General features: G+C 39.9%; 7 protein-coding genes and 2 pseudogenes across 9 annotated transcripts in view; 3 read left to right on the forward strand and 6 right to left on the reverse strand.

The window, feature by feature from the left end:
• The first annotated feature begins 12,833 nt into the window (after window positions 1-12,833).
• Window positions 12,834-13,129, forward strand: LOC132843411 (histone H2A-like; annotated as a pseudogene).
• Window positions 13,130-13,630: 501 nt separating this feature from the next.
• LOC132843410 (histone H3-like) lies at window positions 13,631-14,026 on the forward strand (annotated as a pseudogene).
• Window positions 14,027-15,719: 1,693 nt separating this feature from the next.
• On the reverse strand, window positions 15,720-16,094 carry LOC132843409 (histone H2B-like). The gene has a single exon (XM_060866705.1). It carries the CDS (start codon window positions 16,092-16,094, stop codon window positions 15,720-15,722), a length of 375 nt encoding a protein of 124 aa, XP_060722688.1.
• Window positions 16,095-43,526: 27,432 nt separating this feature from the next.
• On the reverse strand, window positions 43,527-44,073 carry LOC132843407 (histone H2B-like). The gene has a single exon (XM_060866703.1). The coding sequence runs from the start codon at window positions 43,997-43,999 to the stop codon at window positions 43,625-43,627; it is 375 nt and encodes a 124-aa protein (XP_060722686.1). The 5' UTR covers window positions 44,000-44,073; the 3' UTR covers window positions 43,527-43,624.
• A 621-nt stretch (window positions 44,074-44,694) lies between these two features.
• Window positions 44,695-45,189, reverse strand: LOC132843400 (histone H3). The gene has a single exon (XM_060866696.1). It carries the CDS (start codon window positions 45,134-45,136, stop codon window positions 44,726-44,728), a length of 411 nt encoding a protein of 136 aa, XP_060722679.1. The 5' UTR covers window positions 45,137-45,189; the 3' UTR covers window positions 44,695-44,725.
• A 448-nt stretch (window positions 45,190-45,637) lies between these two features.
• LOC132843413 (histone H2A) lies at window positions 45,638-46,068 on the reverse strand. Its single transcript, XM_060866706.1, has one exon. It carries the CDS (start codon window positions 46,051-46,053, stop codon window positions 45,667-45,669), a length of 387 nt encoding a protein of 128 aa, XP_060722689.1. The 5' UTR covers window positions 46,054-46,068; the 3' UTR covers window positions 45,638-45,666.
• A 626-nt stretch (window positions 46,069-46,694) lies between these two features.
• On the reverse strand, window positions 46,695-47,315 carry LOC132843399 (histone H1-like). The gene has a single exon (XM_060866695.1). The coding sequence runs from the start codon at window positions 47,313-47,315 to the stop codon at window positions 46,695-46,697; it is 621 nt and encodes a 206-aa protein (XP_060722678.1).
• Window positions 47,316-53,530: 6,215 nt separating this feature from the next.
• pigc (phosphatidylinositol glycan anchor biosynthesis, class C) lies at window positions 53,531-55,167 on the forward strand. The gene is made up of 2 exons (XM_060865046.1): window positions 53,531-53,785; window positions 54,008-55,167. The coding sequence occupies exon 2, from the start codon at window positions 54,011-54,013 to the stop codon at window positions 54,890-54,892; it is 882 nt and encodes a 293-aa protein (XP_060721029.1). The 5' UTR covers window positions 53,531-53,785; window positions 54,008-54,010; the 3' UTR covers window positions 54,893-55,167.
• Window positions 55,168-57,943: 2,776 nt separating this feature from the next.
• The window catches only part of dnm3a (dynamin 3a), a 32,224-nt gene continuing 18,078 nt past the window's right edge, over window positions 57,944-72,089 (reverse strand). For 2 of the 3 annotated variants that reach the window (XM_060866707.1, XM_060866708.1), the window contains 5 exons: window positions 68,341-68,452; window positions 66,629-66,793; window positions 64,372-64,607; window positions 63,693-63,896; window positions 57,945-58,594 (listed from right to left, as the gene is read on the reverse strand). In XM_060866707.1, coding sequence (XP_060722690.1) covers window positions 58,513-58,594; window positions 63,693-63,896; window positions 64,372-64,607; window positions 66,629-66,793; window positions 68,341-68,452 — 799 coding nt within the window. In that variant the 3' untranslated portion in view covers window positions 57,945-58,512. Of the gene's footprint in view, window positions 58,595-63,692; window positions 63,897-64,371; window positions 64,608-66,628; window positions 66,794-68,340; window positions 68,453-72,089 lie in introns of all 3 variants that reach the window. The other variant, XM_060866709.1, reaches the window with a different exon arrangement.

A 72,089-nucleotide genomic window follows, 5' to 3' on the forward strand; every position in this document is an offset into this window, starting at 1 on the left:
GTGTGTAGAGGTGTGTTGAGAATAACCAACAGCCATTCACATTTTCTGCTATCTCAATGCTGCCCTATTAATCTGATGGGCAGGGTTTTGATTTGCAAATTGGGAATAGACCTAATTAGCACCCCAAATGGATTGAAAGTGTGTACAAGTCAAACAGGTGAATTTCAGGGCGTTAAGTGGGACCCCAGTCCTCTGTTGTATGTGTATGAGTGGGAACTCAGCACCTCTGCAGTGAATTCAGTGAATCAAGCACTCACAGATAAGGCCCGTGATATTACTAACCCTACTCGCACACAATACATGGACACACATGATCTGCACTGCACAGCACACACACACATAGGGCCAGATGTAGTTTATGAACAAGAGTGGTTTGAAAAACAAAAAGAAGCTGAGGAGTTGTTGTTGAAGAATTTGTATTGGGACAATCACAGATGTACTGCAGAAGTGAGTCTGTCTAAAATACATGTAAACCCGGGGAAGGCCCATCCGTTCACTATAGAGAATTCCCACCCACATGTGTCTCTAGCTAAAGGTGAAACAGAGAAGTGGGAAGATTTAGGAAAATGGACATTAAAGTGTGTTGAAGCTGGTGATTGGAAGCCCAGTTCAGATCCCACAGTGTTGTACAGTGAGAAAACTAAAGCCTATTGCATGTCCTTGAATTGGGTAGCTTTTGTTGACAGAACAGTTGAGATAATGCCACAGGCAGACACAGATGTACTGAAAACAATGTGGCGGATGACACACATTTCTGGGGAAGACCCCCGATTACAAGCAGTTCCCAGAGAACTTTGGGCAACAGGGAAATATGATGTAGTTCTAATCAAAAATTGTGCTCCGGTGCAGATAACACCTAAATCAGATTACAGACCTTGCAAAACACAGTACCCCTTAAAGCCAGAGGCCATTAAGGGTATCACACCGGTATTTAATTCACTGCGTAAGGCTGGTGTGATTCTGCCATGTGAAACCTCTCCAGTAAGAACACCCATCTTGCCTGTGAAAAAAAATTAGGCCTCTGGGAGAACCAGAGGAGTGGCGCTTTTGTCCAAGATTTGCAAGTAGTGAATGATACAGTAATTTCAAGAGCTCCAAATGTGCCAAACCCTTACACAATCTTGTCTCAGATTTCACCAGACAGCAAGTGGTTTTCTGTAGTAGACATAGCTAATGCTTTTTTCAGTGTACCAGTTCATCCAGACAGCCAGTTTTGGTTTGCATTTTCCTTCAATGGAAAACCGTACACTTTTACCAGATTGTGTCAGGGGTATTGTGAATCTCCTACTATCTACAACGAAGCCCTTAAGAACAGTCTAGAATCTCTGACTCTGACCCCAGGGTCAGCAATTCTTCAATATATGGATGACTGCATGATTGCAGCGCCATCCACAGACCGATGTGAAAAAGATACTATTGCGTTGCTTTGTCATCTAGCAAAGGAAGGTCACAAGGCGAGCTTATCAAAGCTGCAGTTTGTACAACAACAAGTGAAATTCTTGGGACATCTGATATTAGAACAAGGCAAAACTATTGAGCAGAACAGAGTTGCAGCAATCCAAAACATCCCAAAGCCTAACACAAAGAAACAATTGATGTCATTTTTAGGCATGTGTTCTTACTGCAGGACCTTCATACCCAACTATGCAGTCCTCGAGGCGCCCTTGAGTGCAATCGTTCATGGGAAAGGCATACAGGCCCACACTGCACTGATTTGGACACCAGAGGCAGAAAAAGCCTTTGTAGATTTAAAAATGGCTCTACAAACCACCCCAACATTAGGGATTCCAGACCCAGATAAGCCATTTGTGCAAACAGTGAATGAGAAAAATGGATGTATGACATCAGTGCTACTACAAAATCATGGGGGGAAATTAAGACCAGTAGCCTATTTCTCACCTAAATTGTATCCAGTAGCAGCAGGCCTGCCAATATGTTTAAGAGCAATAGCAGCAGCTGAAAAAGCAGTCAATGCTTCTAGGGATATTGTGGGGTACAGTGATCTAACTCTTTTAGTACCACATGCAGTGTCACTTCTTCTCCTGGAACAGAAAACAGCACATATGTCTGCAGCACGATGGCTGAGATATCACACTATTTTGCTTGACATGCCAAATGTGAAAGTAAAACGCTGTACTGTATTAAACCCTGCGACTCTTCTCCCCTCAGAAGCAGATGGAGAACCACACAATTGTGTTGCAGTTGTACAGTAAATGACATTTGCAGTCCTAGGTCTGATTTGCAGGAGACATTGTTGCAGAATCCAGATCTTGAGCTTTTTGTGGATGGATCAGCCTTCAGAGATCAGAAAACAGGCCGCGACTGCGTGGGGTATGCAGTAGTTACAAAACACGAAACAACTAAAGCAGAATCATTACCAGAGCATCTCTCTGCACAGGCAGCCGAGTTGGTTGCTTTAACAGCAGCTTGCAAGTTGGCAAAAGACAAGACTGTCATTATTTATACTGACAGTAGGTATGCATTTGGAGTAGTTCATTTTGGTACTTTGTGATTTCATCAGGTAAAGCGATCACGCACAATGGCCTGATTTCTGAGCTCCTGGATGCAATCCTACTTCCAAAATCCATTGTTGTATGTAAGTGTGAAGCACACACTGGGAGAACTAATCCTATTTCACAGGGTAATGCCCAGGCGGATGCAGCAGCAAAATCAGCTGCACAGAAAATTTCTGTGAATGCCGAAACTTTGTGTATGTTAAAAATATGTACTCCCACAGCTGATCTCGAAGATCTTCAGTCACAATCTACAGTACAGCAGAAGAGAGAGCCACTTGGAACAAAACAGGAGGTGTGGTAAGAGATGGGGTTTGGTACGGCCCAGATGACAAACCATTCCTGCCAAAGAAACTGTTTCCATTCTATGCTAAATTGGTGCATGGCCAAGACCATGTGTCAAAAGGGGGGATGTATAACAGTGTCTCTAGATACTTGCGCACTAAGGGCTTTGCTAACTATTCCCAGAAATTTTGTGGAAAATGTATAGTGTGTGCAACAAACAATACTGGCCGAGGTGTTAAAGTCTCCCAAAGCGCCCATCCTCCGCCACAGCGACCATTTGAACACCTACAGATGGATTTCATTGAACTGACACCCAGCAAAGGGAAAAAATACTGTCTGGTGATAGTGGATATGTTCTCTAAGTGGGTGGAAGATTTCCCCACTTCCAAACAGGATGCAAGTGCGGTAGCTAAAGCACTCCTGTCTGAAATTATCCCTCGTTGGGGAATCCCTGACAAAATCAGTAGTGACTATGGAACTCCCTTTGTAAACCAAGCACTTCGACGGGTGGGGGAGTACTTGGGTATAGACAACACTGTGCATACCACCCTGCCAGCAGAGGGGCAGTAGAGCGAGAAAATGGAACACTGAAAAACAAATTGGCCAAATGCTGTGATGAAACACGCCTATCATGGGTAAAGGCCCTCCCAATCGTGTTATTATACATGAGAACAAGAACCACGGGGAGAGTGAATTTAAGCCCGTTTGAGATACTGATTGGCAGACCCCCAAATACAGGAATTGAGCCTAGACACACACCCAGGTTAACCACGAGCCAGTGTGAAGATGAAATGCTGTGTTATTGTGCAAACTTGTCCTCTATTTTGTCTCAAATCCATAAGCAGGTGAAGGAAGCACTGCCCAAGGTGACGCAAACAGATCTACACAATCTCAAACCAGGTGACTGGGTGGTGGTGAAGGATTTCAGGAGGAAAAGCTGGAGAGCCAGGCGGTGGCTGGGACCATTTCAGGTACTTCTGACCACGCAGACTGCGGTGAAGGTTGCAGAGAGAGCAACGTGGGTTCACGTTAGCCACTGTAAGCGGGTCCCTGAGCCAGAGGAGAAACCAGCATCCGACAACTGTTAAGAAGAACTAAAGGGAGCATCAGGGCACACGGTGACGTGCTAGTAACCTCTCCCGTGAGCTCCAACTGACTCTCTACGACGCGTAAAGTGTCTGAGTCAGAAGAAAACAGAAGAAACACCGGTATAACACCTACTCTCCAACACTGAGAAGAAGCAGCGTCATCTGAAAAGAGTAACATCGACACACACACAAATGTGAACAAAAAGGTTAATGAAATTAATAAACTAAGTGAGAGCGGTAAACGTGACACTTTCGATAGTAGACAATAGTAGATGATAGTAGACGGCTATACAGTATTACATACACACTACGGCCCCAGACTGACATACACACACACACACACACACACAAAGGTCTGACTTCAAAGGACGATTCAAATAGGCAAGGTGGAAGCTCCTGTGAAGATGAGGAGCCTTGTTAACTATCACCCTAGAATCCTAGGGACCATTATCATCTTCATGATCTGCCTGTTAATAAAAGAGAATTCAGAAAAAACTGCAGAAAATCCCACTTCTATTAGAATCCGCAGAGATGTGTATGAAAACACTTACTGGCAACTCGCCAACTACACTGCCAAAATGATCACAAATGAGTCCTGTTGTGTGCATGATGGTCCCATCTGCAAGCAAACACACAATTATTCCCATGAAAAGTAATAGTAGTGAACTGAAGGCCATAGCCCAATACTGTAAAAGTTCTTACTGCATGTTTAAGCAAGATGCGTATAGAGTGCCGAATGGTACCCATTTAAGTCTGGTGATAAATTCACCAGCCTCCCTATGGTGTGAAGATGGAGGACCTGGGAGGACTGGTTTAAATAATGCCACTATATGTCTATGGACTCTAATGAGTGTGTTGAAACGAACACCCAAGGTGAATCAAACGAGAATTAACACATTCAATGCACAGCCTCCTCCTAAATTAAACTACACACACTGTTTTGTAGGAACAGGAAACATACCATTACTGTAGGTACTATCGCCAGAGATGCACTCACTTATATTACCCATATTCGGATGATGGGACCTGCTCACAGGCAAAGTGTTCCCTTATTCATCCATCTGACACCGGAACACTACTCAGGGCTGACGATTGGTATTGGGTCTGTGGTAAAAATGTGTATTTGGCCTTACCCCATAACTGGGGGGAGTATGTACTTTAGCAAGGTTTAAGTACCCTGGTGTGGTCATACTTCACTCACACTCACCCAGAAAAACGGGCCAAAAGAGACGTTTCCGATGATGATTTTCCCCCGCCAGAACATAGACTAAAAAGTAAACTAAGTAAATTCTTTGATTCCATCTTACCACAATATGGGATGACTCGGGTATGGAATCAACTAGAAGTCACACATTATCGGCTTGCCACTTATATTAACTCCACTAATCGAGCAGCAGAGGGTATCAAACAAGAACTCGCCGCCCTTAGATTTACTACAACACAAAATAGAATAGCCTTAGATGTTTTATTAGCTAAAGAGGGAGGTGTATGTGCCATGATAGGAGATCAATGTTGCACCTTCATTCCCTCTAATGATGACGATCATGGGTCTATCTCCGATGCACTGCATGATATGCATAAAGTAGCAAACCAAATGAAACGAGATGAACACGGAGATAATAGTTGGGGACTTTGGTATACACTGTTTGGACAGTGGACTCCCTATCTATCAATGATAATCCCAGTGAGTGTGGTAGTGATCTTATTATGTTTGTTTGGCCCTTGCGCATATAAATGCGTCCATCACATCATAATGTCCAACCTAACAACCAAACAACTTGTGAAACTAGACGATGTTGACAATAATACAGAATGGATTCCTCCATTCGATGATGAATATTTCACTGAATTTGACCAGACTGATCCAGAAAACAGACAAAGATGAATACGGACAGTAGAGACTTTTGACTTGTAGAAACGTTACAATGAGATTGATGTTTAATGCTTTGCCTTTAACTGCATTTCTGTTTGGGTTCTGTCCCCACAAAAACAGCGCATTGTCCACTGAAGTTCATGTATTTTATGACGCGTTCATGAAAACCTTACAAGGGAAATGATATGTTGATGTGAGATTATACATGATTAAACTTAGCCTAAGCCATATGAGAATATATACTTAAATATATACCTTAAGTATATATATAAGTATACTTTAAGTATAGAATATACTTAATATACTTTATACTTTATAAGTATACTTTAAGTATAGAATATATACTTAAGCAAATGATTAATAATACTGTGGATCAAGTAGTTGATTATTAGTAATAGCATATATTATTTAGAGTCTAGATTTGGTTACAGATTAATGATTGTTGAAATTTTGTGTATTGTCCCAGGGACAAAAGTGGGGAATTGTGGTGGAAATTTCTAATCTTAAAATGTTCATAAGGCTTTGTCCTTCTATGCTTGTACCCTGTGTGTGTCATGACCAGAGACTGACATTGTCATCAGTAGGTTTTGTTAAGATTATAACAAGGGCAGTAGGGACTGGGGATTAGCTTGGTCAGGAGATGTATGAGGTGATTTTGAGCCAATGATTGATGATGTTTTGCTTTTACATATCTTCGGTTTTCTTGAGTTCTGTCTATAAAACCTTGATGTAATCAATGATCTTGGCCCTTCATCCCTCATGCTACATGTGGAGTGTTGGGTCCTGCTGCTCAGCTGAGCACAATAAATTGTGTAACCTTTTTACTCTTGCTCGTGTCTACCAGTGTTATACTTTATTATTTAAATCTCTCTAACCTCGGAACTTCCACAACAGTTGCATAAAAGAACTAATGAAGGAATAACCTACACCTGTCCATGAAACAGCTTTTGCTTCAATTGTCGAATTTCTTTTGGTCCCTTGAAAAAGGGGGGGTGGCTACTCTCAAGAGCTGTAATTCCTAAACCCTTACTCCAATTTGGATTTAAATACCCTCAAATTAAAGCTGAGAGACTTTCAGCCCACTATACCTATACAACTATAACGTAAATATTTTTATATTATTATAATTATAATAAATAATATAATAAATATTATTATAAGTACCTAAAAAAAATTAAAAAAATGTACCTGTGTCCAAATATATATGGACCTAACTGTGTATGAAAATTGTAATCTAGTTTGAAAGATTATCAGTCAAGAACTAAATGTATTATTGCAATTTTGAAATTTGGCCAACATATAAGATCAAATAGTATTCATAACAGTATTTTTCAGTCATTTATTGCTTTTATATTAGATTTCGTGTTGTTGTTGTTGTTGATGTTGATAGTAGTAATAGAAGCAATATCCTAAAATGTGCAAAAGTTGCACAGGGTAAAAAAAAAACAACAAAACAAAAACTAATACTAATAATAGTAACCTTCAACTATTTGTAACTATTGTGTTTTTTTATCACGTTTCTGGAGAAGCACAATGTCTACATGGTTCGACATGCGCTCTATCACTATTCTAAAGATGTTTCATTTTAACTTGATTAAACCTGATCAATCTTTAAACTTGATGAAAAGGAACACTCAGTTCCTTTTCACTCGGTTTCTTAACACTGTATCACTAAAACTCTGAGTCCACCAAAAAGTTCTTGGTCTTGTCATATCTTGGGTTTGACTGATATTTGAAAATATCCTAAAATGATTTTTACATACTGTGTATGCATTTTACACTATGTATTTTGCTTTCTTTATTTGGCCACATCATTATCACAATTTTATACAGACATCCATTAAATCCAGCTCAGTTTGAGCTTGGATAGTATAGCAAAGACAATCACTCTGGACCCCTCACATCTAGCACACTCCCTCTTTGAACTGTTGCCATCTGGTCAACGTTACAGAGCCCTGAGCACCAGAACGACCAGACATAGGAACAGTTTCTTCCCTCAGGCAATCCATCTGATGAACACTTGACATACACAGAACACACAACTGTTCTTACATTATTTACTTAAAACACATACTTATTTATATTTCAATTTGCACATTTATATTTAAATATGCACAATTATATTTCAATTTGCACATTTATATTTCAATTTGCACATTTTCCCACTGTACATACAACTGTCTATATTATATATATATAAATGTTTGTCTTGTCAATGCCATTCTGTTTACACTGTGGAGCATCTGTACTAGAACAAATTCCTCGTATGTGAAAACAAACTTGACAATAAAGATCTTTCTGATTCTGATTCTGATTCTGATGTTACCCTAGGTACAATAGATTATCTGTATAGTTGCACAAAATTATAGCAATAATGTCTTTTTTTGACTAATGTGATGAATTGTGTTTTATTTTATTTATTATTCCATATCTTCTGATGCTATACACGTGAACTGCACATTATTATTCATTGTTAATTTTACATTCTTGCATTGCTGATGTCTAGCCAGCATTTAAGCCATAAATGTGTATCCATAAAAAAGCTATTTGCTTGTATACTACTACAGATAATGATAAATAGACATATACAAATTTAAATGTGAAAGGTGCAAGTTTTAGAAGGTGAACTAGAAGATAAACCAAATATTACCAAACAAACCAAACATTATTTCGATTTGCACATTTATCCACTGTACATACAACTGCCTTTATTATCCACTCTACATACAACTGCATTTATTAGGGGTCAAGCCCCGAAGGGGCGTAGACACCTATTGTTATCGTTAGTTTTCTTATTATTAGGGGTCAAGCCCTGAAGTTCGAAAAAATTTTACGGAAAATTCAAAATGGTGGAAAGATATTCATGACAGAAATGATGTATGGTGCATTCGAATCGGCATGAGCAAAGGATCCAAAATATGCAAGAATTTTGTCTCTAGGCCTTACGAGTCAGCAGTTATGAACATGAACATAATTGGATGTTTGGACTGTTGGTGGCGCTAGAGGGTTTGAGCTAGACACACCAAAGTTGCTATAGTAACTTCTAAGACTGGCCTCTACATGTGTGCCAAATTACATAACTTTTCTACGTACGGTTCTATAGGCTGCCATTGACTTCAATGGCAGAAGAGGAAGAATAATAAGAAGAAAACCGACAATAAAAATAGGTGTCTACACCCCTTCGGGGCTTGACCCCTAATAATAATAATAAGAAGAAGAAAACCGACAATAACAATAGGTGTCCTTTGGTATGTAGCATCTAGAGACACCCGAGACAAAAAGTTATCAAAAGCTTTTTGATAGACCAATGCATTCTCATATACCGTGGCAACATACACGGTGGCGAGCACGCCAAAACAGACGTGAGGCTGGATCTTCGCAAAACTTATGCATGTCGACACGAAACTTGGTAGATGTCATTATAGTCATGACCTGAGGGTCATGACTATAACGCTTATACTGTATATATATATACTGTCATATATATACTGTCATGACTTTTCGCTTATACTGTAACTACTGCAAACTTGAGTCTAAAATCATGAAGGAGGTGTTGTTTCTTCTTATCATGGTCCCTTTAACCTTTCCTTATATACCATTTACAAATTACAACCGTCTTCTCTTTGATGATGTCTTTGGGTTACAATGTCTGTCACTCTCTTTGGCTAACCATTTTCCAGGAATCTCTCTCTCCCTCTCCATTTATGGTATGTGAGTTTATTTAGCCACTATTTAGCCACACAATTATGTCCTTTTAAATTAGATAGGTCATTTAGTTTGGTTCAATACCTTGTTGTCCTGCATTCTCTGTGTAGTGGACACCAGGATATATCTCTCTCTGAGAGAGAGAGAGAGATATCCTGGTGTCCACTACACAGAGAATTTTCTGAGAATACTGATCTCCTATCCCCCTGTGACTTTACAGAGGATAAGACATTTTGGAAAATTGATGGATGATGAATGGATGGACTGAAATTATTTAATAAAAATGTTGCAGTTCTCTGATTACTATGGTGTGTAACTTTAATACTGTAGACATTTTACATCCGTTTGATGACAAATAAAACATTAAAGTATAACAAAAGATGCTGCATTAATTTTTAACATTGTTTACTAAGTATTAGAATGGTTGTATACTATTGGGGCAGTTTAGAGATCCAACTGTGTTAGATACTGTAAACATTCTGTGAAGATCTCACAGATTTCACAGCTTTACTGATGCTGGTTACGTGCTGGTTACATCACATGGATGTAGTCAGATTTACTTTTAAAGTATTAAATATTGTACAGTAATATCATACCTTGTTGACGTGAAATGTTCTGCACACTAATGTTGAGGATGAAAGTTTACTGAAAGAGAGCAGTCAGCAGTCTTACTGCGGTCAGATGTCGCCATCTAGTGGATGTGTGTCGCAAGGAAAACGTCAGCGTTCTGAGATATAAAGTCTAAGATATAAGTCTTAAGGTATAGATATAAGTCTTAAGATATAAGAACTTCATACCAGATGACTGTGGAGGAGCAGAGCAAACATGGGGATGTTAGGATAAGAATAAGGACAGAATAAGACTTTTATGACTAAATCATGTATTTTAAATTTTTATGAAAATGTTTTAGACAGGGGGGGCAGGGTGGCTTAGTGGTTAGCACATTTGCCTCACACCTCCAGGGTTGGGGGTTCGATTCCCGCCTCCGCCTTGTGTGTGTGGAGTTTGCATGTTCTCCCCGTGCCTCAGGGGTTTCCTCCGGGTACTCCGGTTTCCTCCCCCGGTCCAAAGACATGCATGGTAGGTTGATTGGCATCTCTGGAAAATTGTCCGTAGTGTGTGATTGCGTGAGTGAATGAGAGTGTGTGTGCCCTGCGATGGGTTGGCACTCCGTCCAGGGTGTATCCTGCCTTGATGCCCGATGACGCCTGAGATAGGCACAGGCTCCCCGTGACCCGAGGTAGTTCGGACAAGCGGTAGAAAATGAATGAATGAATGTTTTAGACAGAACATTTAGGAGGGGGGGAAAGCAGCTATGGACAGATTATTGCTTTGATGATCCAAATGACAAGAAATAACAGACAGAACATGAGGACTCAGGACACAAAAGGGACAGGGGAGCTAGACTCACAAAGGTAGGAGAACATGGACAGTGTAAAGAAATGAACAGAATTAAATACTGAGGCTCGTGTAGTCTGTTTTTTTATTTTTTTTTATTTTTGAGCTGAACAAATTGACAGCAAAGAAAATCTAGCTGCATACTTTAATCTAAACTACCCAAAAGTACAGTGGGTGGCACCAGGCCTCTTAGCTCTCAGGGTCATCTCTCTGCCCACTGGTGGTTTTCTCTCTTTTTTCCATTTTTTCTATGACTGAAATGATAAGCAGTGAACTTTGTCTGTTCAGATGTATTTCAGACTTTAACATGAACTGTGAGTAAACATTTGAAATGTCGTTTCATATAAGAGCTCGTTCTGAACTGAGATACGTGATTTTTTAATTTGAATATTCGAAAGTGAAAATTTGAAATGGTGAGAATTTCAGTAAATTTTGAAGACTCAATTAATTTGTCATACTGCAAGTGAAAAGTTTATTCTTTTTTCTTTACTGTTGCAAATTATTTTTTAACTACCTTCATGTAATTAGTTACTCAAACAGAGGTACAGTAATAATGAATTTCATTCATTTCTTTATCACTACCTGCAGATTATCTAGCAGAGACAGTCAAGTATTCACACACACACACACGCACACACAGAGGGCATCATGCTTCAAAAATAAATCAGATATTAGTCAATTATAGTAAATTACTTAATCACAAAAGAGAGACTAATAATTCAGCATGTAGCTTGAAGATGACATGTTCATATAAAAATAATTCATTTATACTTTGTAATAAAGATCTAGTAATTCAGATATTTATATGTCCACCTATAACCCAAACAAAATAAAACATTTGTAGAAAAAACATGGATATTAAAAAGTGCTTGGGGAATATTATTATAAATTAAAAAGGTAAGAGAAATAATGCCAAATATCAGGGCTGAAAGTGAAACAGAAATTTCATTATTTGTGTGATAAACAACAAATTTATTGGCACAATTAAAACTACAGATTAATGTTAATGGCTGTCTAACAGAACTATTTCTGTTAAGCGCTGCACTCTAAATCAATCAACACAGAAGCACACACACACACAGGAAATAATAATAATAATAATAATAATAATAATAATAATAATAATAACAATAATAATAATAATAATAATAATAATAACAGAGAGTACAAGGATTCAGAACAATGACAGGAAAAAATATATAATAATAATTATATATATATAATTACATATACATATATATATATATATATATATATATATATATATATATATATATATATATATATATATATATATATATATATATATATATATAAAAGGCCAAAAAGGCTCTTAGGTTTTTTACTCCTCAAACGGCTCTTTTAAGAGCCACCCATATTTTCCCTTAAAGACCTGTTTCCTATTCTGATAGGCATGATAAACAAAATGATGACTTTACTGGATTCTGTACCGAGTGTTTAGGCAGCTACAGAGTTGTACATTCACGTTCACATAAACGTGTGAACAACTAGGGAGAATTGGACAGTTTACAGTTTAAATCCATGTGCATTTATCTTTATTCTATACTAATATATGCTTTTATAGATATTAAATCAGTGAATAATACTGAATAATTAAATACTGATTATAAATCAGTTGACAAAATATTTTCTCTCTACCAGGATATACATTTAGTCTTTTTTTTAGTTTATTCATTCTCTCTCTCTCTCTCTCTCTCTCTCTCTCTCTCTCTCTCTCTCTCTCTCTTTCACACACACACACACACGCACACACATAGGGAGTGGGTGGGGTGTGTGGCGTAGAATACAATGATGGACTGACGCTGGAATTCTACGGCGTGTTTCGGATTGGTTCTTCCGTCACAAGGATCTTAGCCAATAAGAGAGTTGATGTGTTGGTTATATAACAGAGTGCTAGAAGAACAGCGCTGTTATTTCGGCGTTATTCTTAGAACCTATCTGAGCTACAAGATGAGCGGAAGAGGCAAAACCGGCAGTAAAACGAGGGCTAAGGCCAAGACTCGTTCATCCAGGGCCGGACTGCAGTTCCCCGTGGGACCGCTGAGATCCTCGAGTTGGCCGGCAACGCCGCCCGTGACAACAAGAAGACCCGTACCATTCCCCGCCACCTGCAACTCGCTGTGCGTAACGACGAGGAGCTGAACAAACTGCTCGGAGGAGTGACCATTGCTCAGGGAGGTGTACTGCCCAACATTCAGGCCATGCTGCTGCCCAAGAAGACTGAGAAGGCCGTCAAGACCAAGTAAACTTGTTCACCGCTGCGTTTCTCTCCCCCCCAAAAAGGCTCTTTTAAGAGCCACCCACTTTTACTGAAAAAGTGCAATTTCATCCTAGATTTTATTAATACTGTGAATGAACTTATAAAGACAATTCCCCAAATAAGCATTAAAATATTCTGTTAATAATATCTGGTCTTGTTTAAAGACTGATGTTGTTGTTGTTGTTGTTGTTGTCAATAATGAAGCCTGCTCTCTAAATGACAGAAAGAGACAGTACTGTAGGTTGCTGACAAGGAACAAAAGCGCTGTGTTAATGAGACCGCCAATAGAATAGGTTCGGGCACTTTGGGTTTTGAACTGTGTCCGTGACAGAGAACGGTCCAATAGTCATCAGGTGACGTAACGCGTTCTATCCAACGGCAGATGTGTGCTTTCAATACGCCCAATGAGAACAGGGTGGCTTAAAACACAGCTTTCGCCAGCAACGTTTATTGTGTTTTTCTTCCGTGAAGTTCACAGCTCGACGCTATGGCAAGAACCAAGCAGACCGCCCGTAAGTCCACTGGTGGCAAAGCGCCCAGGAAGCAGCTCGCCACTAAGGCTGCTCGCAAGAGCACCCCGGCTACCGGCGGCGTGAAGAAACCTCACCGTTACAGGCCCGGCACCGTGGCTCTGAGGGAGCCATTATCAGAAGTCTACTGAGCTGCTTATCCGCAAGCTGCCCTTCCAGCGCCTGGTGAGAGAAATCGCTCAGGATTTCAAGACCGACTTGCGTTTCCAGAGCTCGGCCGTCAGGAGGCTAGCGAGGCATACCTGGTCGGGCTGTTCGAGGACACCAACCTGTGCGCCATTCACGCCAAGAGAGTGACCATCATGCCTAAGGACATTCAGCTGGCCCGCTGTATTCGCGGAGAGCGCGCTTAAATCTCAATTCTGGCTAATGTACACAAAGGCTCTTTTAAGAGCCACCACATTCTCTCTGAAAAATTAGCAGTTCTTCAAATCTTTCTGTGAGATTATCCTGTAAATATCACTTTAAATTTTACATATAAATATAATCATGCCTCTAAAGATATGAGGTGTTATATAATGTTTGTGTGATTAACACACATGTAAATGTGAATCTTCTTTACAGAAATGATTTACAGAGACTACAGAGTGTTTGTGTTAGGAATATTGTGTTCAGGGATAAGAAGAGCAATTGAATAACTCAAATTTAAATGTATTTGGTTTTTTTTTAGCAATGGACAGTGTCAAAACAGCTTTACAGAACATTTTACATAAAACAAAAAAGGTATATAAAAATTAATATAATACAAAAACTCAAGTTTAATATTAGTCATATACTTAAATGTGTTTGTATTTATTCCTAATGAGCAAGCCTGAGGTGACTGTGGTGAGGAAAAACACCTTTAGAAAGAAACCTTGAGAGGAACCGGACTTAAGGGGGAACCTCATCCTCATGTGGGTGACACTGGACAGTGTGATTATAAATATACATTCTGATAATGTTGTATTGATGATGAAGTTGTTGTCCTCAAAGATCACGTGTAGTCGTCATCTCTTAGTATAACTGAATATTTAATGAAGCAGAGTCCAACTGGAGCTGGAGCTGAGTAAAGAAGCAATAGGCTGAATTATTGTTATTATTATTGTAATTACAAATTAAAATATAGTAGCATGGACAAAATGAGTTAAAGAAAAAAGTGTTTATTCTTTGTTTTGTGTTTGTGTTTAAACAGAAAGAGAACAAAAATCACAGGTGTTGATTATTATGAGCTAATTATGACCTCAGGTACAGAGCTCTAGATGAATGTTTGATTGACATTTTTGCTTCTATTTGCTCCTTTAAGTAGTAGTAGTACTGTTGCTGCTGCTTTTATTATTATTAGTAGTAGAAGTAGTAGTTGTAGTGGTGGTAATAGTAGTTGTAGATCACAGATATTAAATCATTAATATGCTAAAAAATAAACAAATAAATGTATAAACAAATATATAATAGTGTTGTGGATGGATAATGACCGCCATTGTGTGGCCATGTCAAGGAAATGAAACCTTAGAAATCTAATTTGTAGCAAATATTATTATTAGTTGTAGTAGTTTTTGTAGTGGTGGTAATCGTAGTAAATTGCAATAAAAAATAAACTCACAATGGTTAGAAATAGTTGCAGGTTACTATTATTATTAGTGGTATTTTTATTTTTGTTTATTTATTATTTAAAAAAAAAAACTCTCAAGAGCTGTAATTCCTATACCCTTCCTCCAATTTGGATTTAAATACCCTCAAATTAAAGCTGAGAGCCTGAAATTGATACTGTCCATTGCTAAAAGTGCTATACAAATAAATGTGAATACATTTTCAATTACTCTTCCTAACCCTCAACACAATATTCCTAACACAAACACTCTGTACTCTAAAGCAGATTCACACAGATTTATATATATATATATATATATATATATATATATATATATATATATATATATATACATATATATAAAAGTGATGTTTATTCGATAATCTCACACACAAAAACGAAAAACTGCTCATTTTTCAGAGAGAATGTGGTGGATCTTAAAAGAGCCTTTGTGTAGATAAAGACAGCGGTAACGCACTTTACTTGGAGCTGGTGTACTTGGTGACGGCCTTTGTGCCCTCAGACACGGCGTGCTTGGCCAACTCTCTGGGAAGCAACAGACGCACGCCAGTCTGGATCTCCCTAGAGCTGATGGTGGAGCGCTTGTTGTAGTGAGCCAGACGAGAAGACTCACCGGCGATGCGCTCAAAAATGTCGTTGACGAACGAGTTCATGATGCCCATGGCCTTAGAGGAGATACCGGTATCAGGGTGCACCTGCTTCAGGACTTTGTACACGTAGATGGCGTAACTCTCTTTCCTGGTCTTTCTGCGCTTCTTGCCGCCTTTACCCGCCGTCTTGGTCACGGCTTTCCTGGATCCCTTCTTGGGCGCGTTCTTAGCTGGTTCAGGCATGGTATTGCTGTTCGAGTGAACTGCGAGAGAATGAGTATGTCACAACCGGTGGCTTGAAGGAGACAGACCCGTAGGCAGGATAGCTTCGAATGAAAGGGGGTTTAATAAATAATGAAGACAGGTACAAAAACATGACGAGAACAGAAATAAAACAGATGACGACACTTAACAGAGACTAGACATGACACCGGGTATAACGCAACTAATGATTCCGCGCTGCCTTCAGCAACGCGGCTCACTTAAATACAATGAAGACAATGACATAATAAGGAACAAGTGTTAAAACAGGGAGGAGCAGACGGAACCGGGGCAGACACGTGACAACAACAATAGCACATGGCCAAAAGTCCGGGCTGAGTCCTGACAGAGTAACACCCACCTACTGTAGATGCTGCTCTATTTACAGGCTGACATTGTAATTAGGCACAAGAGAACAAATGTGTGTTAGTGGTCATAATCCCCAAGCTCCTGATGCGGAGTGCCTCCTTCCGCTCCTCCTACACACTTACTCCTCCCCACTGTGACCGCTGTGCTTTGTTCCCCTTCCGCCGTTTTACCCTCAACTTTGTGCTTTATGACAAAAGAAAAGGGGGAAAAAAAACCTGTTTCTACCACCAGACTTTAGACGTGTTTCACACACACACACACACACACACACACTATATATATATAAAATAAAAAGAGAGATCTATGTAAATCAATTAACTTATATAATATTGTACTAAAGAGCATCAATTATAAAAATATATATCGGATATTGCTTTATACTTTTCACGTCATTTGCGTTTTTCTCCCCCCACACACACATGCAGTAAAGAAGGAACATCTCTTTGTGAATATTTGGGTGGCTCTTAAAAGAGCCTTTGTGTTCACGTGGTTCGGTGTTGAACTTTTATCCGCCGAAGTCGTACAGAGTGCGTCCCTGGCGTTTCAGGGCGTACATCAAAAAATTTAACCTGGATGGTCCTTTTGGCTTACATTTACATTTACATTTACAGCATTTGTCAGACGCCCTTATCCAGAGCGACGTACATAAGTGCTTAAATCTCTAACATTGAATACATTAATGCTGGCTCACTAAGTTACATACTTAAGATACCATGAGTTTAAAACATTTGCTTCCAACGATACTCGCATGACCAGGAGATCCCACTGGAGATGTTTTCTCTCTGGCACAGGATTAGATACTTTGAGGTGTCAGAACTTCGGACGATGTAGGGCATCCCTTTCCCTCTGAGCCATGTATCTTGTCTGGGGGTGTGGGATGGAAGACAGGCACTGCCACCTACATTTTTGTATGTTTGGGTCTGGCTGGGAAACCGGGCCTAAAAGCACGGGAACAGGCAGATCAGTGATTAACCCAATTAATAGTGGCCACTCACCCTCCGGACTCCGGGTCTGCATCTGTGCAACGGGAATCTCATGGACATTGCCATGAACACAGAAGACCGATATGGTCTCCACTGGCTTTACTGTGGGGCCAGGGTGGAGGCCTATCCAGGGTGATTGTGCTGCCAGAGTGCAATTGGGCTGAGACTGAGGCTGTTTATCTCTACTTAAAGCGCTGCGCTATTTGGTAAAGCCGAAGCATGTAAGGCACAATCCGCTAGCCAGAGTTTAGGGGGCTTGCCGGTGACTGTAGTTCTGGCTCGGTGGGCATGGGCTTGTCAACAACAGGGTCCCAGTGGGGTGTCTCTCCTGAATCCTTCTCTCTCCCTGAGCCAAGGGGTGGTTGGTGGAGGGGTGGTTTGGTCACTGATAAATAAATCACTGAAAATAATACAAATCATGATTTGAAATTACACTTGCGTACTCCAAGTCAATAAACACTGAATACAAGCTAATGACTGAATGTACTGTTCTAATAAATCAACACCTTCTCAGTTTTAGTTGCACTTTTCTTCTGACTCTGAGGCAGTGTTACAGATATACTGCATTAGATTTTGATCTTTTACCTTTAAATAATAATTGTGTTTTGCCATATGCAGTGGTAAAGTGCAAATTCTGGCTTGTGTGAATGGAGAAAACTAGGATACGGGCAAATCTTCAGTTTATTCGTTAAAGTAATGTTTCTAAGTAATTTTTTTGACGTTTCTTACAAAATCATATAATTTATTACTATAATGTTTAACATTTAGCATTTTAGAATTGTTCAAAAATTCACAGTAAGCCCAGTAATAGAAATTTCAAACAGTGCATTAGTGTACACAGATGTATAATCTCCTTTATAGCAGCATAAAATATTGTAGCTGTATTACAGCAGTGTTTTCTAAAACTGTAGCCAAGAAGAGCAAATGTATAAATCTTTTGAACATGAAGCCAGGATCTGAGAGCCTCTCAACACTGAGAGCAATTTGTGTACCATCTTGTGTATAGTTTTATCATAGTTTTGCATTTAAGTTCATAAATCTTTATGGGATGCACGATTATATTATTGGCCACTTTATTTGGAACTCTTGTACGCTCACATGTTAATTTTCCAATCATCCGATCATTTGGCAGCGGTTCAATCCAAAAATGATGCAGATAAATGTCAAGAGCTTAATATTCACATACAATAACAGTGACTCACTCTGTAAAACTGTGGTGAGCAGAAAAGCATCTCAGAACACAACACTGTACAGGAACAGGGATCTGAAGCTAATGTGAAAATATGCTTGACAAAGTATTTAAGTCTTCGGTACACTACGTAACACTGTAGCTAGTGGTTTTTTTTTAGTTTAGTTGTTTAGTTAGTTTAGTTTAGTTTAGTTTTTTAGTGCTTTCTAAAGTAAGTGCAAATTTAGTGAACAGGAAGGAAAAGAAAAGAGACCCTCGGAAAAGAAAAGAGACCCTCGGAAATTCCACAACATCATCTCTTCTCTGCTCAACCCCCCGGCTCCACCTTCTTCATCCTCCCTGACTGCAGAAGACTTTGCTTCTTTCTACCAGGAGAAGATTGAGGAAATCTGCCGGACCTTCACTTCAGCCCCGACTGCACTTACATCTCAGAGTATGGACTCCCCTACACCTTTGTTGTCACATTTCTCAACTGTAACAGCAGAAGAGATTCTAAAACTCATCCAGTCTTGCAATCCTACCACCTGCCCATTGGATCCACTCCCTTCCACTTTGCTGCAGACCATCTCGCAAGACCTTCTGCCCTTCATTACAACTATCACCAATAGATCCATAGCATCTGGTCAGGTACCAACTACCTTCAAGAGAGCAAGGGTTATTCCCATCCTGAAGAAACCTGCTCTGGATCCATCAGACATCAGTAACTACAGACCGGTATCACTTCTCTCGTTTCTTTCAAAAATTCTTGAACGCATTGTCTTTAATCAACTGTCTGTCTATCTCTCACAGAACAACCTCCAAGACCCCAACCAGTCTGGCTTTAAAGCAGCTCATTCCACAGAGACAGCCCTTTTAGATGTCTCTGAGAAACTACATGCTGCTAGATCAGCCAATCTCTCATCCGTCCTTATCCTCCTTGACCTTTCAGCAGCGTTTGATACGGTTAACCATAAGACTCTCTTAGCCACCCTCAGGAGTCTTGGGATATGCGGATCAGCTTGGGAATGGTTCGCTTCCTACCTGGAAGGACGCTCATATCAGGTAACATGGAGGGGAGTGACATCTGCTCCACGCAGACTCTCCACTGGCGTCCCACAAGGCTCAGTACTTGGTCCTCTTCTTTTCTCCCTGTATACTCACTCTCTTGGTGAAGTTATTTCCTCACATGGGTTCTCTTACCACTGCTATGCTGATGATACACAACTTATCTTCTCTTTCCCACCCGCAGATGCCACAGCTTCTGACCGGATCTCTGCATGTCTGGCAGAAATTTCATCATGGATGACTGCTCATCAGTTAAAGCTTAATCCTAGCAAAACTGAGCTGCTCTTCATCCCAGGTGATTCATCCCCAGGTCATGATCTTGCTATATCCTTGCACAACGATCTGATCTCCCCTTCAGCCACAGCTCGCAACCTTGGGGTAACCATGGACAATCAACTGTCCTTTTCCTCTCATGTTGCTAATGTGACTCGCTCATGTCGGTTTCTTCTCTACAACATTAGAAGGATTCGACCATTTCTGTCCACACAGGCTGCTCAGGTACTTGTTCAGTCTCTTGTCATTTCTAGACTGGATTACTGCAATGCACTGCTGGCAGGTCTACCTATGAACGCAATCCGTCCTCTGCAAATGATCCAAAATGCAGCTGCCCGGCTTGTTTTCAACCTGCCAAAGTTCTCTCATACCACCCCGCTGCTGCGATCCCTCCACTGGCTTCCGGTAGCTGCACGCATCAGATTCAAAACACTGATGCTGGCCTACAAAGCCAAAAATGGACCAGCTCCCTCTTACCTCAAAGCCCTCATCACTCCTCGCACTGCACCCCGCACCCTCCGATCTACCAGCACTGCTCGACTGGTTCCACCATCTCTCAGGGTAAGAGGCAAGTATACTACAAGACTCTTCTCTGTACTGGCACCAAGGTGGTGGAACGAACTTCCCCTAGAGGTCCGGACAGCTGAGTCACTGGCTATTTTCAAGCGGCGGTTGAAGACCTACTTATTCAGGAAACACTTCAACTAGCACTTCTTTCATTATCTTTTGCATTTAAATAAAAAAAAAAAACAAAAAAAAAAAACACACCTTTGACACTTTCATTGTAACTTTGAACAAATGTTTTAAACTCATGGTATCTTAAGTATGTAACTTAGTGATCCAGCATTAATGTATTCAATGTTAGAGATTTAAGCACTTATGTACGTCGCTCTGGATAAGGGCGTCTGCCAAATGCTGTAAATGTAAATGTAAATGTAATGAGTAAGCATGCATGTCATAAACAGAAGTGATAAAACTGTTTCCAAACGATGGCCATAATGTGCAACACAAGCAGTAAACGCTCTGAGTGCAATAACAAACATGGCCGGAGTCACCTTAGCAAACAGCAGCTCAGTTACAAACCGGAGATTAATGGACTTTTCCGATTGTCTGAGCAAGGGGGCTCCTGCTTTATTTTGGGACGCAGAGGAAGCAACAGTAATATATTAATGTATCTTCATGTTAAATATGTTATCATTCATTGTAGCATGTTTTAGCCCTGTTCCTGTTCAGTACCATAACACAAAAATACAAAGCATTAAATTTAATTTTTACTTCAAGTCATAACTAGTCACCATTTAGATTAGTTTGAGATTTACTTAATCACAAGGAATATAGATAATGAAGAGAAATCTTCATTTACTTTATTTCCATGACTGAATTGTGTGCTCTTGTTTCCTTTAAATTAATTTATCTTAATAGTAGAACAAAACATGAAAAACAAGTTGCTTATTATGTGAATTTCGAATTCATATATTTAAGGTATATTTAAGGTTTTAAAATTCTCCCGCAACAATAAAACGATTAAGTTAAGCTTGATTAAGTTGTTTGAACTTACTTCTCTTTACCTCCAATTGTCATGAGTTTTAGATATTGACCTCAAGTTTATAGCTTTTCAAAAATGAAAACTTATTCATTGAGATACATTCTCTTGACTATTTGTGAAAGCTTGAGTTTTGCTCGTGTTTTTAAGGCAGCAGGTGAACTTGTTTTTTGTAATCTAATTGAGTTGTTTAAGAAATTAATTTTTTCAGCCTATTGTTCTTTTTTCACTTTAGTCTCTCTACATCATCCACAATGCCAGGTGACTACCTACAGATAGCAGAGCTGGGAGGAATTTGTTCTCACTGTCAGACTGATGCAGCAGCGCTTTAGTCTCCAAATCACTTTAAACAATCATGTTTCTAAAGCCTCATCTTTCATGTTAATATCATATAGAAATAAAGCAGCTTTTTCTCTCTCTGTTGCCCTTTTTTTTGTGGAGCTAATTGCAAAATCTGACTGTTATATCTTATTTTTGAAATTGCTGAATATATTTATCCCCTATTAAACAACATTGTAAAACAGTTAGTTCTGGTTCTCTAATCTGATTTGGTTGAGTGGCGTCCCAAGTGTGTTTATTATCTGATTTCATACAGCATTCAGTCTGCATGCTTGTGCCTTCACACCAAATCATGGCTGTGTCGATATTCAGTGCAACCAAGGATCAAGGTACTTTATTTGTCACATTCAAACGTGATGTAATGGAGTGAAATGAGCTGTGTGAGATTGCTTCATTGCAACTGTGCTAGCAACAACTATGTCCCACTTTAACATCAACATAGCATTAACATCAGACAGGATTTATAAAAAAATAAAATAAATACAGCATCATCAAACAAAGTTAGCACTGGAAACATCACCGGTACTTAAGAGCAACCCTTGTGTGGTGTTTCGTTCAAATGAACCCCTTTTATATTTTTACTAAAAGTGTTTTGCATTTGTTGTAAATCATCCACCAGTTAGACTTTGACTGCGATAATCTTGTGAGAGCTGTTACTACACTCACATACAGTACCAAAGGCCCTGCTCTATTTCTGCAACAGAGTATAACAGTAAAGGAATTTGATAATGGCTCTAATAATTTTCAGATTTTCATCCGTCACCAGGATGTCAGAATAAAATCTTTGAAACTTTTTGGGTTTTTTTTCCATAACAGCAGCGACAGACCCCAACATGGGATTGAAAAATCTTTTTCCGAGCTCTAAAGGTTGGCATGTATGAAATGACTCCTGTGATATTAATATATTTAATGGCTTTGTGAATGAATTTGCAGACTTTCATATTAAGAAGAAGCACATCTTAAAAAAAAATGTGCACATTATATCTTCAAACCCTGCTAAAAGCTTGTACAGTCCTGTCAACAGACAAATTAAATCACTGTACAGTCTTATAAACAGAAAAATGTCTATATAAGTAACAAAAATAACACATGGACAATACCCTCTGGCTTCAGTTTATCCAAAAACCATTTTCTAAATGAAACACCATAAAAAAAAGTTTGTTGTAAAAAGGTTGGTCTGGAATAAGTCTGCTGACGTACAAGTGAAACGTATGGCTCTGCTTAAATGTATGGCCCTGGGAGTCCTCCTAATGCCTTGAAACACAGGCATGTGTCCTCCACAATCACTGGTCTGTCTACCTTTACAAGAGAAGCACAAACTATACTATATTATATAGTATTTATTGTATTTATATACTATAAATACTGTGTAGTTAACAAACCTGTTTTGCTGCCTCTTTGCACTTCTGTACCGAGATCTCATCAGGTTCTCCTTGGTATTCAGGCACTGCCAATCAAGCCATATATTCACAACATACCCTACACATGGACAAACTTTTGTGGACACCTGACCATCACAGCTATATGTGGTTCTTTCCCAAACTGTTAGAAGCACACAATCGTTTTGTATGCATGTTTGTGCTGTGACATTACAATTTCCTTTCACTGAAACACAAGCTCGAACCCTTTATGATGCCCCTGTGCACAAGCTCCAGGCATGAAGACATGGAAGAACTCGAGTGTCCTGACATTTACATTTCCAGCATTTCCAGAGTGACTTACATTATCTCATTTCTATGCATTATCTCATTTTCATTCCTTATCCAGACTGACTTACATTCTCATGCATTATTTCATTTTCATTCCTTATCCAGAGTGACTTACATTATCTAATTTTTATGCAACTGAGCAATTGAGGGTTAAGGGCCTTGCTCAGGGGGCCCAACAGTGGCAGCTTGGTGGACATGGGATCGAACTCACAATCCTACCACATGCCCATGTGAACTGCAGGGCTCTCAAGTTTTGAAGACAGGCGTTGTTGTATGGTAAGGCTTATTAAATATATACAGCGTTTCCGCGGGGTCATAAAAAATCATAAATTTAACAATAAGAATTTAAGGCCATAAAAAGACATAAAAACGTCCGGATTTTCCATACAAGGTCATAAAAACATTTAGCCACGTCTTAAATTGATATGCTCGTCCGTTAATTTGTTCTTCAATCAAAATGCGCTCGCGGCGGCAATGGCATTCATTTGTTTCGCCTGTTGTAGTTCTGTATGAGGAATCTGGGTGGTATCACACTGGTATCACAGCGTTCCAGAACTACAAGGTCCATGCGGCAGCATACAGACTTGTCGGAAGGACTTTCACAGAAACCCGCGCGAACTCCAAGCATACTGTATCATACAGAGTCACTGCTTGGTTTAATTGAAATCATCCAGGCTATCACAATGGGAAAATGTACCTTTAACGATCTGTGGCTCGAAGACGGTGCGTTTAGTAGCTGGCTCAAGCCCGTCGCTAACAATCGGTATCAATCCTATTGCACTCTGTGTAAGAAGACGTTGGAGCTGTCTAGTTTAGGCATAAAAGCCTTGAAGTCGCATGCAAAGTTGGAAAAGCATATCGTTGCTGTAAAAGGCCTGCAGCGGGTGCAGGCGATCCGTCAGTTTTGTTCGGCTCCGTCACTAACGTTACCCGGTCAAGTACAGCACGGGATTCCGTTTCTGTCGCATCCAGTGCCACACACAGTGGTTTCGGATCAACCTCCACACTGAAAGCGGAGGTTCTGTGGGTGTTGAATACTATAATAATAGAATTACTCTTTAAATAATAAAATTTTTTACTTTCAATGAAAGTCAATAATAAAGACTTTTGAAAGGAATTTTAATGACTGAAGTTATTTATCGTAATTCGTGTACAGTAGGTCATAAATTCAAATCATAATGGTCATAAAAAGGTCTTAAAAAGTCTTAAATTTGACTGATTAAACCCTGCAGAAACCCTCTCATCTCTCTCATTTTCTACCGCTTATCCGAACTACCTCGGGTCACGGGGAGCCTGTGCCTATCTCAGGCGTCATTGGGCATCAAGGCAGGATACACCCTGGACGGAGTGCCAACCCATCGCAGGGCACACACACACTCTCATTCACTCATGCAATCACACACTAGGGACAATTTTCCAGAGATGCCAATCAACCTACCATGAATGTCTTTGGACCGGGGGAGGAAACCGGAGTACCCGGAGGAAACCCCCGAGGCACGGGGAGCCCTTCTTAGGCCTTACGAGTCAGCACAAAATTGGATTTTTGGACTGTTGGTGGCGCTAGAGGGCTTTTTTTAAAAAGCTGTTTTTAGTGATTTTTCCGTTATAGCGCCACCAAGTGGCCAATCGCCGCGGTTTGAAGTGTGACCTCAGTTTGACCTCTTTCACATGTGTCCCAAGTTTGGTGTTGATAGCTCATTTAGTTCTTGAGTTATTGACATTTTAGTAAAACTGGCTCCTCACAGTCCAAACTTTTTGGTGCCCCTTAAGAACCCTGAATCAAAATTTCGACTTTTTTTGATAATTATTGACATTGAGACTCCAGAGAATATTACTGCACTGGATTGGTCTTGATCAGGCGAAAAACCTAGGACTAGGTCATAAAAGTAGGTTTCGGACAAAATGCGCTATAGCGAAAAAATTCTCAGGGCAGAAATGAAATCGGAGATATATGTTTTTTAAGTCATGAGCCAAGGATTCCAATGATATAAAGCACTTGAGATTTGGACATACGGTTTAGGAGTTATGGGCACAAACGCATTGAGGGGCGCTGAAGCGCCCCAAATTGGCCGATTTCGCTGAGTCCTTGGCCCTGAGTAACTGGGACCAGTACTACCATCTGACCAAGTTTGAGCTCTCTAGGCCTTACGGTTTGGGCTGCACGATCGTTTCTAGGGTGGAATAATAATAATAATAATAATAAAAATCCTAACGAATACAATAGGTTTCCAGCGCTTTGCGCTTGAACCCTAATTAAATACGTAAGGCTCTATTAATAGCCAACAAATATTTTATAAGGAGCTCCTGCATGCATTTACAGTGTATAAATGAGATAATTTAAAAAAATAGAACACAGAAATATGAAACGATAGAAAAAAAATTTAATAACACTTTTTCACAAAATAATTCCCAATAGAGGCCGCAAAGTACTGTTTTTTTTTTTGAGTCCTGAGTCATTTATTAAATCTATTCAAAACAGCTGATTCGTTCATTCAGAACGAAAGAAACCGTTTTTATGAATGGGTCATTGAATCACAAATAGAACCGGGTTGTCGTCCAAATCGCCTTAACCCGGTGCTATTTGTTTGTGCTGTATAACACCATATACAGTATAACTTATTTATTCCCTTCATAAGGAAATTATAAAATGTCTGGAGGAGACGTGACCCCACGCAAGCCGTTCTATACCTATTGTTTAAATACGGTCACGCTTTTTTTGTGCTTGCGCGGTGCTGGTTTTTACTGTTTGCCGTGTTTTTCCCCATTTTAACTGTGGAGTTTAGCATTTTAGATCTGTGCTTGAAATTGTCAGATAATGTATTTCGTAATGTTTTCTTTCTTAGATAATCTCCAATGCACTGATCTTACCTGCAATGTACTGTAACTATAATTGAGGACTGATGGATTTGGTCAAATAAAAATGTGGAAAAATATAATTGTGTATTGTCTTAAGTTTTCTGAATGCTTTTAACAGTCAATAGACATTTAACATGTTTCTGGTCCCTTAAAAACATTTATTTACCTTAAGCACTGCATATACTATATACTGTAAAAGTAGAAAATAAAATTTCAGTGATTTTCGGTAGGCATAAGAGCAGGGGCTGTTCTAGGATTTCATCTTTAGTGAGAATTTAAATTTACGTTAAAACAAACGTGTAGCCAATGAGCAGAAAGGGGCGGGTCTTGTCAATATGCGGCGGAGAGAATGTTCAGTGCGCATGTGTGACATTAGCAGAAATCGGTTTTAACATTGACATGGAGGATAAAAACAAAGAAAGAAAGCGACGAAAGGCTTATGATAAGGCAAGAAGTAGGACCCGTGTTATATAGGATCAGCTTTTCAGCGCTGGAGAGAACTGAAGGAGCAGGAAGTTGGCCGCATATTCACAGATTGGAGTTTCCCGAGTCAATAACTCCTGAGCTAAACACTGTTACTACACAAATAACACCTCTTTTCTATCGTGGTAATGTAGAGAGGCAGCTACAACCGCGTTTTGCTAGTTTTAGCGTTTAGCTCAGGAGTTACTGACTCGGGAAACTCGAATCTGTGAATATGCGGACAACTTTACTAAAGACGCCGAGGCGCTTTTTTCCTTCTCGATAGGTGAGTAACGTTGGTTTTGCTTTGTTTCACAGAACTAATATATGCCGTCCTTTGCATGATTATGCTTGTGTGTCATTTTTGCTTGTTTGTTTATCTGCAATCGTATTGTTCTTCCGTTCAGCTATGATAAAGACACATTTCTTTCCATCAGTTGTCTGGGTGACATATGTATGTGTGGGCGGAGCTATCAATACAGGGGTGGGACCCATTTGGGTTAGGGGCGTGTTTGTTTTGGTGATTTTATATGTCAACATTGGCTTTCAAAAATCGGAGACCCTACCTTTAAAACAAGAAGAGTTTTATGTTCTATATTATATGACTGCATAGTAAGCCAAACATTATGGTATTATTTAAAATGGCAAAAGTAGACACCAAAATTTTATGCATGATGTAATGATGCCAGTCTTGAATCAAATCAGTTCATGTATGTGTGCATTCTCTACAAACAGTGTGTCCAATTAATGCAGTCATTAATAAAAAATATTCACAAGACAAAGACCAAATCAATAAATGTTATTTTTATTTAGTATTGAATGGATTGTTTGCGCTATAAACTCTGGTAAAAAGAATAGTGAAATTTCACTGCTTTTGGTTGCCGTCTTTGCGGCTTTCTGCCGATTAATGTTATAGATAAATGCCTCCACCTCTGACTGCGCGTGCACACTGCGCGTGCCTGTGCTTCTCTGTAGAGCATGCGGACAGGCGTAATGCAATCTAGGAGCAGTGATTCGCCAAACCTCCCTTATTGCAGTCTCACACATTTCTTCTGATTTTTTTTTGTAGTAACGAGTAACGAAGATGCTTAGTGGAAATATATTGGAGTAAAAGTATACATTTTATCTAGGAAATGTAGTGGAGTAAAAGTGAAATTTGACTCATTTAAATAGCAAAGTAAAGTACAGATACATTAAATTTCTACTTAAGTACAGTAACGAAGTATTTGTACTCCGTTACATTACAACACTGTTGAGACCTCAAACTCTATTAAGCAGATAATCAGCTCTCTCGAATTCCACAGTGAATAAGTGAAGTGTTTGAATGAAAAATCTGACGAAATGGAAAGAAAAATTGGAAAATTGGAGAAAGAAAACGTCGAACTTCGCGAAAAATGTGATGATTTGGATGCTTAGAAGAGAAGATGGAATCTGCGTGTCGTTGGTATTCCGGAGAAATCAGTCATCAACCTCTTCAGCCAAGTTTCCCCAAGCATCGCTGTTGATCTGCACTGCGGAGTTGACATCACTCATTGGCTGGGGCCTCGTTCTGCTGCGAAAAAATCCTCCCGTCGTATAATAGTCCTGTTTTTGTCACGTTCCCAGCGGAACAAAGTCTGGAAAGACGCCAAAACCTCCGACGTCAAGTCAAGAGTCAAGTCAAGAAGCTTTTATTGTCATTTCAACCATATATAGCTGTTGCAGTACATAGTGAAATGAGACAACGTTTCTCCAGGATCAAGGTGCTACATAAAACAAAGACAGGGCTAAAGACTTGTAAGTAGTCTTAGCCACATAAAGTGCAACTGTGCAACCTGGTGCAAACAGTGCAGGACAAGACAAACAAGACAGACAAGACAGTGCAGGACAAAAGACAGTGCAGGACAAGACAGTGCAGGACAAGAGACAGTGCAGACACAAAGTTACAAGACAATACAAAAAGTACAAAAAATGCAGTACACAAAAGACAATAAATAGTAAACAGTAACAGAAACAGCGCCGACCGACCAGTGTTAATACTGTATGTGAATACTGAATGTTCAAACAATATTTCGTGCAGTAACATTAGAATGAACACAGTTTCTTAGCAGCAGGTCCTTGGGATAATATATAGAATTGTGCAAAAAAAACGAGCAAATGTCTGAAATATTATATAGTATGTGCGAATGGCTGAGATATTGTACAATATGTGCAAAAACGGCGTTCTTAGGTAGAAGAAGATTAAGGTATTCGAGGACCTTTCGCAGAAAGACAAGGATGCAAGGGCTCTTCTGTGGCCGACGGTGGAGAAGGTGAGAAGGGAAGGAAAGCGGGCTGGCTTTCACGGTCCCTTTGCTGTTATTGAGGGTAAAAGACTGGCAGCTAAAGATGTGGTCAACAGGTCTAAGTGCACTAGTAAAGTTTCTTCATGACATTTTTTCCCCAGGGATTAGTATGCGTTCTGCATAGGACTTGTGTTTTATTCATTCATTCATTCATTCATCTTCTACTGCTTATCCGAACTACCTCGGGTCACGGGGAGCCTGTGCCTATCTCAGGCGTCATTGGGCATCAAGGCAGGATACACCCTGGACGGAGTGCCAACCTATCGCAGGGCACACACACACACTCTAATTCACTCACGCAATCACACACTAGGGACAATTTTCCAGAGATGCCAATCAACCTACCATGCATGTCTTTGAACCGGGGGAGGAAACCGGAGTACCCTTTGTGTTTTATTATTATTATTATTATTATTATTATTATTATTATTATTATTATTATTATTATTTTCTTTTATTTTATTTTATTTTTATTTTTATTTATTTTTTTTTAAATAAAAAAAGAATGGATATCTAAAGCTAAATCTTTGTTTTAATAGCTTAATGGCATTAAGCTTATTTATTTCTTGTCTAATTATTAGCTTTATATACAGTACACAGCAAAAAGTCCAGCGTTAAATTAACTCCCACACTTGATTTCAACACTTTTTCATAGTTTATATAGCTCCACACTCTCTGGAGTTAAATTAACACTTTCTAAATAGTTTCTATTTTCTAAACAGTATGCCGGAGTTCCTAATTTGACTCCAAAAAAGTATTAAAATAACACTAAGAGGGATATCGAAAAACACTATGCTGGAGTTACTAATCTGACTCCAAAAAGTGTTAAAATAACACTAAGAGGGATATCGGAAAACTGTTGTGAGTTGCATGTTTTAGGTGGTTAAAATTAGTTTTCTTCTTAAAAGATCTACAAAATAATGTTAAATAAACTACAGCACAAAATAATTCCATGAACTTTTTTTTTATTTTTAAATTTCAATTAAAACATTACAAAAGAGGGTATGATATCAATGTCACCTTTGAATATCAAATGGCTTATAAAATTCAATCCGACATTTTTATAATACACCTTTCATCACGTCGTAGTACTCTGAATGCAGGAAGATGCTCATCAAAATTCTCTGTGAATAGTTTGTTTGCCAACAGATAAATGTGATTGTCAACCAAAAGTACATCACTTATTTGACAGAAGACTGGCATTTCATCTTCTATTGCACTGCACACCACAAGTCCAGCTCTGTATTCTACACCATCAACTAACCCAACTGGTTGAGAAAACATTTTTCGATAGGAACATTTCAAGCAGTTGAGCATTCTCATCTTCTATGGAAAATGATTTAATTGGCCCAAACTCATTATGTTTGAGGGTAAAGGTTTCCCAATGGTAAGCAATGGCCATCTGATGCTTTTTAGCTAAGGACTTCGTTATGTTTTTGAAATTTTAAAGAAATCTTTGAACATTTTATGTTTCGATTCAAATCTCATTGACTACATATATAATAAGGGGCCAATTTTCCTTATAGAAGAGGGGTAATGAATCATGTAGTGATGTTTGGGAAGCACTTTTTTTTTTGTGGATACAAGTTCTTAAATAGTTTGTGGTGGTCAGCAATCAAGTGCTTCAAATACACTGTTAAGCCTGAAGTGAGACAAGGTGAAAACACTATGTTCATTATTTGAAGTAACATAAGCAACAAACTCCAGTTCTTGTGTCCTGGAGGAACAATGTCTCCTAACAAAAGTGGCAGATTTTTCACAAGACATAATGTCTGGATGGAATTTAAACCAATGCTATTACCAGCACTCTCCAAAATAACCTTTGTGGGGCGATTTTACGTTCTAAAAATCCATAATCAAAAGAATAAATCCTTGAAAGTAAATCCTCTTCAGATATAAAGTTTTGTGTGAGATGACCAAAAAGCCTTCAAGGAGGTCATGCATTATATCGAAGGAGTAGTTATTGGTAACATGAAAATACTACAGTGTATTAATTGTGGAATTTTTTTTTCAAACCATACAGTGACCTCAATTGTGGGTTTTCCTGGAGAGACTTGCAATGCATTTCAAATATTTCTTTTCCAAGAAGGACCACCTTAGGATCATCCTCACTGTATACTGTTTGAGAATCATTCTTTTCAATTAAACAAAGGCGACAGAAATGATGGCTAATAAATGACTCATTAAAACCAAGAATCGAGTGCATCCCTAGATTATCACCAGTGATTTGTGTGATGGTGCCATACTGTATATCTGCTCATCTGAGAATGGAAGACTTAATCCCTGGCTTTCAAGTATCTTAATATCATTTATCAACGGTTCCAGAATAACATCAAAACTGTACTTGTTTAAATCTTGTGCGTGAAAAAGTGCTAACAAATGAATGTTCATACTGTAAGAACCAAATTAAATTTTGGGGGCAAGTTTCTTACAATAAAATAAAGACAGCCAATTTTGTGGATACAACGTTTGGAGCCAAGGGGGTTTGCTGTTTCATAGTATATTTGGATATATAGTGCATGTCTCTTTGTTGTAAATAAAGGATGGGATTTTAGAGAACTTCCATCTCTAAAATCTGTAAAAAGTTCAGACTCTGATCAACAATCTTTCCTTAGGAGATCACAAATTTCTGGATTTCTGCACATGAATTTCAATATTTCTAAAATTGCCACATATATAAAAGTATCATTCATTGGTACTTGGTCATAAGTGCCAGATTTCTGATTCAACCTGTTGTCATACCACACATCTAGTTTTATCTCAATGGGCTCTACAACTCCCCATTTTTTTTAAAGTGTTTATTCCGTTTCCAAACAATTAATTTATTACAGTTTTGCAGGGCAGGGTTCCCACTCTTTTTCAGAGATCATTTTCCAGGACTTTTCCAGGACATTTCAAATTTAGCAAAAAAAAGACAAGGATCACAGATTCACGGCCTAAAGTAATATGTTCTTCTCTCCAGAAGTCTTAAAAACAACGTACACTTTATGGCTATTACTTAACTATACTATTAAAGACAATTTGTCATGTGAATGAAATTTCAACATTTATAAAATAAAAAGACTGCACATATTAATATCCTTTCCTTTCTCAGACCAATGCCGTCATGCATGCTTTAGTTTGCTGTGCATTCCCCTTGCACATGATATTCAGATTAACAAGGTTAATATAACCTGCTTACCCGTCACCATTTGCTGAAAACAATCGAGCACTTAAACCATTCCTAGCACCTGAAACTGCCAGCACAAGACAGCGTCATCCTTCACAGCGAGATTAAACAGCATAACAAAAAACCTGTCAAAACTCAGCGTCCCTGAAGAGAGCGCTTTCTGTTACTAATTGTTTCGACCAGTTGTAAACTGTTCTTTAAACGATCAAGAACATTTAAAAATAGAGATGCTCCGTTCAGCATTTTTGGGGCCGATTACCGATCACCAAGATCATGATCTGCCGATTGCCGATCACTGCCGATCACAGAATGGCAGGGGAATGGGAATCTTTTATCTATAATCTAGCAGAGTTTGCACCATTTTTAGAAATGAAATTAACTTAAAATTAACTGTATTGAGACAAAAAAATGTAGAAATAGGCTACAGTCAAGATCTTGAAGAACCACCAAGTGTTTATTTTAGAAAATGAGAACTTAAAGCTACTGTAGGCCATCTTTCCCAAATAAGGCAGAGTAACTTATTATTATTTATAATATTATAACTTATTATTCCAAACAAAGAGGGGTTAGGCAGACCAACACACATCAGATCAGCTTAATGGGATGTAGCCTCTTAATACACTGATTACATTTTATAATTGGCAGCAAAATGCAAAACTTGTTACACCAAAACTGGCTACTGCCACAAAGGACAAAACTATGGCAAGTGTTTTTTTTCTGTTATTATTATGAACGTCTGATGTAGTTGAGGAACCAACTACATCAGATCCAAAAATAAAATAATGAAAGCTACTGTAAGCCAATGCCATCCTTTCTAAATAACAAGGCAGAGAAACAAGGAGGCCAAGCAGATAGTTAACAACCAGATGAACTTGGGATGGTGAGGTTACATAGGCCCAGGCTACTTGTAAAATGTAAATAAAATGTAAATAAAATTTTTAATATATTAAAATTAAACAATTGGCCACAAAATGTTTCAGACCAAAACATGCTGGGCCTCGGCCTACTAACACAGAGTACAAAATCCTTCATGTCTCAATCATAAAAGGCATCACTCACACTCACATCACTACTAGTTTAAATGCATCACTCACAGTCGGCTGGTTGAGGGATGGGGATGTTGTTGGCTTCGGCTGGTTTAGTTTCTCATACTCTGCATATTCAGTTGTATGGCGTGTTCTAAGATACCTAATCATGTTAGTGGTATTAAAATGCCGTTGCTTGCTTCCACCTCGAGGGATTTCATCACGACATACATTGCAAACGGCTAACTTTACGTCTTTATCGGACACTTTGAAAAACTTCCAGACAGGAGAACTCATGTTGCCACTGGTAAGCTCCGCTCTGCTGTTGTTTATCTGTGCGCCATGCATGCACGTGTGAAAAAGTCGCACGAGTAATTTACGTCACGTGATCGGCTTTTTTGATCGGTGCTTTTGGGGTTCGCCGATCAAGCTATTTTTAGTCAATATCGGCCGATCAATTGGAGCATCACTATTTAAAAATAATAGTTTTCCAGGTCAACAAAATTTTTTCCAGGACTGTTTATGTTTTCTTTCATTTTCCATGTGTTTTCCAGGACTGGAACATTGGTCATTAATTTTCCAGGATTTCCAGGTTTTCCAGGACGCGTGGGAACCCTGGCAGGGGTCATTTGTAGGCAAAGCCGAGAGTATGTTATGCTTTGTTTGTGAGTGAAGCTCATCTGTTAGCTTCTCTAAATCTCCCACAATTGAGGACACCAAACTGTTTGGAATCCCACTTGCTTGTATTTTGGCCACTATGGATTCACACAATTCTTTAGTTGAATTTTTAGTAAGCCCTAAATCATTGTTCTCTGATATAACACTGGAACAAGGAGACTGATGCTGGGGATCCATAAGGTCCTCCAAAGCATCTACTTGAGATGAGCTTGCAACTGGCTCACTTGAAGAACATCCAACAGTTGAACTTTGAGCAATCAGCTGAACATTGCAATAAACACTATTAAGGTGCTTACGAAAACCTGCATACGTTTGGAACTGATGCCTACAACCTTGCTGAGAACAAATTAATTTGAACTTAGATCCAGGGTAGTAACTATGTTCACCTCTTAAATGCGAAATCAACTGTTGACTGTCTGGGTGCTGATTTTGACAAATAAAACAGATCAGCATTCTCTCAATATCATACTGCCCTACTAAGTTAAGGTTACTGTCTGGTTAAGCAGTCTGGCTCTCAAATCTCTAACCCTGGGAGACTCCTTCATTTTCCCTACATCAATGTTGTACACAGTCATTTGCAGGAATGTGTAAAAGTTTACAAATGCACAATCATAGGACAAATTGAACACAAAATGTGCCTTGAAAAGTTCATCAAATGCTCCAAGGGAGTGGTTTGCCTGGTATGGGATGAGATGCTTATCCAGGGTGATGTACAGTAGAAGCTGTCGATCTTGCTTTTCTGGCGTCCAACAGCAAGGAGGTACGGATGCTGATGCTGGTTGCTGTTGAGGTGCTCCTCCAAACTGCAGCATGACTAAAGTTAAAATGAACATTTAATATTAGACACAATGTCCAGTTACAGAGAGAACAACATTATAAAAGTGATTGTTCAAACAACTCAGTGGCTAGTAAAATGTGTGAATGCATTGATTTTAATCTCCATGTTTGTGCAACCCACAACACAATATTAAAATGTTGATACCTTATGAAAAATTATAAGTCTTTCAGCAGCATCACATGCACTGATTTTTGGAGACTTCTGTCCTCCTGGTGGTGATGGAAGGAGATGTATCAATAAAAGAAGAGATGCCATTTCCTGGTCGTAGACTGGAGACAAAATTCACATGAAAGATTCACATGAATTAATTAATGCAAAACTTAAAATGAAATACTTTAAAAATATAGAGCATTTTAAACATTCACTTGATATGTTTATGTAGTCTTTTTTAAGACTTTATGTAGTTTACTTTTTAATTTTTAAAATTAATCTGGAACACATCCATCTCATAGGTTGTTTGCTCATTTTAATGTTTTTGTCATAAAAAAAAACAACAGTAATTTTAACTGCAAATATGCATAAAAACAAGTTCATCAAATACAACATACCTGTTTCATGGAGATAACTTCCTTCAGGACGTTCTGCTGATAGCAACAACTGACTCAGCTCTGGTGTTGAAGTAACTTGCTTGGCCTCTTTAATGACATTTGGCCTGAAGAACGTGTCCCACCTCTGAAGCAGCCTGGATGATGTCTCAGCGTCAAACAGGAGAGTGAAGTCTTGATCCACCTTTAAGAAAGAAGATATTAAACTGTAAAAAATATTCTAAAATTGCATGCCTTTGAAAACATGTTATTCCAAACTTACCAGCCCTTTTCAGAAACTGCTACCTAGAGTTTACACTGAATAGTGCAAAAACATTGTGTGAGACATTTTTGTTGATGGAAACACCTTGTTACTATAAGAGAGACCAGTGAAAAATGGACAGATTGGTTTGAGCTGCCATGAAGGATAGAGTAACTCACATAAGCACTCTTTACAACCTTGGTGAACAGAAAACCATTTCAGAACGCACTACAACAGCAGAAAGAACACATTATGGTCCATTCCTGTCAGCTTCAGATTCCTGTTCTTGACTATCATGAGCTCAGACTCATCCAAACTGGACAGATAAAGATTAGAAATAATAAAAAAATCACATGGTCTTTTTCCAGTCTTTGAGCCCACTTTGTGTGAGTCTCTGCCCCTGATAGCCTTAGATTCTTCTTTTGGTGACAGCAGTGAAACCTGATGTGGTCGTTGTCTTCTGTAGCCCAGCTGTGTTCTGAGATGCTTTTCTGCTCACCACAGTTGTAGAGTGATCTTTTGAGTTACTATAAATCCTTCAGCTCAGACCAGCCTGCAGGCCCTCAGGATGTTTTTTGTTTTTCACACCATGCTTTGTGACCTATAGAAATCCAAGGAGTTTCAGAATACAAAGGGTATTAATAACCATGCCACAGTTAAAGACACAGATCAGAGATCACAATTCACAATCTCTGATAAAGACAGAGATCACAATTCTTCATTATTCTCATGTTTGATGACCTGCATGATTTCAGGCTGCTGACACATGTCTCCTGTCCAGGGTACAGGTGTTCCTATTAACTGCATATTAACTGGATGTTGATTTTATGTTGATGATTTAAGTTAAATAAGTTAAATATCCAATCTCATTATAACTAGAATCAGCTTCAGTGTTTTTACATCAATTCTAAAACAAAAGATATTTATATGACGGGATCGATATGGATATGTTTTCAGTCTTGTGAACGCTTGAGCCCCTAGGGACCGTCAGGCGGCTAACCCAGACTCTCCTCATTCTCACTCCTCATTCCATCCCTATTTATAGGCTATGATGTCATCATTTTCGATGTTGACAGCAAGGACCACTCCCTGGACATGAGCTGCCCTCCGCCGGCTTTTGTAGAACCCCCCCATTGGAGAAAATCCACAATCTATTGACTCCTTGTCGTACAGTAGGCTTCACCTCGGATGTCTTTTCATTTTTTTAAAACTGTTACGCTAAAGTAGCTGACAAATACGTGATAAATGACTACTGTTGTGTTGCTGCACATGCACCACAGTGATTATGCTAAGCATATCTTTCTCTGTCATTAATATCTCTCTGTTTAATATCTTTTCTCTGTTTAATCTCTCTCTCTCTCTCTCTCTCTCTCTCTCTCTCTCTCTCTCTCTCTCTCTCTCTCTCTCTCTCTCTCTCCCTCTGTCTCCCCCTGTCTCCCTGTCTTAGGAGTATTTATGTTAAACCTGGTGTGTCGTCAGGGCCGGCCCTGGCCAATTTGCTGCCCTAGGCAAGATTTCGCCTGGTGCCACTGGAATCACAGACAGTTGTTTTCAGATCATTTTGTTGATAAACTTACACAGAAACAAACTGCACAGCTTTGTCCTGTTTTTCTTTTTTTTTTTTTTTTTTTTTAAATATTTTGGAAACACACACAAACTATATTACGGAGACCTTGCTTTCCTTGCCTTTCTTACAGCAATAAAATATATATAATAAATATATAAATAAAATACTTCTCAGGTAATAAAATATATATATATATATTAATAAAAATAATAATTTGGGCAGGGGGCACGGTGGCTTAGTGGTTAGCACGTTCGCCTCACACCTCCAGGGTCGGGGTTCGATTCCCGCCTCCACCTTGTGTGTGTGGAGTTTGCATGTTCTCCCCGTGCCTCGGGGGTTTCCTCCGGGTACTCCGGTTTCCTCCCCCGGTCCAAAGACATGCATGGTAGGTTGATTGGCATCTCTGGAAAAATTGTCCCTAGTGTGTGATTGCGTGAGTGAATGAGTGTGTGTGTGTGTGTGCCCTGCGATGGGTTGGCACTCCGTCCAGGGTGTATCCTGCCTTGATGCCCGATGACGCCTGAGATAGGCACAGGCTCCCCGTGACCCGAGGTAGTTCGGATAAGCGGTAGAAGATGAATGTATGAATAATTTGGGCACACGGGCACCCCTAGTGGTGGGTGGTGCCCTTAGCATTTGCCTATTCTGCCTAAGCGCAGGGCCGGCCCTGTGTGTCGTGGAGTGGTACGAGACAAACCAAACACCATCCCGCAGGAGCTACAGCAGGCTGCTAAAAACCTGCAGGTGGCGCTGCAGAACCACAGTCAGAATGCTCCCTTTAACCCTCAAATAGACATTACTGCAATGCTGAAAGGCCTTCGAGTAGCTTGAACAGTATCAGGAACAGGATCAGAATGTGGCACACTATAATTCTTTTTTTTTAAATGTAAATTGGCTTGCTTTAAAACCAAAAGCAGATGATTATTGGTTGAAGTATCTGTGCTGTTTACAACAACTTCTTTGTCTTGTTTTGTGTCTGTTTTTATTTTACCTTCTTATAAGTGCAGTGTGTAATGCTTAATTTGTCCTAACACTCTCACTCACTCACTCACTCATTTTCTACCGCTTATCCGAACTACCTCGGGTCACGGGGAGCCTGTGCCTATCTCAGGCGTCATTGGGCATCAAGGCAGGATACACCCTGGACGGAGTGCCAACCCATCGCAGGGCACACACACACTCTCATTCACTCATTCACTTTTTGGACCCGGGGAGGAAACCGGAGTACCCGGAGGAAACCCCCGAGGCACGAGGAGAACATGCAAACTCCACACACACAAGGCGGAGGCGGAAATCAAACCCCCAACCCTGGAGGTGTGAGGCGAACGTGCTAACCACTAAGCCACCGTGCCCCCTTGTCCTAACACATAAAATAATAATCATTTAATCTATAATCTTGTAAAACTTGAAAATGTTGCAATCCAGTGCACCTAAGGTCATTTCAGACCTATTTTTCTGGCCCAGAAATAAGCTCTGCACCAATTAGAATAACATCTCAGCACCTAGTGGTGTGGAACAGTAGCAGCTTAGCAGCTACAGCAGGAATATTAAGGGGATGATTATGAGTTTGAAACCTGGAAGCCATCACTGCTTGGTCCCTGAACCAAACCTTCATCTGCTCAGCTCAGTTCCATGTAGTTTTTTGAATATTTTTGGTTTGTGCCAGATGAGTTATACAAGTAACCGTGTAGGGTTATACGCCACGCAAGTTAGGGTTGCACAATTATGTAGGTGTAACTTTTTTGCACCATTCTGTGTAAACGTTAGAAACAGTTTTGTGAAAAATCCTGAAAGATAAGCAGTTTCTGAAATACTCGAACCAACCCATCTGGTACCGCCAACCATGCCACGGATAAAGTCTCAGAGATTACACTATTTCTTTATTCGGTTGTTTTATGTGAATGTTAACAGAAACTCTTGACCTGTATCTGCATGATTTTATGATTTGTCCTGCTGCCACGTGATTGACTGATGAGATAACTACATAAATGAGGTGTACAGGTATTCCTGTCACCAGTGGATGGTGAATGTATATGTGTGTATAATGATATGTACTGGAAATGTGCTAATGTATACAATAATACACAAAACCAAAGTCCAGTCTTGTTATTTTTACTCCAGCACTCGAGATAGTTTAACGTATCCTGCACATTGTCAACTTTGTTTCCTATACAGTATTTATGCTTTTTCTCTATCATTACTATAACATGTAGACCCTACAGCACCTAGCAATGAAACCTGTCTCCAATTCTGATTCTGATTCTAAAGGAAATGTAGGGAAAATGTCCTGTGTACCAATTTATCTGTTCTAATACAGCTTTAAATTAGTCTTAGATACGTATAATGTAAACTTTAAGCCGTATTAAAGGTCTACTAAGTACAAAAAGAGGTCAGAAAGCGCGCATCTATGAAGTAGTACTGAATTAACAGTTCTGTTTGTCTGTGGAAACATCTCCTTCTCCTGCCAAGTGCAATGAGCAGGGGCCAAGAACATGTTCATGGTTCATGCAAAGTGATCAAGACATATCTTCATTCTTACCCAATATCACAGATAGTTATGGCGTAAAAGACAAAAAGCTTTTTTTCAAAGATTGAAATCAGTATAGATTTTTTTGAGATGGGAAACAGCGAGTAAAGGTTGGTCTGCTGGGGTTTCAAGACATTTTCATATATCGGTTGATCTGTTTTTTTTTTAAATAGGTTTCAAGTTTAAACGCCAGTTTCATCTGAGGGTCTACAGACCGTCTCTTTCACTCAAAACACTGAGCTCAGGAAAAATCTGTCAGGCTTTACTAATGAAATCCTGAAATCATTTTAAGTCAAGTCAAGTCACTTTTATTGTCACATCACCACAGCACATGTGCCTTGGTGAGTGAAATTCTTTGGAGCAAACTCCAGAAATTGCAGAACAGTTATACAGATAAAGATATAGCAGTTCATACATATAGTCAGTACAATATGTGTGTACAATTTACAAACATAATGAAAACAACAAGTGAAATGTACAGTATGCTCATACATATAGTCAGTACAATGTGTGTACAATATGTACAATTAACAAACAGATAATGAGATCAACAAGTGAACATGTGCAATATGCTCATACATATTATCAGTACACAGTGTACTATTGGGCATCCTTACAGTATCACTACACATTATATGCAATATGTACTTATATATGTATATGTGTAAATATATGTAAATATATTATATATAAAATACTATGAGGTGCAACAGATTGTACAGGTACAGAAGTGACATGGATGTGCATCGGATGGTATCTAGTGGTAACAGATGGATTATGGTATTAGATGCAGTGTGTATGTATAGTCCAGTGTGGATAGTCCGAAGTTAAAGTGCAGTGTGTGGCATACCATATTGTGAAAGTATGCTGTAGGGTGTATTAGTTGTGACTGTTAATTTGTCTGATAGCCTGAGGGAAAAAGCTATCCCTCATTCTGGTAGTGCGAGATCGGATGCTGCGGAGACGTCTTCCTGAGGGAAGCAGAGAGAGCAGTCTGTGGGACGGGTGGCTTGAGTCACTGGTGATCCTCCGGGCTTTCCTTATACACCGTCTGGTGTAGATGTCCTGAGGGAGGGAAGCTCACCTCCAACAATGTGGCTGGCAGTTTGCACGACCCTTTTCAGAGCTTTACGGATGCCAGTGGTGCTGTTTCCAAACCAGGCAGTGATGCAGCCCGTCAGGATGCTCTCTATAGTGCAGGTGTAGAATGTTCTGAGGATGCCGTCTCAGGAAGAAGAAGCGTTGATGTGCATTCTTCAGTACTGCGTCAGAGTGTGTGGCCCAGGTGAGATCCTCGCTGATGTAAACGCCGAGAAACTTTAAGCTGCTCACGCGCTCCACAGGTGTCTTGTTGATGGTGATGGGTTTGTATTCACTCCTCTGTCTCCTGAAATCCACTACCAGCTCCTTGGTCTTGTCAATGTTGAGTGAGAGGTGGTTCTCCTGACACCATTTAGTCAGGGTGCTCACCTCTTCTCTGTAGGCTGTCTCATCATTGTCGGTGATCAGGCCTATCACCGTTGTGCCGTCAGCGAATTTGAATTTGAGTGGGCTGAGGACACAGCCCTGAGGAGCACCAGTGTTGAGGGTCAGTGGGGAGGAAGTGTTGCTGCCCATTCTTACCACCTGACTTCTGCCTGTCAGGAAGTCCAGAATCCAGCTGCACAGAGATCTGTTTAGTCCCAGAGTCTGGAGCTTCGCAACAAATGTGGCAGGCACTATAGTATTAAATGCTGAGCTGTAGTCCACAAACAGCACTCTCACATAGGTGTTCTTATTTTCCAGGTGGGAGAGAGCAGTGTGTAGGGTGAAAGCGATAGCATTGTCTGTAGAATGGTTGCTACGATATGCAAATTGCAGCGGGTCCAGTGAGGGAGGCAGCACAGAGCAGATGTAATCTCTGATGAGTCTCTCAAAGCACTTGCTGAAGATGGGTGTGAGAGCTACTGGCCTCCAGTCATTTACGCATGTGATTTTATTTTTCCTTGGTATGGGCACAATGGTGGATTTTTTGAAGCACGATGGAACCACAGACAGACAAAGGGAGCCACATTTAGAGCCGCATTTGTGATTCGTTTAGTCATTAAATGCAATACATACGTTTATAATGGCTGTGTAATTATCATTTATAGTTGTTACACATGATATAATACTACGACTACTACTACTACTACTAATAAGTAGAATAGAATAAATTATCCATTATATATGCTATACATCCAAAAATATGTCCTGTACAGAGCTCGGAATCTGACTCAACCGCACTGAACACAATTGCAAAGAATTGTAACAGCCTAAAATAAAAATGCAGATTATTATTATTATTATTATTAGTTCATTTTTTTTAATTTATTTACTATTACCGCTAATACTAATAATACTACTACTACTGCAATTAGACCAATCTCACACAAAATCAAACACGACGAAAAATACAAGGTATAAAAACAACGGCAGGAAGAGTGGTTAAGGTTACAGCTTATGCTGATGATTATCACCTTTTATTCAAAGTGAATATTAATGAAAATTGTTAAAATGAGACATTTCAAGAAATATGAAAAAATATCTGGCGCTAAACTGAATCAAAACAAAACAGAAGCTGTATGGATGAGCAATAGTGTTGTTCCACTCCTAGACACCCAAACCAAAGAAGAGGTGAAAGTATTAGGCTTAACAATTACAAACAGTAAATGTGCTGAACACAACTGGGAAGAGAAAGAATTTTAAATAAAAACTGAAATTGAAAACTGGAAATAGCTAATTATAAATCAAGAATTCGGTTAGTTAAAACATTTTTATTATCCAAATTATTGTCTTTCCCTCTGACAATAAAATGATAATAAAATGTCTTGTTTTACATGGAGAAACAAGAGAAGTTACAACACAAATATTTCTATACAAACCAAAAAACTTAGGAGGTCTGGGTGCTGCTGAGCTGGGTAATAAATTAAACATAGCTTTTTGTAAAAACGTGACACAGGCAATGGAAAGAAGGACTGAACGTATAAGATATGAAAACACGGAGAAAGAGGATAGGAAGAGCGAGAAAAAACTTTTTATAAATTAGTATACAGAGATTTTTCATTTAAATATAAAGACTAATTAAATGCTGTAAATGTAAATGATTTTAAAGAGAATGAAAAAATTTAACATCTTTTGAATAAATTGTACACGATCAGCAGAAATGGCATAAAGTAAAAAACCCAGATTTAAATATAAATGAAAAAAACAATAATGTATTGTAATGTAATTTTTAACACAAAGCTAACAAAAATGTGATGAAACTTTACTGGCTAATTGTGTTGTCAATTCTAAAATTTGGAAAACCAGATGTAAAATGATTAGTAACCAGTGCCATATTCCTGCTGAGGTAGTGTACAAACAAACTGAGCTAAAAACGCAAAAGAACATGAACTGACATGAAAGGACAAATGACCTTGGACTAAAAATGTTTTGCTGATAGATGCTTATAAATGCATGTAAATATGTCTAAAATTTTAAAGCAGATGACTTTGTTTTTTGTGTAACTGATGCAAGATTTGTATTTTTTGTATTCAAATGTATGATTGTAAAACACATGATGCACTTGTAAATGAGAATTTTGAAAAGTTCTTTGAAATCCTTCAATAAAGCTTGAAAAAAAAAAAAACGGCAGCAAAGCTACTAAATGTAATTACAAATTAAAATACAGTAGTACTGATGGAATACATACGTGAAAAAAAAAAGTGTCTTTCTGTCCCTCACTCACTCAAAGAAGATTTGCACTTCGTAGGAAAAAGTGGGCGGCTCTTAAAAGAGCCTTTGTGTAGATAAAGACGGCGGTAACGCGCTTTACTTGGAGCTGGTGTACTTGGTGACGGCCTTTGTGCCCTCAGACACGGCGTGCTTGGCCAACTCTCCGGGAAGCAACAGACGCACGGCAGTCTGGATCTCCCTAGAGCTGATGGTGGAGCGCTTGTTGTAGTGAGCCAGACGAGAAGACTCACCGGCGATGCGCTCAAAAATGTCGTTGACGAATGAGTTCATGATGCCCATGGCCTTAGAGGAGATACCGGTATCAGGGTGCACCTGCTTCAGGACTTTGTACACGTAGATGGCGTAACTCTCCTTCCTGGTCTTTCTGCGCTTCTTGCCGCCTTTACCCGCCGTCTTGGTCACGGCTTTCTTGGATCCCTTCTTGGGCGCGGTCTTAGCTGGTTCAGGCATGGTGCTGCTGTTCGAGTGAACTGCGAGAGAATGAGTAACAGCCACCTAGCGGCTGCTCTATTTACAGGCTGACATTGTAATTAGGCACAAGAGAACAAATGCGTGTTATTGGTCATAATCCTAACGCTCCTGATACGGAGCGCCTCCTCCCGCTCCACCTACACACTTACTCCTCCCCACTGTGTCTGCTGTGCTTTGTTCCCCTTCCGCCGTTTTACACTCAACTTTGTGCTTTATGACAAAAGAAGGGGAAAAAATCCTGTTTCTACCACCAGACTTTAGACGTGTTTCACACTCACACACACATACACACACACACACACAATATAGATAAAAAATAAAAAGAGAGAATCTACGTAAATCAATTAACGTATATAATATTGTACTAAAGAGTATCAATTATAAAAATATACATCGGATATTGTTTTATACGACTTTTCACGTCATTTGCGTCTCTCTTATCCCTGAACACAATATACCTAACACAAACACTCTGTAGTCTCTGTAAATCATTTCTGTAAAGAAGATTCCCATTTACATGCGTGTTAATCACACAAACATTATATAACACCTCATATCTTTAGAAGCAAGATTATATTTATAAGTAAAATTTACAGTGATATTTACAGGGTAATCTCACAGAAAGATTTGAAGAACTGCTCATTTTTCAGAGAGAATGTGGTGGCTCTTAAAAGAGCCTTTGTGTACATTAGCCAGAATTGAGATTTAAGCGCGCTCTCCGCGAATACGGCGGGCCAGCTGAATGTCCTTAGGCATGATGGTCACTCTCTTGGCGTGAATGGCGCACAGGTTGGTGTCCTCGAACAGCCCGACCAGGTATGCCTCGCTAGCCTCCTGCAAGGCCATGACGGCCGAGCTCTGGAAACGCAAGTCGGTCTTGAAATCCTGAGCGATTTCTCTCACCAGGCGCTGGAAGGGCAGCTTGCGGATAAGCAGCTCAGTAGACTTCTGATAACGGCGGATCTCCCTCAGAGCCACGGTGCCGGGCCTGTAACGGTGAGGCTTCTTCACGCCGCCGGTAGCCGGGGCGCTCTTGCGAGCAGCCTTAGTGGCGAGCTGCTTCCTGGGCGCTTTGCCACCAGTGGACTTACGGGCGGTCTGCTTGGTTCTTGCCATAGCGTCGAGCTGTGAACTTCACGAAGAAAAAACACAATAAACGTTGCTGGCGAACGCTGTGTTTTTAAGCCCTAACGCCGCCCTGTTCTCATTGGGCGTATTGAAAGCACACGTCTGCCATTGGATAGAACGCGTTACGTCACCTGATGACTATTGGACCGTTCTCTGTCCCGGACACAGTTTGAAACCCAAAGCGCGCGCCCCTATTCTATAGGCGGTCTCAGTAACACAGCGCTTTTGTTCTGTCAGCAACCTAACTGCCTCTTTATTTCATTTAGAGAGCAGGCTTTATTATTATCATTATTATTATTACCATCATCATCTTTTATTATTAACGTCTGTCATCAGTTTTCAAACAAGATCAGATATTATTAACAGAATATTTTAATGCTTATTTGGGGAATTGTCTTTATAAGTTCACTCACAGTATTAATAAAAAGTAGGATGAAATTGCACTTTTTCAGTAAAAGTGGGTGGCTCTTAAAAGAGCCTTTTGGGGGGGTGAGAAACGCAGCGGTGAGCGAGCGAGTTTACTTGGTCTTGACGGCCTTCTCAGTCTTCTTGGGCAGCAGCACGGCCTGAATGTTGGGCAGTACACCTCCCTGAGCGATGGTCACTCCTCCGAGCAGTTTGTTCAGCTCCTCGTCGTTACGCACAGCGAGCTGCAGGTGGCGGGGAATGATACGGGTCTTCTTGTTGTCACGGGCGGCGTTGCCGGCCAACTCGAGAATCTCAGCGGTCAGATACTCGAGCACGGCGGCCAAGTAAACCGGAGCGCCGGCACCGACGCGCTCGGCGTAATTACCTTTACGCAGAAGCCTGTGCACACGACCCACGGGGAACTGCAGTCCAGCCCTGGATGAACGAGTCTTGGCCTTAGCCCTCGTTTTACCGCCGGTTTTGCCTCTTCCGCTCATCTTGTAGCTCAGATAGGTAGTTCAGATAGGTTCTAAGAACAACACCGAAATAACAGCGCTGTTCTTCTAGCGCTCTGTTATATAACCAACAAATCAACTCTCTTATTGGCTAAGATCCTTGTGACGGAAGAACCAATCCGAAACACGCCGTAGAATTCCAGCGTCAGTCCATCATTGTATTCTACGCCACACACCCCACCCACTCCCTATGTGTGTGTGTGTGTGTGTGTCTGTTTGTGTGAGAGAGAGAGAGAGAGAGAGAGAGAGAGAGAATGAATGAAATTAAAAAAAAAGACTAAATGTATATCCTGGTAGAGAGAAAATATTGTGTCAACTGATTTATAATCAGTAGTTTGATTATTCGCTGATTTAATATCTATAAAAGCATATATTAGTATAGAATAAAGATAAATGCACATGGATTTAAACTGTAAACTGTCCAATTCTCCTTAGTTGTTCACACGTTTATGTGAAGGTGAATGTACAACTCTGTAGCTGCCTAAACACTCGGTACAGAATCCAGTAAAGTCATCATTTTGTTTGTCATGCCTATCAGAATAGGAAACAGGTCTTTAAGGGAAAATATGGGTGGCTCTTAAAAGAGCCGTTTGAGGAGTAAAAAAAAAACCTAAGAAACACGTTTACTTCTTCTTGGGAGCCTTTTTGGCCTTCGCCGCTTTGGGCTTTGAGGTCTTGGGCTTTACAGCTTTTACCTTCTTGGGGGTCGCCGGCTTTTTGGCCCTCTTGGGGCTCTTGGTTGTCTTCTTGGGGGCCGCCGGCTTTTTGGCCTTCTTGGGGCTTTTGGTGGCTTTCTTGGCGGCAGCGACGGACTTCTTCGGAGACTTTTTGGCCGCGGGTTTCTTGGCCGCTACTTTCTTGGGCTTCTTAGCTGCGGCGGGCTTTTTGGCGGCCGCCTTTGTCGCTTTGGGCGCGGCTTTCTTTGCGGGCTTCTTAAGCTCGGTCTGCTTCTTGTTCAGCTTGAAAGATCCAGACGCGCCGGTCCCTTTGGTCTGCACCAGAGTGCCTTTAGTAACGAGGCTCTTGACGGCGAGCTTGACGCGAGAGTTGTTCTTCTCCACGTCGTATCCGCCGGCAGCCAAAGCTTTCTTGAGGGCGGCAAGAGACACGCCGCTCCTCTCCTTGGACGAGGAAACCGCTTTGACGATGAGCTCGCCGACGCTAGGGCCTGTTTTCTTGGTCCTCGAAGCTGCCTTCTTCTTGGGCGCTTTGGCCGGCGCGGGAGCGGGAGCGACTTCAGCCATCTCTCTATCTCTAGGAGCTAATAGTAGAATAAACGAGTGTAACGCTGTACGCTGTGTAAACACAGGAACCTTCCTCTTCTCGACCGGGGGGCTGGCCTTAAAAGTAAGCATGAGAACGTTGTAGACTCAACCCGGCCGTGGCTGAATGTCTGCGCTTCCGAGACACAGTGACAAGTGTGTTTTCTCATGGCGTTTCTCGGCGAAAATACGACGCTGCAGACAAGATCCCGAGCGTTCAGCAACATGTTTGTTGAGCAGGGACTTTGTTGCTCGCTACGAGCTCGCGTCGAGTCTCGGGAAAAAAGACAATGTCGCGCAGCGAGCACAAAAGTGTACGGTGCGTCTGGGGCTCGCTCCGGCTTGCAGCGCATTTGGGGCGATGTGGCGTGTAAAAACCAGACAAAAAGAGGCACGGGGCTTGTAAGTCGTGTTTACCGAGTTGCGGGAGAACCTTGTGAATTACACTGATGTATTTGTAGCGGCTGAGTGTTGTGTGTAGTAATTGTAACGGAGCCCCGTTTGTGCTGCGTAAAGCACATGTATACGAGAGAGAGAGAGAGAGAGAGAGAGAGAGAGAGAGAGAGAGTGTCCATTTGCGTGTGTTTTTGTTTGTTTGTTTCCCTCTGTTGTTCTTGTTTTTCTTGTGTGTGTGTGTGTGTGTGTGTGTGTGTGTGTGTGTGTGTGTGTGTGTGTGTGTGTCTGTGTGTATATCAAATCAAATCACATTTTATTTGTCACATACAAAGTACGACCTGCATTGAAATTCTTTTTACAACCGGTATTCAAGCATAAAAGTAAAAAGAAATGCAATTTGGAATAAAAAAAATTATAATAATAATAAAACCAAAAGGAGGTAGATAAATAAAGTATAGACTATATAAGAACTATATAAAATATGAAAAGATCAAAATATGTGAATAAAATAGTGTATATACATAAATGTGTTTTATAATTGACCTTAAAGTGTCCATGTGCAGTATGTTGTGTATAAAGTGGCAATATATATATATATAAATTATGCCACTCCTCTGAATCCTTGTACTTGGATGGCTTTGGCTAATGGCTTTTTTATTATTTTGTGTAAATTGATTCAGAGTGCAGCACTTTAGAGAAATATTTGTTAGACAGCCATTAACATTAATCTGTAGTTTTAATTGAGCCAATAAATTTGTTGTTTGTTATCACACAAATAACGAAATCTTTGTTTCACTTCCAACCCTGATATTTGCCATTATTTCTCTTACCTTCTTAATTGTCAATAATATTCCCCAAGCACTTTTTAATATTGATGTCCATGTTTAATATCCATGTTTTTTCTACAAATGTATTATTTTATTACACTATGGATTTTTTTTTTTTTATCTTGGTTGGGTTATATGTGAACAGATAAAATATCTGAATTACTAAATCTGAATTACGAAGTATAAATGAATTATTTTTATACGAACACATCTTCAAGCTACATGCTATATTATTAGTCTGTCTTTTGTGATTAAGTAATTTACTATAATTGACTAATATCTGACTTTATTTTTGAAGCAGGATGCCCTCTGTGTGTGTGTGAATATTTACTGTAACTTGACTTTCACTAGATAATGTGAAAATACTATATATTCAGTTCTACAGGCCCACACTGCACTTAGTAGGACAGTTGAAGCAGAAATCCACACCCGGATTACATGTACCAGATCCAAACAAATCTTTCACACACACAGTAGATGGGAAAAAAAGGGGGTGTATGACATCAGTATCATAGCAATATAATGAAGGGAAATTAAGACCAGTAGGCTATGATTCAAATAAACTGGATCCAGTAGGAGTTGGATTGCCTATGTATTTAAGATCTGTAGGAACAGCCGAAAAAGCAATCAATGCTTCTAGTGACACTGTAGAACACAGTGTATAGTTCCAGATGCAGTAACATCTACTCCTTTAACAGAAAACATATGTCAGCAACCAGCACGATGGTTGAGAGATAATGTCTTACTTGAAAATGCCAAATGTCAAAGTGGAATGCTGTACTGTTCTAAACCCTGCAGCCCCTTCTTTCACAGAAGTTTGATGGACAACAGCACAATTGTGTAACAGTTGCAAATATTATATTTGTCAATATAATATATAAAAAATGTGTATATGTGTAAATGTGTCTAAAGCACCCATTGCATATTTCTATGCATATTATCCTGTTCATATTATAATCATACTGTAAATACTGTACATCTTGTACTTGCTGCTTATTGCACTTCTGGTTAGATGCAAAACTGCATTTTGTTGACTTGTACTTGTACATGTATAATGACAGTAAAGTTGAATCTAATCATATCTAATCTAAGATTAAATTGGCAGGTCCAATTTAAAGGAGATGCCATCACAGAATCCAGACCTTGAACTATTTGTAGATGGATCAGCCATCAGAAACCAGAAAAAGAGAGACATCTCTCTGCACCAGCAGAGTTAATTGCTCTAACAGAAGCATGTAAATTAGCACAAAGCAAAAGTCTTACAATTTATATTGATAGCATATATGCTTCCAGGATAGTACATGATTTTGGCACGATGTGGAAACAGAGTTTACCTTTTTAGGTAAATTAAAAGCACACACAATGCATAAAGCACATGTATACTGGAGACTGACAGACAGAGCGAGTTGTGGATGTCAATTTGCATGTGTCTTTGTTTCTGTTTGTTTGTTGACTTGTTGCTGTGCTCCCATGTTTGTGCGATTCCCAATACTGTATCTTTGTCATGATCTGGTCTTCCACACTCTGACCTGGTGCAAGCGCTCTCTCTCTCTCTCTCTCTCTCGAAACGCCCTTCTCCCTGACAGCTCTCAAAAAAACTTCAGCTAGTGATAAAGAAATTAAACACTATTTATTTTTTTTTTAATTAATTACAACCTCTGAGTGATCAAGTCAAGCCAAGTCACTTTTATTGTCACAGTACCACAGCACATGTGCCATGGCGAGTGAAATTATTATGGGGGAACTCTGAAAATTGCAGAAATAATTATACAGATAATGAATTGACAGGTGAAAATGTGCAATTTGCTCATACATATAGTTAGTGCAATATGTGTGAACAATATGTACAATTAACAGACAGATAATGAAATCAACAAGTGAAAATGTGCAATATGCTTATACATATAGTCAGTACACACAGTGTACTATTGGGCATAATTACAGTAGCACTACGCATTGTATGCAATATGTACTTATTGTATACTATAAAGCAGAATAACCAGTAAAACAAATGAAAAACTGCAAAAAAGTACACATTGTATACTATATATAATGTGTGTCTAAATATGCATATGTATATATATATATATATATATATATATATATATATATATATATATATATATATAAATGGTTTCTAAAATGGTTGGGAGAGGGGGTCAGAGGGGACGACGCCCCAGACAAAGGGCTCTGACGAACTCAAAGTCCGGTTTACGATTCGCGACGTAGGATCCTATTGTGCTGTTTTCAGCCTTCGGGTTTCGTAATTTAGCGACCCCTATTGGTGACCTGTATATATTTAAGCAGAGCACATGTTGTTCAGCCATTTTGTTCGTAGCTGTATGAGAGTACACACCTATGATACAAATCTCCATTCACACTTCATTTATTCTTGGAAAAAGCATTGTCATAGTGTTTTCTAAATTAATGTTTTTTGATGTTTTGTTAGACCATAATGTTGTATTTGGACATGTTATATGAAGGTACATGTGTGTACTGTGTACGAGACTTAAGTACTCCTCTGCTTGTTGGATTCATGTAATCTGGGCATTTATTGTTAAGAATCTTTCAGCACATTTATTTTCCACTGTTGTCTTTTGCAGTTTTACACCGCTTCCATTAAATTACACTTGGATTTAGTTTCAAGTCTTTTTTGGAGGAGTGTTAAGCTTGCTGCATAGCTATGTCTGTCTACACATAGCGAGGGCAGTAAACCTATATTTAAAAGCGTGTGTCTGTCGTAGACAGTTATACAAACAACATCCAACATGCAGAACAGCAGAATAGCTAGTAAAACAAACGAAAAACTGCAAAGTTTACTCGGAGCTCGCAACACGGCAGCCATGCTCAGCGCCATCTTCTTCTTAGTACATCAATTACATGAAAGTACAGTAGTTAAAAATGATTTACAACAGTAAAGGAATAAAAAGAATAAACTTTTCACTTTTCACAAATTCCTTATTAATCTTCAAAATGAATTGAATTATTTTTTCAAGAATTAATTTAAAATTTTTCACCTTCTAACATTCACATTAAAAAATCATGAGATCTCAGTTCAGAAGGAGCTCTTATATGAAACGTCATTTCAAATGTGTACTCACAGTTCATGTTAAAGTCTGTAATCCACCTGAATTGCCAAAGTTCACTGTTTATCAGTTCAGTCTCATAAAAAAATGGACAAAAGAGAGAAAAACACCAGTGGGCAGAGAGTTGACCCTGATGTAGAGCTAAGAGGCCTGGTGCCACCCACTGTACGTTTGGTTAGTTTAGATTAGGGTATACAGCTAGTTTTTCTTTGAAAAAAAAGACTACACAAGGCTCTGTTTTTAATTCTGTTCATTTCTTTACACTGTCCATGTTCTCCTACCTTTGTGAGTCTAGCTCCCTTTCCCCTTGTGTCCTTAGTCCTCATGTTCTGTCTGTAATTTCTTGTCATTTGGATCATTAAAGTAATAATCTGTCTATAGCTGCTTTCCCCCTCCTAAATATTTATGATTTTCACCTCTTATAATAATAGATACATCACTATATATAATTAATTGTGTATTAATAAAGTATCCACTTTCAGTAAATGATACTAATACAAATTCTATGCAATAGAGTATGGTGATTATTCTGGGGAAGGAACAGATTTATCTTTTGTCCTTTACCTGGCCTCTACTCCTTTACATTTACATTTACATATGCTGTCATATTCAGCATTCAGCAAAATGCTAAACAAGCAGCACTGACTTGCCCTTATTTAGCAAACACGAACATGAGATTTTAGAGCACAAACAGTGCAGGGTATGGAAGGTAGGAGCAGGAGAAGAGTCCGACAGAAGGAAACAGAGAGGTACATTGGTCTGAATGCATGCGTTGTCATGGACTGACAGTCGAGGTTGGGGCAAGTGTAGAGTACAAACAGAGTTTGAGCTAATAATACGACGCATTGAATGTGGATGTGCCAGAGTTGATTCCTGACTAAACGGTAACAATGGAACAATGGAGCAATGGAACAAAATACATTTATGCCAGGGGTGTTTTTTTGGTGTTCTTGGTTTAAAGCTCAGAACTAGTTTGCATGTTTTATTATATTTTTTTTTTTTCAAATCAGTCTATACAAACTATAGACATGATACAATTGGAAAGCTTAGACATCAAGCTACACATGCAGTATGACCTGGAATCTATTAAAACAAGCTTCATTACTCGGAGCTTTTCAAATCAGAGCTCGATGAGGACCTCTGCTGGTGAACGCGCTATCATGCTTTGCACGAAAATGCCTCAACATGGATGATGTATTATTATTATTATTATTATTATTATTATTATTATTATTATTATTATTATTATTATTATTATTATAGGCCAGCTGCTGGGAGCAAATCAAACACTGGACCTAAAAACAGATTAAGGATAGACCTCGTCTCAAAAGTATAAAGTGTGAACCATTTAAAAAAGATCATGGTATTTCTGATGCACAAAAGGCTTTTCTTGCATTCCTATATTTTTCAACGTATTACTACTATCCAATATATATATATGACATGAAATGTTACACTGAATCGTATAATTGCCCAATGATGAGTGAGATTTAAGTTATAAATATAGGCTTCACAACAAAACCATATATATCCACCTTATTGGGCGAAATCAAATGAAAGTGTTCCCACATTACAGAACGTGATTTTTTTTTGTAACAGGCTCCATTGACAACTCGCAACAATAAGCTCTCCTAAACTCGTTGTACAGTAATAGATTCTGTGTAATACTCCAATACAACACACGAGGGCGCGCTGCCGCGTGTCGCGCGCGATTTAAAACCTTTGAATCAGATAACGAAGCAGTCACGTGGGCGTGTGTGTGTGTGTGTGTGTGAAACGAAGCTTCGGACGTGATTGGTCACTTGATTTTGCCAGAACGAATCAAGCTTCGATACAAAGTTTCAATGAAAATCAGCTCATGTTGAGCTTCGGTGTCACTGGTAACATCACTACTTATAACGTGTTCAACAGATTTATGGCTCATTCGCCTTTTAAAATCGTATTGTGTTTTTGTGTGTAAAGTATTCTACACACAAACGATTTGTGTGTAAATGAGCCGATAATGAAGTTATCAACCTGCGATTAGGTCGAAATCCGCGTCTATGGAAAGCGTCTTTTTACCCGTCATGCGCTTTTTCCTCATCATTAACATGGCAACGTCTCAACGGATTACACTGTAAATCATCATTAACCCACTGCAAAGGTAGTGTGTGTGTGTGTGTGTGTGTGTGTGTGTGTGTGTGTGTGTGTGTGTGTGTGTGTGTGCGTGTGTGTGTGTGTGTGTGAGAGAGAGAGAGAGTGAGAGAGAGTGTATGTGTGTGTGCGCGCTTTGGAAACTGTTACTCATATACTCCACAGTACATACAGGATATAAGGGATTCAGATGTGGTCTAAAACTTTGCTATGTCCTGCATGTCGTTTACAGGTGATGGGCGCAGACAACGATGCAGGTGTTACTCCAGCTGTGCCATGGCATAAAGTGCTGTACGAGCGACAGGCGTTCCCTGACAACTATGTGGCCAGTTGCTTCCATGAGGAACTTCGACGCAACATCAGAGTGCACCAGTACAGCTACTGGGCAGTGGTTCGAGAAGCCGGGCTCGTCTCTCAACAGCTCTCGTGTGTGGCGTTGTTCCTCACACTTTGGTCCTATATGGAGCAGGGAAATGTGGGTCCTTCAACACTGCTTTGTACTGGGCTGGGATGCGCTGTGCTGGGCTACACTCTGTACGAGGCTCTGGGCGGTGGAATCGGGCGAGAGCGGACTCGCTGCGCTGACCTGCAGAGCGCTGCCGTGTTCATGGCCTTTACCTTTGGTTTCTCGCCGGTGCTCAAGACGTTGACGGAGTCTGTGAGCACAGACACGGTGTACGCCATGTCTGCTGGCATGCTCATGGCGCACCTGGTGTCTTTTCCATACACACAGCCGAGCCTGCCAGGCAGCCTTTCTCTCAACGCTGCGCTCTTTGCCTCGGTTTGTTTGGCATCGCGTCTGCCTGGAACCCTGCACACCTTCGCCATGCTGAGCTGCGCCCTGCTCATCTTTGCACTCTGGCCGTATCTGCTGCAGCGACTGAGACACGCGGCAGAGTGGACGTTCCCCTGGGCAGCCGGGATGGTGTGTGTATGTGAAGTTGTAGGTGTTGGTACTCTGTGGCCTGCTGGAGCTCTTCTCCTGTTTCTAGCTATTGTAGTACTAACTTTTTTGTGTCCACTGCTGCTGGTGCGTCTACAGAGACACAAAGACAACATTCACGGCCCGTGGGACGAGGCTGAGATCAGAGAGGACTTGTCCCGCTTTCTGAGTTGACTTGAATGTGTGTGTTTCACAGGACGGGCCACATTTAGCCTAAATATGAAACATCTGCTGTAAATGTTTTTAAAATTGTACACTGCCTGTTTTGGGTGGCAATGCAAAATAAAGAAATAAATAAATAAAGCAGATTGTGTTGTATGTTTGGCCCTTTTACATTTAATCTCAGGGAGAGCACTGCTTTAGGGATGGAATAAACCAACGACTAATTGTTTAGTCTCTAAAGTTTAAAATAACACGAGTCACAACTGAAATCTGGACCAGTGTTTCTTAAAATGTTTTTTTTAAACTACTTGGAAATATGATGAATAACGTGCTAATAAATGTTGTATTTACTGCACACGTAATAAAGATGATGTTTTCAAGGTCGTCATAAAGTGTGTATTTTACGTGAACAAATATTTATCTACTTCAATAAATTGTTTTTGGAGCAGATGAAGAAGGAATGAAGGCTATACCGGTTTGCTTGAAACTTTTGGTATTAAAGGGAAGAGCTGACTGTGCTGAGGCGGTGGAGGGATGAAAGAACAGATGGCAGGTTTGGTAGACGAGTGCTGTTAAGTAGTACTGGAGAGAGATCATTTTTGTCGACTTTGTCGGCTGATCGATTAAACCTAGATAAAAACACATATTTACACATTCATTGCGTGTCATGTAAACCAGCCAACGGCTGTATATATGAAGACGACAGTGTTATTATTAACGCTTCTGAATCATAAACCTTTTTAAAATTGATGGAAGTAGCTGGTGTTATCTATCCGTCATATCCAAATGACACAACCTATTTTTCTGATGAATCGTCACTGCATTTATATGCTTCTAATTCTGTTTATGTTTAGGGAGCGACTCTCTAACTTAGCTATCTAAACGAACGGGATGCTGTGACCTAGAATATTTAAATATCCAATATATATCATCTTACCATGTAGCTAGCGAGGCCGTTTTCCATCTTGTTTAGAGTGCTTCAGTTTGCCAACTTTATATAGGAGCCAGAGAGCTAGTTAAGGAGCAAGTTTTAAGAAAACTGTTAAAAAAAATAGAAGAATAAAAACCTGTCATAGCAAAGACATCTATTGGAGTACACTGTGCTGAAGTGTCAGTAGGAGCTTCAGGTGCCAGTATAAAGCACATACTGTACATGTTAATGAACCTGGACTGTCGTTTTTGGCTCAGAACTCAAAACTCACATCACATCATTAACCATGCCCTTTTAATTATCATAAGGAAAAGATTACAAAGTCAAATAAACATGTAAAAACAATAGCACACTGTTCTTAAGACTCACTTTTGGTGAAGCATAAAATCGTTGTATGATGTTTTCTTAGATACCGTGTGTCCTGGCAAGTCTAATGGAACCATCGCTAAGGACACAGCTGGAGATAACTGTAACTGTCTGGAGGTGAAGAGCTGTCAACTCAAAGGATTAGAGATATGGTGACCTTAAAGGCCAAACTTTCATACATCTAGACTGTACATTTTCTGTAGCACTTACTTTAAAGGATAATAGGAACCCAGGGCCCGAATTAATAAAGCTTCTTAATGTAAAGAATTGCTCCTAGTGACATAGAAAAGATCCAAATAAAGATAAAAGTTATCCATAAAGCCTATTAACCCTTAAAAGAGCTCTTAAGGTCAAAAGTGTTACAAGTACTGAGGACGTAAGAGGCTTAAGAGTTTCTTTAGCAGAGGTGAAAATGGCTGAAAGGTGAATAGGGGAAGAAATGTATTGTATAAAATATTTAATAATGATAGTGAGTTAAAAAGATGCTACAGATTAGATCGTATAAGGATTCTTTTTGTGCCAATCATATTAAAGATCCGACACAGAATCATCTCAGAAATGGCACACACACACACACACACACAAAATTTGTATCTCTAATATGATTAGTTATGAATGCAATCCCTACATGATATAGACTCAAATATCTTAGTATAGAGACAATGTGAAGGCTTATAATAGACCAGATTTTAAAAGAGCTCCTTTTTTATTTTATTTTTTAATTGGCCTCCTCTCTAATATAAAAGTTTGTGTATTTTCCTAGCTCAATGTTGCTCTGAGATTGGTCCTGAATCACTCTTCAGATAAGATGCCTAGTTAGACTTTTTAAGCTAAATTAGGAGCTCTCGGGGCCCTCGAGTATATCCTAGTGGACTCAAAGTGGCACGAGGAAGGGGACAACCCTGAACGAGGTGCCATCTTATTTCAAGGCACAATCATATACACACTTGCAGAAGTCTCACACACTGCAGACAACTTAGAGATGCCAATCAGCCTACATTGCACTGGATCAGGCAATAATCTTTGGAGTGTGTTACAATGCCCTGTGAGGCAGCATGTTGGCTGACTTCAAGTGTTTCACCTTCATTCTCCCTGATTGGCAGTTGTTGTTTCATAGAAAATTCTAATAGCAGGGGGAGTGAAGGTTGGTTTGGAGAGGGGGAAGCGAGTGAATTGGATTCTTTATAGAAAGTTTTTGTTTTTATACTATTACTCTTTGAAGCTGGAGTGATTTTGAAGTGGCTTGATCCACCTCACTTTTGTCCAAAGTAGGAGCAAAGTAGTTATGTGGCCACTAGAGGTCAGTGTAACCTTCAGGTCTGCTGATGTGGGGTGCGAGTGTGTGTGAGTGCGTGTGAGTACGTGTGTGTGTGTGTGTGTGAGTGTGCGAGGTGCTTATTAGCAGTAACACCCTTCATACCATTTTCCCCACTGGTTCCAACAATGCCACATCAGACGATCACTCAGGAGATGAAAGAAAAGACAGCATCAGTCTCCCAGCTCAGTTGTCAGGGATGATATCTGGAATAGTGCTGCCATTATTCATAGAGAACGGATGGTGTCTGTGTTGGTGATGGTGTCAATTGCCACTTCACAGTTCCAGGGTTATGTGTACACTTACCTACACTCCACTTAGGACAGACTCCTGATCCTTCACAACCCTGACCAGGATAACACAGATACTGAAGCTACTCCAAAACGTTCTGAACCTCTGAGGAAGTCGGAATGAAAATCGATTTAACGTACATGTAAGTGTACAGCATGTTCCTTTTAATAAGGTCTGCCATTATTTACAAAAGCACTTTACACACACACATGCACACACGCACACATGCACACACACACACACACACACATGGTCTCTCTGCCTGACAGAATTTTCACAAATAGGCAAAAGAAAACAGATTAAGTATTTTATGCAGAACAGCACAGGCTTTGTGGAGTCTTGCTGCAAGTGTAGAATAAAGAACGTATAAAATGAATAAAATATTGCAGAATATTGTTCACTAGTGACAACATGCCAGCGAGGCATCAGATTCACTGGTGTATCCTACAGTCCGTTTGTAGTTGATCCCCTCTCGTATAGAACCATGTTGAAGAGTAAGGGTGTGAGAGTTGAGGTGATAGACTTCAGGCTAGAGCAGAAAACACATACTCATAAATAACCAGTGTTGTAAAAACCAGCTATGATCTACTACTGCTTTTTGTTCCACCCGAATATTAAGTGCTTTAAAAGGAGGGTTTGGATGCAGCCAGAGTGTAGCACCTGTAAACCCTCATTAACGATTCAGTGAAAAGAATCTGGACCAAACACCAGGCTGAAGTTCTATAATTCTCACTCAGTCCTTCTTCCTTTTGTATTCGGGGTTCTCTTATGTTCGTGTTGTTTTTGCGAAGGCACTGCTGGTGGCTGTCTCCTGAAACACACGCACACACACAAACAGAAATCAGCATCAAATGTCATGTTTACTTTTCTTCTAATAGGCAGCTTTCCTGACAGTGAGGATGTTTTCAATAAATCATGATCTTAAGGCGCCGACCAATCAGGACGAGGAGGCATCTCTGCTTTCTGTCAGATTGAGCAGTCCCTCTGAAACAAACATAGTTTTTTTGCAGATTCGGCCCAAGACGTGTTGTGTGACATCAACACACATGAATCGAAGATGGATTAAGCTGAATATGTGTTGAACATGAGTACAGCTCTCACAGAACCTAATGATGTATCTACATTGAGCGGTGTTTAAAGGAAGAATCCAGTGCTTGCTGTTTTGCCAAATTTAGGTAGTTGTCCCCGTAAAAAAAAGCACAAAAAAAAACAACAATAACTGTACAAATTGAATGAGAAATTGCAGCAAAATAATTTTGGGCTACAATAATCACAAGAAACTCTATAATCCTAGAAGACTGACTGCAGAAAACTCTCAATCTTGCACAAACATTCAAGTCTCTACATGTGTTTTTGTTTGAATTTGAACACTTTTTAAAGGCTACATTAAAACGACTGATCACAGCTTTGATTAATGACCAGAAGTGTCATCAGATCCCTGTAAATAAAAGCTCTAAAAGCTATAACACACCACAAACCTACGTTACATCAGACACCATCAAATTGTCTCTGTAAACCCTATTTACACCTAATTATTAGATAACGGCTTCTGATTAGTTCAAATGAACGTAGCTAATGACAAATCTATTCTGCGAGGGGGAAAAAGCATCTCATTCAAATTCAAACAAATCTTATATGTTTACCGTTTCTCAATTCTTTCCTTCTGAAGGTGCTTTTTGAAAAACGGTGTGGAGAAAAAAAAAGACTTTTGGAATAATATTGTTACCCCTTAATAATTCCTGTCAGGGCTGTGACACCAAATTGGCACGAGCTGCCATAAATGCCTAAGGCAATGTGGGCTGTCAGTGAGTGTGAGAGAGAGAAACTGTGTGTGTGTTTGTGTGTGCACCGCAAATCCAGGAAAGATCCCTGTGGAGGTTCAGGAATCTTGCTTTCTAATGGAGCTGGCAGAGGGAGATGTTTTTTTGAGATGAGAATGAGGAGACGGGGGTTTGGGGAGGGGGGATATTTTTTTTTCCTCAGGATCTGCGGCGAGCCCTGGACAATCGAGAGAAAAGATGGAGATGATGGAAAAGAAAGCAAAACCAGGCTTAAAATTGAAACGGATTGAACAGCCTGGAAATACCAGAGGTTTATTTTGGAGCAGGAGACAGTACAAGGACTAGTATACACACGTCTTATTGTGTTAGACAATGAACATCGAAATCAGCATTTTTCATTTATCCCTAATGAACTGAGGAAAAACTCCTTAAGATGATATCACATAAGATGTCGTCCAGCATCACAATTTCGCTCTTGGTCACTCAGATTCTAAAACTTAACTCTTTTTCCTGCTTTCATCACATCAATGTCAAGAACTTTTTATTGCATAACAGTTATTATTAGAATATCTAACTTAAAAAAATAAAAAAGGAAACATCACAACTAATAAAAACACGAGTTGGGGTAGAGGAGCATATATAATCACTTGAGCATCCAAAAAAACAACAACACTGTAACCACAATAATATATCCAAAAATAAAGCATAATAAAATATCGGGAAAGGAAATAAGGATGCCACGAAGCATGGCATCAACAAGATGCCACTGTAACAAGATCATCATCTGTCAGTGGTTTTAACGTTATGGCTTATCGGTATATATACACACACATGACTCTCCAAATTGAATTGGCTACAAATACTTACTCTTCTATAACAGTATGTTAACAGAAACCTTTAGTAAAATGTCATGTTAAAGAAGGAGAAAACAGGAAGTAATTAGTTAGTGATCTAGTCTGATAGTAATCCGAGATAGAAACTCAGACTCAAGCATATGAACTAACCTTATAACCACATCGTTCTTATTTAAATATATCATAAAGAAGATGACTGGGTCAGGCGAACAGCGTTTAATGGCTTGTGAAGCACAAAGAGCCAAAGGAGAAAAGCCACACTGCAAAGAGTGTGTAATTTGTATATACTCTAGTACTGCAAAAGAAATTAAGAGAGCAAAATAAGGGCAAAGGAGAGGTGGGGAGAGAGAGAGAGAGAGAGAGAGAGAGAGAGAGAGAGAGAGAGAGAGATGCTCGAGAGCTGGAATGCATGATGGAGTGAGGAAAAAGTGAGAAATGAGAGAGAAAAAGGGGATTTGGTTGGCTGAGAAGAAGCAGTTGAAAAAGGGTGGAGGTCCAAAATGACCCTTTTCTGAGTATAGAGGTAATGAGGGAGAAAGCAAATGAAAGGACAGCCAAAGGGAAAAAAAACATTGAGAAAGAAAAGAAGTGCAGGGAAAATGGTGTGGCAGCAAGAAAGACTTGGATCAGTGACACGCAAACTGGACAACGGACATCATGGATGTCACTCGAGTATGAATGCTCGAACAAACCTTGAGTACAGCTTTACGGGCTTATTAACTAATCTCAGAACACTTAGAAAACCCACCTAATACAGTTGAATAACTATATGAAACGTGAGAAGTGTTTATTTACAGCTGGTGCTGACTGGATTCAGCCATCCAACGCATGAGCGGGGGAAGGGGATGGAGGCAGGCTGTACTGAATGTTGGGGGGGAGGAGGAGGAAGAAAAAAAAAAGAAAAAAAGAAATATGAAAAACACATTTTCCAGTAGACCCCCACCCAGCTCAAGTAACCTCTGTCCTCACTGTGCCGGCATCTTAATTCGTGTGTGTGTGTGTGTGTGTGTGTGTGTGTGTGTGTGTGTGTGTGTGTGTGTGTGTGAGTGTGTGTGTGTGGCCATGTTTTTATAGCTTCAAGAGGACCAAATGTCCCCACAATGACAGAAATATCAAGTTTTGACCTTGTGGGGACATTTAGTTTGTCCCTACGAGGACAACTGCTTTTGAACAAAACCTAAAAGAACCAAAATGTTTCCTTTTCTGTTACTGAGGTATGAGTAGTAAGTTGTCAATGAAAGGTCCTCACAAGAATAAGAAGACAAACATCAGTGTGTGTGTGTGTGTTTCTTCTGTATTTTTTTTTATTTGATTTATGAACATAAACAGTTTTCTGGTCATAAATCTGCTCATGGTGTCTGAGAGCCAGCATTGTAGCTCTGGGAACGTTAACAGTACGGTAGAAATTTTCTCGATGTGCAGATAGGTAGCCTCATATTTCACTCTCATCGCAAAGAGAGTCCTTTGAGCATAATACTGAACAGTCCTCCAAGAAACGGTATGCTATTGTTTTCTCAGAACATTTCTATGCGAACATTTGGCACGGATGGTAAATATGACCGACGGTTCTCATGCACTTCTCATGCCCAGAGTTTACAGGTGGTAAAAGTCTGTAGTTTGTGCTTTGCCGGATTTGCTACATACTGATATACACTATATGGTAAAGGCGGCAGTTTGGGATTGTGCCACAGTGTAGTCATGAGGCCCAAGCTATTACGCTGTACACTGCTGTCAGACCTTGATTAGTTTATTCAGGTGTAGAGGGATGGAGTGCGTGTGCTGATGACTGAAGCTCGTTCTCCAAAAACACAAACAAATCCCTGTGAGTTAGCTGTCGTAGATGATGGATATGATTTCAGACTGTGGATGGGAATAAACAGTCAGTGAGTCCGCAGAGTTCCCAAACATGTGCCTTTGGCTAGACAGAGTTTCTGACCGTGTTTAAATGCTGAGAGTTGAATCTGTAACCAAACGTCTGAGTGTGCTTAATAACATTTTAACCAACCTTCCGAATCAACTAGACTACTGAGTACACTCAATAAAGTCCAGCTGCATCAAATTCTGGATAAGTGACTGACATGACTGAATGGGAACAGGAGTTTACCTTTTAAGGCTTAATCGTTAAATATTATTCATTCATTCATTCATCTTCTACCGCTTATCCGAACTACCTCGGGTCACGGGGAGCCTGTGCCTATCTCAGGCGTCATCGGGCATCAAGGCAGGATACACCCTGGACGGAGTGCCAACCCATCGCAGGGCACACACACACACTCTCATTCACTCACGCAATCACACACTACGGACAATTTTCCAGAGATGCCAATCAACCTACCATGCATGTCTTTGGACCGGGGAGGAAACCGGAGTACCCGGAGAAAACCCCCGAGGCACGGGGAGAACATGCAAACTCCACACACACAAGGCGGAGGTGGGAATCGAACCCCGACCCTGGAGGTGTGAGGCGAACGTGCTAACCACTAAGCCTCCGTGCCCCCCTCGTTAAATATTAGTTCAAATATATTATAATTACGTGATTGTGGTTTGAAGTGGCGCTTTATAGCTTGGACTCGTACTAGACTCTGGACCGTGTTTTGTAAATGAAACACATGCTACTCTGTCCGGTCCTCTAAACAAGCTGGGCTGTGAAATTGGAGCTGGACTGTGAAATGACACTTTCATTGTAACTTTGAACAAATGTTTTAAACTCATGGTATCTTAAGTATGTAACTTAGTGAGCCAGCATTAATGTATTCAATGTTAGAGATTTAAGCACTTATGTACGTCGCTCTGGATAAGGGCGTCTGCCAAATGCTGTAAATGTAAATGTAAATGTAAATGAAATCTCTTCTCGTTTGTGACAAGCCGAATTCGGTTAAATGACTGCGTAAATGCTTGTGACCGGCTGCGGCACACCATCAGTTACACAAGTCTGGATGATTCTATTTAAATATGTACATAAAAAAGTCATTTTTTTGCGTTAATTAGTTCTGCGAAAGTATTTTTTAAGTGCTCCTGCGGAAACACACACGACTCGCCATCTGACAGTTGATGACGACTTCTTGCATCTTAAAGGTTCGATGTAGAAGAGAGGATTTTTCATTCACAAATCATTCCAGGAAGAGCCTCCTTTTGTTAAGCTAGAGCTATTAATCATAACCATCCAAAGAAAAAGTGAGCTATTTGAAGTATACGTTGTGTCGTATAGGATTCATACTGAGCGTAGAACCCGATTCAGGAGCATGAATTAACCGAGTGCTCAGTAATTCATTACCTGGGAATGCTGGGAGCGATACGGTTGGGGCGTGTCAGTGTCTGAGGTGAGTCTTTGTTCTTCAGGACTTTGGGGACAGATGGAGCAGAACAAGATGGGAGAAGAAGGACAGGAGTAGTTGGAAGAGCAGGAGGAACAGCACCGCGAGTCAGGGGACCGGCAAAAGATGATGTCTTTTTAGAAGCACAGAGAACAGTTGGAGATCTGAGAGAGAGAGGAATGAGAGAGAATGAGAGTTGCCTTAAGAACGTTCATGATGTCTTGTATAAATGATTGTGTGTCTTGCTTGTCTAGCTTAATGATGTGTTTTCTTGTTTTGTCATGACCCTGGCCATGTTTTAGTGTGATTTAACCTTACTCTTGTTAGGGATTTGTGTGGATTCTCCTTGTATTTTTTCCCCCTCAGTGCTATTGCTATATTTTGGTAATGGAATATTTTGAGGATTAAGAAAACCCATCTTGCATCCAACTGTGTTTGACTCTTACAGCAATAAAACCAAAAGGGAAGCTTCCTGTTGGTGTTCTTTTACAGTAAGTTTGTTCAGCTTCACATACACAAAAACCCTTTGTGGATTAATTATCCACACCAGTCATTTTATTTTGACTTTAATCTACCACAAAACATGATTTAAACCCCTTATCTACCTTAGAATCGATTGACTCCGGGACTGTATCCTACCTGTGGTTAACAATGCTGCTTAGTAGACCAGGACCTTCTACAGGGGCTGGAAGCAAAGTGGACAGTGTAGATGTGGAGATCTCACTGAGGATGGACAACGCCTCCTTCAGGGCTGAATGAGTCCGTAACACGTGCTCTCTGTGCACAGCCTGCTCCGGAGACTCCTCCATCAGAGCCGAATGGTCTCCTATAGAGTAGAGCTGAGCCAGCAGCTCCGAGTGGATAAACTCTTTCACCTGTGGGAAGAAGAGAGAAAAACAGTAAGCAGCGACAATGGGAAAGCAGAAAATGATAATGGAAATGAAAGAAAAGACAGAAAGTATGAAACAAGTCCAAATCAACGCCAATGGCATGGGATGGGAATGCTGACCACCAACTAGTCTGATCCTTCTTGTTACTAAACTGTGTGCCATAATTACCTTTAAATTATATCTCAAACATGTAGGAAGCTATTGAAGAAAACTTGGTTCTTAAAATGCATCATGCAGATGATGGAAAAATCACAGAGAGCAATAAAACTGGCTTCATCGGAGGTGCCAGTAACCCGTCATCCTTAATGTAGCTTTTTAATGCACTTTGCTGTAATTCTGTACACACTCTCTGCTTTAACCCACTCGATCATCTGCTACTCTCTAAAAACCCAAATACAATCAGAAACTGTGGATCTGTTCAGTCACTGTAGTACTGGTTCCACTCACATTTCAGCAAACAACTGCACAATTTGTTATTTTAGAAATGTGAAAAACCTTTGTATTCTCAGAAGCCTAAAGAATTTACAGCCTAAACACCACATTTCGAAAATGTACGTTACCATGTGAGAAGTTGCACCTGTTAAGTTTAATCAAGTGGTGAAAAGCACAAAGTTTATGTATGAACAAGGCAACAGTCAATATATAACCAAAGTGTTGGTGAAATGATTGATGAGGTATTTATAAAGGATAGCGTTAGAGGATAAACTATTCATGGCATACAGAACATTTGACATGCTGATGATATGCAACCTGTTTGTGTCAGTACATTGATATTCAGTGTATAGAAGTTTCTTCTATAGAAGACAATAAATCACGTAAACTGAAAAGTCGATGTTGCTACAAACAAGCACAAACCCTGTACTTCAGGAGTAATACACCATACACACGTTACACATATAAATTGACTAACACATCAACACAGGTACTGTAACACATCATACCACACACTCATCATTTTCCTATTACAGCATGCTCAGTACTGTTTATTCTTTAAAAATAGAACTTTCCCACCGAATACAAAGATTACCCTTTTTTTTTTGTTTTTTTTTTTTTACAGATCTTAGCCATGAGCCTCAGCATAGTTGGGATGTAACACAATATGTCCATTATCTGTGTTTGTATCTCGATCTCTTTACTGCTCAAAAATATTCCGTATCTGTTTTTGTATTTGGATTTGGGTTAAAGAAGTGAGTGTGGTCTATAACAGAAGTTTAGATTTTTTTTGTTTTGATTAACCCTCACTGGAAAACACTGCTTGATGAAAAAAATTCACAAAATATAATGACTTAGATTTGTATCTATCAAAATCTACTCTAACACTGGGACAAACTCCTGGAATGCTGCTGTGGGGTCCTATAAACTATAAACACACAGTTCTTTTGTTTTCACAGAAATATAATTTTTGGAACGTTTACTTAGGCTAAAATCTTCTATTAGCGTCGCAGACTTCAGGGTTGCCAGGATTGATGTACGTTTTCCTCATAGTGCAGATTCACTAAATAAACAGAGGTTTGTGGACAACTGACCATCACACCTGTATGTTCTTGCTGAACATCCAATTCCACATTTATAATTTCTTTCTTTCTCTTTGCTGTGATAATAAGCGTCACTCTACTGTGAAGGTTTTCCACTAGATGTTGGAGTGTGTCTGTGGGTCATGGGAACCCTCCATTATACTCCACCTCCTGTCTGTATCAGTATTCATTTTTGTTTCGGACACAATATCTGTTTCATTCCTACAACACAGTGAGAGGACATGTTTTAGCTGCTTTGACACTTTGAAGGTTGAATGTCATATATGTAGTTTGGTTGGTAAACATATACCTAATTATTATTTATGGTCGTCATAGCGACATGCTTACACGGTATCCGAAGCATTGATTTAGATCTGCTCTTACTAGACAGCTGTCAACCAATGAGAAGAAGTTTTTTCCATGACTATGATATGAACTGTCATTCATATTTGATTTTAGTTGAGAGAGAGGAAAAGCATAACTATTACTGACGTTGTTGATCATCAGGTGCATGATGGTTTTGGGAATCAAGTCCCGTATGCTCTTGTAGATGATTCTCATGTAAGAGTCCACCAGGCTGCGGATGGTCTCCACCTGCCTCTCAAACTGTGGATCCACGGATAAGATCTCATCAAGTTCTGAGATGTCACCATCAGACTGACAAAGGGAGAGAGAGAGAGAGAGAGAGAGAGAGAGAGAGAGAGAGAGAGAGAGAGAGAGAGAGAGAGAGCATTTCTAAGAGTAAAAAATAGAAACAAACTTTATCCACAAGGTTGTTTAAGATTTAGAAGAGAGACAATAAAAAAAATGAGAGAAAGAAACAGAAGGAAAAATACATCCTAGAGACAGAAAGGGGTTTGTTCTATAGACTTATGTCAAAACAAGTTATGGGGAACCCTGACAGAACCCTAATATCACTCAGCGCCCCCCCACCCCCCACCCCACTTCAGAGGGAACAAAAGAATGAGAGAGAGAGAGAGAGAGAGAGAGAGAGAGATGGAGAAAGAGGGTAGAAAGAGAGGGGGCTGATTAGAAACAGACATTAACGCCCCTCTTTCCTCTCTCCTCTCTTCAACACAGTGACACAAGAGCTGAGGAATGCAGGCGGCCTGCTGATGGTGGAGCAGCCGGTAAAGAGCCTGAAGTCTGCTGGCCAAGTGGCAGAGCGAGCGATACAACACACTCAAGAAACAGACACAGACAGACAATTTAGAAGAGACTCAGACACATTCAGGGAGGTCACAGTCAGGGGACACAGGACTCTTGCTCTTGAACAATCTCAGAGAGGTGACAGACATTTACAACTCCGAGAGAGGATTCTGAACAGAAGTGAACAGAAAAAGTACAAATATTCAATAAAAAAAAAAAAAGAGCTTGAGAGAAAACACATGCTCGGAAACACTCTGGGAAAAAGGTTAAGTCCCGAACTAGAACACGAGAGTGAAGTCTTACTGGATTGTGCCAAATAAAAAAATAATAAAAAATGCAAGGACATTTATATTTGCATTACACAACAGCACTCAGATATATACTGTTAATCTAATCTCTATAACCCTAAAGCTCATAAAATCTAAAGATCTAGTGAGATTTGGTATCAATTGTAGTCACGTGCTGCTTCAAAAGGTTCAAAACTAGTAGTTTAAACCTAAAAGAAAGACAAATTCTGACTAAACTAGCTTGAATGACAAACTAAACCTTTAACCTAGAGCAGACAAAAAACAGACACACATTTTACTCTCATGTGTCCAAAATATAACCATGTTAAACAGTAAAATTCTATAAATTCAAAGCCATCAACTCAAACTTCTCATCTCTGAGCGCTGAGCACAATCTGAGCTGGGTTTCAGTGGAATATAATTATCTCTATTCTAATCAAATCTATCCCTAACATTATCTATTAAATTTATTCAATATTAATTAATCTAACACTGCACATCTGTAATACATCTGTAATTCATATCTATTAATGTTTTGCCTGTTCATTAGCCGGGCCAATTAAGCAAGACTTTTCTGCTTGAACTTGGTTCTGTAAAGTGTGGATGTGTACACAGATAGAGTAGGATATATTATATACCTGGAGTAAAACTTTATAACATGTTTCAGCTACGTTTTCAGTGCTACCTGACTGAGCAGCAGGCAGTGTACAATGTGTATACACTACAGGTCAGTGCTGTACAGGTTGAGGATTACTGTTGTTGTCTTACTGCTTTTTTCTCAGGATAGACTCCAGCACGCAGCAGTGAGGCTTTCCAGCTTTCTGCCTCCTCCTGCAAGTCACAGGCCAGCTCCAGATGCCTGTAGTCCTTATATACGTTCCTATGGTTGCAACACACACACACACACACACACAATACACACACACACACACACACACACACACACACAGTCATGACAGGCTTGACAAAACAAACAAGGTCACTCAGTACAACTGGGATCAGGCCTACATCTGACATTTATTCTCTTCCTTTATTCACTTTATATTCATCTTTATAATCTGACTTTGTTTGGAATGCTTTTGTGCTGTCGCATTTTTTCCCCATCTATGTTTTTCCTCCTTGCTTGCTGTCACCTCCTGGGTTTGTCTCTTGCCGGCATAGCTCCATGAGGCAGTAATCTGGAGTCCAGCTCCCTCCATCTGTTACACATTCCCTCTAATGACTGTGTTGTTTCTTTCTCTTTTTGTGCACCCCCCAACACCCACCCCACACAAACGCCCACCCCCGTTCGCCCCCATCATGTTTGCGCAGCCTGTTGTTCGGGTTTGTTGCGCCTGTGGGGTGAGAGGCTGTCAGGCTGCTCCACAACATGGGTCCGTTTCTGGCTGCACCTCATACCAGCATCACAAAGTACACAAAGCCTGGGCACGAGCTAACAGCAGGTGAACACACACACAAACACACACACACACACACACACGCACACACGCACACACGCACACACACGCACACACACACCATCTCGCCATGCATCACAGGCAGGAATATGTACATGTTTGTGTTATCTGTCCAGGTTGTGTGTGTGCTTTTTTTTTTTTTGAACAGCTACACTTCAGCAATGAGATTAACGGATTACCCAAAAATCTTTTTTTCTTTTTCTTCTAGATTTGATCACCTGCTAATTCCACTCACCTTACAGCCCTCCCCTATTAGAGATACAATAGTCACCCTGCTGCATCACAGGGCAGCATAACACACTGGGAAGAAAGTGCTATCTACACTCATCCACATACATGAGCTGACAGTCGGCCACGATTAGCTTGTGCTGCTGATTAACAGGGAAGAGATTATGCCATATCCCACCTCCTATTTTGTTCTCTTGGCTTCCCAAGAGATCAAATGAATGTCTTTAGACTGGAGAAGAGTCTGGAGGAGCCAGAGGAAATCCCTGAAGCACAAGGAGATGATGCAAGCTCCACAGATACAGGGCAGAGTTGGAAATCAAACCCCCAACCATAAGAGACTGTAGCAGATACAGCAATATGGCAGCATATTGGCAAGCAGGTAACACTGGTGCCTCACAAGGGTCAAGGTTCACCATGGCTCCTAGTTCAATCCAGTGGATCCACTTTATGGAGATGCAGATTTCATTTTCCAACATGACTTGGCACCTGCACACAGTGCCAAAGCTACCAGTACCTGGTTTAAGGACCACGGTATCCCTGTTCTTAATTGGCCAGCAAACTCACCTGACCTTTAACCCCCTAGAAAATCTATGGGGTATTGTGAAGAGGAAGATGCGATATGCCAAACCCAACAATGCAGAAAAGCTGAAGGCCACTATCAGAGCAACCTGGGCTCTCATAACACCTGAGCAGTGCCACAGACTGATGCCACGCCGCATTACTGCAGTAATTCAGGCAAAAGGAGCCCCAACTAAGTATTGAGTACTGTACATGCTCATACTTTTCATGTTCATACTTTTCAGTTGGCCCAGATTTTTAAAAATCCTCTTTGTATTGGTTTTAAGTAATATTCTAATTTTCTGAGATTTTTGGATTTTGGGAATTTGGGATTTTCCTTAGTTGTCAGTTATAATCATCCAAATTAAAAGAAATAAACATTTGAAATATATCAGTCTGTGTGTAATGAATGAATATAATATACAAGTTTCATTTTTTGAATGGAATTAGTGAAATAAATCAACTTTTTGATGATATTCTAATTCTAATATGACCAGCACCTGTATGTGTTCCCCTTGTGTTCAGTTGAATTTCTCTATGTTCTCTGGTCAGTACTTGAATCGGAAAATACAGCACAGTTTCATGTTTTGAAACTTAAAAGGATTCTGCACACATTTTCTCATAACTGATTTTCAGCTACAAGGCATAGTTCTGCCATGCACAAGTGGAATTTACATGAAATTGGCAATCACGTAAAATACACAACTTGTTTTATCAGAACCGTGTAAAGCCAGACAGAGACGGCTGTGTGAAGTTACACTCTGTGTTGACACACGCTATGGGTCTGAGTTAGAAAAACTTCAAAATGCATCTACAAATGTGTTACTATAGACAAAATCAACAAAACAATCAATGATTAGTCTAAGAAAATGTTCTTAAGCCGTTTCCGGATTCCGCTGCTTTCTCTGAAGTTGAGCCTTTTCTGACCACAACCAGAGCCATAGAGGCAACATGCCATCACACATGAGCACCAAATGATCACACTCTCTCTCTCACACACACAAACCACAAATTACGTGCACACACATACACATGCACACACACACACACACACACACCACAATTAATGCACGCACACACACACACACACACACACACACACACACACCACAAATAATGCACGCACACACACATTCCATTTTTCTAAAAAAAAATACTGGCATTACATTGACACTCTGTCCCTTCTCATGCTGTTACAGTTGGACATCATTTCCAAAACATATTAATACTATATTTGTGAGTGTGTGGCTGTGTGAGTCACTGTTTAATACTAAGATAGTTTTTATGTTGGAGTGTGTTCTCCTGTGTCCCGAAATCCCAAATGACTTCGCTGACAGAGTCTGCACCCTGACACCACCTTTGGCACAGAGATTACACATTTGTGTGTGTGTGTGTGTGTGTGTGTGTGTGTGTGTGTGTGCATGTGTGAGTGCATGTAAGTTGGTACATTATAGTGTAGCAAGTTGAGATTCAGAGAAAACACACGAGAACAAGAATTCCTAACTTCCGCGGAGTGCAAGTAGTTTGCTACGTGTGTGCACATTTATGAAAAGTTATGTGAGTTAATCCGTGTGGATTTGTGTTTGCTTACATAGCAATCCCTCTTATTAAGTCTCTAATTAGTCCTGGCCACACCCACAATCAGAAACCGAGCTGTGCTGCTTAGGAAAGAATCTAAGACTAAGGGGAGAGGAAAAGGGGGATAGACACTAGCCAGGAATGTGTCAGCAGGTCCTATAGCACTGGCCGTGTGTGTGTGCATGTGTGTGTGTGTGTGTGTGTGTGTGAGAGAGAGAGAGAGAGAGAGAGAGCGAGAGATCCTGAGAGGAAATGTATAGCATGTGGTTGCTTTTACATTCGTGTAAATCCCTCAAGTTTCAAGAGTACTCTACTGCATCTCTTTGGCATGTGAATGCTGACCGGAGTGTGTGTGTGTGTGAGTGTGTGTGTGTGTGTGTGAGAGAGAGAGAGAGAATATATGTGAATGCTGACCGGAGTGTGTGTGTGTGTGTGTGTGTGTGTGTGTGTGTGTGTGTGTGTGTGTGTGAGAGAGAGAGAGAGAGAATATATAACACACAGCACTTTTTAAATCTATTGCGCTCCCAGTTTGTGTCTAGCATAATAATTGTCCGGGAAACTCCCAAGCAGAGAGCAGCCAGAAGAACAGACACAAATTCCAGCAGCAATAGCAGAGACCGTAGACACACAGGAGAGATGGACCGGGGTGACTGGTGATACTCGCTGCAATGGAGAACGGGGTGGAACGTTTGTCAA

This window comes from Tachysurus vachellii, chromosome 3 (genome assembly GCF_030014155.1).
Source record: "Tachysurus vachellii isolate PV-2020 chromosome 3, HZAU_Pvac_v1, whole genome shotgun sequence".
In the NCBI taxonomy this organism is placed as follows: domain Eukaryota; kingdom Metazoa; phylum Chordata; class Actinopteri; order Siluriformes; family Bagridae; genus Tachysurus; species Tachysurus vachellii.

What these genes read in the sequence shown, in the direction of transcription:
- LOC132843407 (XM_060866703.1), bottom strand. Translation starts at nt 43,999, where the DNA reads ATGCCTGAACCAGCTAAGACCGCGCCCAAGAAGGGATCCAAGAAAGCC.
- LOC132843409 (XM_060866705.1), bottom strand. Translation starts at nt 16,094, where the DNA reads ATGCCTGAACCAGCTAAGAACGCGCCCAAGAAGGGATCCAGGAAAGCC.
- LOC132843413 (XM_060866706.1), bottom strand. Translation starts at nt 46,053, where the DNA reads ATGAGCGGAAGAGGCAAAACCGGCGGTAAAACGAGGGCTAAGGCCAAG.
- pigc (XM_060865046.1), top strand. Translation starts at nt 54,011, where the DNA reads ATGGGCGCAGACAACGATGCAGGTGTTACTCCAGCTGTGCCATGGCAT.
- LOC132843399 (XM_060866695.1), bottom strand. Translation starts at nt 47,315, where the DNA reads ATGGCTGAAGTCGCTCCCGCTCCCGCGCCGGCCAAAGCGCCCAAGAAG.
- LOC132843400 (XM_060866696.1), bottom strand. Translation starts at nt 45,136, where the DNA reads ATGGCAAGAACCAAGCAGACCGCCCGTAAGTCCACTGGTGGCAAAGCG.